Below are 72089 nucleotides of genomic sequence, written 5' to 3'. Positions count from 1 at the left end.
AACAACACTGAAATTGCAGCTTCGCAAGGGACTAAACAGGTTTTGAATCAAATTCTTCCTAAAAAAATGACACTGCAGAAGGATTGTTGTACTCTGCAGTTATGTACTGTGAATTAGATTCTTAAGAAGTACAAGAACAAATTCTTAAGCAAACAAAAAGTAAATGTAGCAGTAGAAGTTATTCATACCAAAAATAGTAACAGAATCATGCCTACCCTACAGTGTAAAATAGGGTTATCTTAAGTATAAAAACATGTTTTTGTATTTGTTCATTGTCAAGAAATTCAAGGAATAAATAGGAAAATTTCAATGAAACATAGAAATAATTTGATATACAGTTAACAAATTAATTCACATTGTAAATAAACATGGGTGTGTAGGAGAAAATAAATCTCAGTAGCTACATACAGACATCATTCCCTATGTCATCAAATTTAAAGTAAATTTCTCAGAAAATATGTTAAATTGTTTGGTTCCCACAAGCTGGGTATGACCTACCACTTGTCCAAGTTTATCTTTATTTTGGTATATTTACAGGAAATTTTGTTTATTTAGAGTCTTGGAACATCTGCTGCTTGTAGGCAGTTTCAGTGGCTGCAGGAATACATTTTTATTGTGTGCTGAAGTTGAAATATTACATTAGGTAAATCAATGCACTCTTGCTTCAAAATCATCCAATCTGATTTTAGGAGACTCAAAATGGTTTGCATTTGAGAAGAAACTTTCACCTTTTTTTTTTTTTTTTTTTTTTTTCTTTCTTGCTGATGTAGCCTGCCTTTTCCATGAAATTGTCTTGCTTCTTATTTTGTTTCTTTAGAAGGAAACTATGAAGCCTTCTTTAGAAGGAACCTGTGAAGGAAACTATGACTAATAGTATCTGCATTTTCGTTGTTACGTACTAACAGAAAATACATTTTTGCTGATAGCAAGGAGTTTTCCTTAACAAGCGCCTTTACCAATATCATATGAATTCTTCCAACACTGAAAAACAAGCTAAAAAAAATAAATGCTATTTATTTTGTCTGAACACTGGAAAATAAATGAATTATGCATAAGTGTTACAGGCCTAAGGTAAGATATAATTCAATCAATGATTTTCAGATAAGAACACAAATTAGGTATGAAACTTATGAGAATTTATTTTTATTGATAGACTGTTCACTTTTTTTGGTTGGTTGCTTGATTGTTTAATTTGGTTGTTTTTTAGGGTGGATAAAAGTTTCTGACCAAAATATTCTGGTAAGAAGTATATTTTCATAAAAAATGCAGTTTCAAGACAAGGTCAATGTGAGCTTGCAACAGCCCAGATGCTCTTCTAACTGTTATCAACTGCAACATTAAAAAATAGGAGAAATACTCATCTCTTTAGTTATTTATTTATCATAACCTTTCAAACAAATTGGAAATGTTTTTCTGTCTCTTCCTTTTGGTGCTCTGGGCAAAAGTTGAACAGATACCTGCAACTTTCATCCCAAGGCTTCGATCACCAACAGGAAATATAGGGATCCAACAAACAAGATCTTAGCTGACATAGACTTGCTCTCAAACTCAAGTCCAGGAAGCAACAGCAGACAAGAATAACCAAGATTAACCAAGCCTTTAACCACTCAGAATAGTTCTTTGTCTCAGAACTTTGTAGATAGTATGATGTGACATACATTGAATGACAAATCTAATATTTATGATTCACTGCTGAACTAAAGTATTATGGAACTGAGAGGGTAAATGATATGAGGCATTTCTTACATATTAAAGAATTGCAGTGACAAGATTGAAAATTATAAGATGTCCTTAAAAGTTTCATAAAATAAAGAATTTGTATAAAATTCAAACAAAAGTTGTTTACAGACCCTTAGTAAACTGATCTTGTTACAATTACAGTTCAGGTAATTGCATGTGCTTTCCTGTTGCCTGTTATGTGAAAAAGCTGATATGTCTACTTTGCTTGCAGAAAGGATCATTATCTTTGAATATATTGCATTGATGCTCCTCCATGTCTAGTGTAGGATAAACTAACTTTCTCAAATGGCTTATTTTAGGAAAAAAAAAAAAAAATTATTATTTCTTTTGTCAGATGTTGGAAGAATAAATGGTTTGATTCCCACCTGCTCAAAACGCTTTTCTCTTGAAGCTACAAGCCCAACTTCTTATCAAAAATAAAACTAAAAAAATAAAAAAGTGGAAATATAAACTAGATAAAGATGTTGATTGGCACTTTTAGTGTTGCTTTTGAGGTAGTAAATTTACACTGGAGAGTATAGCTCTTAATGACATTTCTGATTTGAAATTTCTGTTGTGAACAGTATTATTTGCCTCGTGTCTATTCCTTATTATTACACATAATATTCATATGTTTAATGAAATGTGGAAGTAGAGTATTAGGGATGGTGTTAGTGTAATTGAGCTGGTATAATCACAAGATAATTCAATTATTCCCTCACTATCAGTTGGCATACCTGTGTGGGGATAGTGGGGAATACCATCCATAAAGAATGAGTTTCCCTGGAACTAAATTGTAAGTAACAAATTCTATTGTGCATCAACACCTAAAATTTCAGTAACTGATTTTGCCTTCATTGGAAACACACACTGAATGGCACAAGAAAGTGTGATATCATGTGATTTCTCACTTGACACAAATGTTTATTCTTGTAATTACTGGAATTGATTTTAAAGGCAAGATACCTGTTTTTCATAGTTGCAACAAAATTCATAAGACAAACGGCAACAACAAAAACATACATCACATGCATTGTTCCTAGAAATATGGAAATATTTCACTTAAACTTTAATTAACATATAAACATCCCTCAGAGGAACAGGAGCAGAAATCATACAATTGAAAAATTACATTCATAGTGTAATGTATCTCATCTTGTCTGGATTACAATGGAAAACATTTCAGAGTCTGTATGTAGGTCAGATGTGAATACTGAACAATTCAAAGAAAAAATCCTAATTAGTGATATGTAACTTCTTATCCCCTGAGCAAAATCTTGATTCATAACTCTCAGATATTAAGGTGCATCTTTTCACACAGGATTAAATGTAACTTCACTTCACAGTATAGCAGGACTGTTGAGGTTGGAAGGAACCCCTGCAGGCCACCTGGTCCAAACCCCTTACTCAAGCAGAGACACACAGAGCAGGTTGCTTCTTGTTCTGTTACTGAGCAGCATTGGAAAAAGTCTGGCTCCATGTTCTTTACAACTCATTGTATAATAAAATATTTCAACAGGTTTTAAGACTCTCTTGGATGCAACGAGATTCAAGACTTCAATTTGATGTGTATATAAATTAAATGAAGACGGATTGTAGTTTTACTTTAATATATATACACATAATAAAAAAAAAGATAGACTAGATGTGAGAAGGACAACATGATTTTTCAGCATTTACTTTGTCATATTAGAAGTTCAGCTAGAGAACTAGAAGATCTCTTAATGTTGAATCCAGTCTGATTCATTTACTCCTTTGGTGTAAATGAAGGCATTAAGAAACAACATGGATTCTGGACACTTCTTCATATAAGTATATTTTCCCTTTGTACAATAAAACTACTTCAAGGGCATTTCCATATAATTGTAAAAATGCTTTCTGGCAGATCCATTCAAATTGCCTCTCTGAGCCAGATGTCTCCAGTCTGGCCTATATCAGCAAAAGTCTGTAGTATTTTAGCTGCTGCTTCTAACATCAACATTCAGAAGGGAGGAAAAGAGGTCTATATGTGAGAGAAGAGTAGATATAGTTAAGAAAGTGCTCTAAGGTTCTCTGAAAGTTTACTCTGATAATATTATTTTTAGTATCTGTTAATCTCTGAGAAACGGAGGATTGGTAAGCCTTTAAAAGTTGAATTATTCAGAATGGTATTTAGTAAAGCTATATCTACTGATAGCATTATCAAAGCAATAACTCCCTGACAATAGCAATAATAAAAACTCATCCCATAATTCCATCCAATAACAGAATACAGTGATGATGTTCAGAGCACTGCAAATCTCACTTTGGTTTAGCTTAGTTTGCTGATTTCCTGGAACGGTCCTACTCTTTATATGCTTGCTAGTATAATTGTTAGAATCAGAATTATCTTTGATTTTGAAAAGACAGAAATGTTTGCTTAGGATGCTATTGCTTTTTCTTCACTGTAACTGCATTATTAGAATTGTATCATAATAACCTAAATTATATTGCAGCTAATTTTTAAAAAATGCTATTTGAAAAAAAAAAAAAAAAAAAAAAAGACATAAATGGGATTCAGTGATCTATTTAAGCTTGTGTATACGAATAAGGAATTTGAGAAAAAATATATTTTCTGATAGGGAAAAAAAAAGAATAATAAACCTGATGCATCTAAAGATGCATATTACCAAATTTCTTACTTGGCTTTTTTGGAAAGGGGCCATACTTTGCAAGTGGAAGGCTCAAGTTTTTGCCAGTCAATTCAGAGACTATTACAAAAGAATAACCTCAGAAAATATATAACTTTGACAGAATTTTTGATTTATATTGCAAGATACTTAGTCACTTAGTTATTGTTTTATTCTTATTTTTTAAAACGTGTGCTGTTGCATAGTGTTATAGCAACACTAAATGCTGTGTGTAGTGTTGGCAGAGGAAAACTCAAAAAATTAAACTCCATGGATTTTTTGTTCTTAACATAAATCCTGACAAATCTTTCATTGCTGCATGGCATACGGTCATAAATCCAGCCAACATTTGGTCAAAGATCACCTCTCAGAAACTGTAAAACTAGTATATTTAAATATATTACTCCATTTTAGACTTATATTTGGTGAGAAACTAAATGTGAGAAAAATTACAAAGAAAATGATTCTGTTCAGCTTGTCAGATTATTGTGGCATCTTCATTTTCTTGTTCTTTCCTCCTAAGCAGATTCTCACACCTGTCATCAGACCGTTATGCCTGCCAAAAACAATAAAAGCAAGTGGTTTTAATTGTGAAGAACAGATCTCAAGGCAAGACCATTAGGGAATCTCACTCATCATCCAGGTTGTCCAAAATCTATTTGTCGGTACAGTCTGTGAGCAAAATGTTTTTTTCATCTAGTGTTTAAAAAAACTCCTTTTTTTTATTTTTATTTTATTTTATTTTATTTTTTTTTTATTTTGACCTTACTTTTTGGACAAGAGGCGTCTGTTGTAACTCAAATGTTAAACTTACTACCTGACAGCAAGAAGCTGTTTATTGTAATGTTACTATGATATCATACGATGTTGATGGTACAAAAATAAAACTCAAGCTATGTCAACTTGTCCTTATAATTTCTCTGCATCCAAATTTTTTACTGTCATGTTTAAAAGTATTTTCTCATTTAACAAACAAAAAAAACCACCACCTTCAACAACAACAACAACAAAAAAAAAAACACACACACAAAAAAAATGTTACATCTTTTGGCAAAGACAGGAACATTCCTAAATTCATTTGGTGAAATCAAATTGGTTTCAAGATGATGAATCTGTGTGGTTTTTAGAAACTTTTAAAGCCCCAATAAAAGTTGTCACTTATACTCTGTAAAAACTTATTTCAGAGACTAAAAATGAATATTGTAGCATTCCTAGATATTTTTAAATAATTGCAAGAGCATGTTTCCTTGTTTACATAGGAAGGTAAGGAATTGATTGCTGGCATTTATAAGAGGAAAGTACATCACGTAATCGGAGTAGTTAAATTTTTATGTTATGTTTTAAATTAGTGCCTAAAATGCTTCTGAAATACAATGCTCTTACACGCTATATACTAGATAATGCTCTTATCACCATCTGGTATGACATCTATGCAAAATGCCTAGAATTTCTGATGACTGATGTAAAACCAAGGAGAGTGCTGATGTTTCTTGTCACTTGCTGGTATTTCTTATTATAACCATAACCCAAAAATACACATGACAGAGACTAATAAGACTTCAGAGTACAGTAAAATCTCCACAGTCTTTGCTCTAGTGACAGCAATAGGACCCAATGGAATGGTATGGATTTGCATCAGTGGTGTGTCAGGATGGAAATTAGAAAAAAGTTTTTCACCTGAGGATGGTCAGGCACTGGAACAGGTTTCCCAGGGCAGTGGTCATGGCACCAAGCCTGTTCAAGAAGCATTTGGAAAACACTCTCAGACATAGGGTTTGAATTTTGGGTGGTCTTGTGTAGAGTCAGGAAATGGAATCAATCAATCAATGCTTGTAGGTTCTTTCCAACTCAGAACCTGTCCTTCAGGCAGAAAACATACTGTACAACTACACAGACAGCAGCCACCTGTCTGGGAGCAACTGCAGAAAGTGACCTGGTGATTTTGTAGACACAAACTGAGTATGAACCATCATTATGCCCTGCAGCAGAGATAGTCAACGGCATCCTCGGGGCAGTATTCACAGGAGCGCAAGCAAGAAACTGGGGGAAAATAATTATCCTATAGCCAGCATACTGCATTCAATTTTGAGCCCTCAAATACAGGAAACATATCAACTGGTCCTTTATCTGATCCCTGACATCAATGATCCCTGACCATCACATAGCACAAACATAGTCTGGAACATGTGCCTTTCAAGAAGTTGAGAAACTGGGGATTGTTTGGTCTGTAGAAAAGATGACTTTGGGGAGCTATAATAACTGTGTCAAGACCTAGAAAGGCCTTTCAAGAAAAAAGAGCCAGGCAGTGTATCAGGGGAGAGACATAATTAACATAAGGGAGAGTCTTAGTGAATATAGGAAAAAACTTTTCAAAAGGACAGTCAAACATTCACCAAGATAGGTTGCCTGGAGATGTTGTGCTGCCCCTGGCCTTAAAGGTTTTCAAGTCCTGATTGATTAAAGCTCTCCGTAATCCACTCAGATCTCATATCTGACCTCATCTGAGTAAATACCTTCCATCCAAAATTATAGTGGGAAGTTCAAGGAACGTTGGATATTGTGTTGAGGAATATGGTTTAGTGAGAACTATTGGTGATAGTTGGATGGTTGGACTGGATGATCTTGCAGGTCTTTTCCAACCATGGTGTTTCTGTGATTCTGTGATTCTGTGATTCTGTGAAGATTCAAAGACTTTTACAAAGCAGTTGAATGTCCCAAATTCCTAAAATATTTCAAGAATAATTTCTGAATCCCAGGATGTTTTTCTGTTATGAATACCACAACTTCTCTCTGAATTCTGCTCCTGTTACTCGTGCTAACTTTTCATAAGTACTCTGAATACTTCAGGTGAAATAAGTATGGTTAATGTTAGAATAAGATATAGCCAGTGAGAAAGAACAATAGAACTAAGCTGTTAGTATTTCCTAAGTCTTGCAAAGCTTATCACTTCCTTTTCAGCTGTGAATTAAATGAAAAGACTCAAAAAAACAATAGCATATTTTAATACAGATATCTAATTTGCTTACTTAAAATTTTAATATCTAATGTTTGGCAGAATCTTTGGCCAAAAAAGAAGAACATAAAAGAACATTGATTCAAGTACTCTTTAATTATTCAAAAATTGATTTACAGTACAGAATGGCTAAACTAAACAATATTTAATTTGTAATTATGATGCCACATAGGCTTTTTCTTACTTAACAAGTATTTTCTATCAGTATATGATTTGATATATGTTTAATAAAGTTGAATTATGTTAGAGACATATGAAAATCCACCCAGAGATTCTCCCATATTAATGTGCATCATAATTTAGCTTGCAATACACGTACACAGGAGTAGAATTCTACTGATTAATATTTGTCATGTAAACTGCAATGCGCTGGTGAAGAATGAGTATTTATGATTGACTGTATGAATGAAGTAAATAAGAATTCCACCTAATAACTGATTAAAATGATAAATAATCATGTAGAGAATTTATGAATGAAAATTAATGTCTGGTCCTATAAACAGTGTTCAACTAAAATAAAAAAAAGACTTTGGTTTTCAGTCACTGTTCTGGCTTTTTCACTTCTTTTTTTTTTTTTTTTTTTTTTTTTTTGAGATGGGTAAGAATTTCTGGTTCTTTATTTACTTATCAGTTTAGACAATCAGTTTTTTTTTTTTTTTTTTTTTTTCATAAGACCTAGGTTACCATAAACTGCATTTAAGTAAAATTCTGTTAGAGACTTTTAACTTCCAAGTGCTAATTGCTTGAAATATTAAGTTCAAAACATAGCTAGTAAAAGAAACACAGTCAAGAAATTGAAACTCAGTCTGCAACTACTTAGATGGACAAGATCACAGCCTTACAATGCTAATCTTAGCTGCAGTGATCCTGTCACCTTAGAACTATTCAAGAGACTATGTGGAACAGGAGGCCACAGTGCAGTGCTAACTCCACCTCTCACACCTCCTTTTATTTTCCTTAAGCTTACTTGTTCCATTACTTGTGATTCAGCAAAGGGTTTCTATAACCTATTTGTGATGGAAAGATCGTATTTTAACATGATCCATGTGCTCTGTATTCTTTCTCAGATTTAATGCATTGCTTACATCAATAGCATATCTTATTTGCATGTGTTTAATAATGTTAATCTAAAAAAATATAAGAAATAAGTTTTTCAGTGCAGTTATTACAAAAAATCCAAGATCCTTATTCTCAAAGGAAACACTGATCCTGCCCAGCTTAAGGATCTGATTAATCAGTTCATGTGTATTCTTACAGTCTTTTGGATACAGATGTTTGCTCATGTTGAAACTTGCCTAAATCTTGTCATTTTCCTACGTTCCTCAGAAGCATCTACTAAATTTAAAATTTGCTTGAGGGAATGATAATTTGGAGGAGAGAATGGAGATTTGGAAAGTGCATTAATGTTGTGTAACCCTCTTTTTTTCCCTCACAAATCTTAAATACCTATTGATTGCAAAGCATTTTTCTGTGTTCTCCAATCAATTTGCCTTCTATACTGAATAGTTGTGTTAGCTTTTCAGTTGGCCATTTTATCAAATTCAACAATTGAAATAAAAATGGTTCAAAATCAAAATAAAACCCCTTTATGTTTCTTGGTAGGACTTCAGGTAGAATGGTACTAATGTGATAGGAATGATAAGATATTTTATATCAAACTTCCTTTATTTGTGTGAGGAAATACATTTAATAAATTGTTATCCCAAATAGTATTGATTGGCACTCCTTGATTCATGTGGTATGCATTCTATTTGTGTGAAGATGCCTTCAATGGAATCAGTTAGAACTTTAAATGAGTTTTTTTTCCCTTGGATTCCATGACTTTACTTTTTATTGTCAGAATACTATCTTTCCAACTGAAAATTTCTTACCAAGCTGACTTGTGCTGTAGTGAAGTAATGTGTTACATACCTACAAGTATTTTCTTCATCTAGTTCAAAGTAGGAAACCCACACTGTAGAAAGTAGTTTGCTATTGCCACTTGCCACTTATCTTTTCAAGAATTATGTGGAATTGACATAAAAGCATAGAGAATCTTGAGATGTTCCCATCAGACATTTTATGCAATATACAAAGTCATATTTATTCTTATAACATAATAATAATAAGCCCTTTCATTAGATTAATTCTCTATGAGGCTTACACTACGTCACAATGATTTTAGAGTGTTCGTAATTCTTCAAATAACAAAAGTCACACTTTCTAGATCAGTTAGGGTGGGTTCTTTAAGGAATGTGACTTTGCTTTTGCTTTAAAACAATTGAAATTAGGAATAGAGGGTCTTGATCATTCTTAAGCAAGAAAAGTAAATTACCTTATTTGCCTAATACAGATATTCATATTCTCTGAATTAAGCTAAACTAATAAAATTGAATATATTAGACTGTTTACAATAAAAATTGAGATAGAACTGCAACTTGGGACTAGATCAAATTATTTCCATATTTTATTAATTTCAGTAAAATATTACTATTAATAACGTTGTATAAATACATAAATAATTTTCATTTGAGATTTTGGTTCTACTTATTGCTTAATGCTTCCAATTGGCCCCTATATCGGTTAAGAGATTTTCCTCCATATTTAATATATCAATGTGGGTTAAGAAAGAATTTTTAGAAGAAACGTGTTTGTCATTCTAAAAAAGCAAAGAATCTCTTTGTTAGTATTTAAATTGCAAATAAAAAAACAAATAAACCCATCATGCTTAATATACCCATATTACCACAGACAATATTAATAATTTTAGATATAGGCATTATGAATTAAGAGGATATATATTTCGCTGGGGAAAATATTTTAAGGGATATAATAGATTTGAAACTTTCAACATTTTCATTAATAAAGTACCAGTTTTACCCCAAATTGAAGTCCCCACCTTCACTGTTCACAAGTAATCTGGAAATATTAATTCCTTTTATCATTGTGGACTGTAATAAATGGGAAATTTAAAATGTGAAATGAGGATTAGGCAGGGTAAAATATTACTCTTAAAACTATTTATAGAGTAATTTTTTATGCTTTGTGCCAAAAGTTTACTTTTACATAAAACAATTTTACGACAGGTTAATTATGTCCGCTTTAAAGTGGGATAGGGAAGAAATATTGTCACCTCACTTAGGCAAAGCTGAGACCATGGTGTCTTGCTTCTGTGTGATGGCCATGCGTGGAAAACAAAATCTTATAGGATTTGTTGTTCTTATTTGACAGATTATTGAATGTCAACTAATTTCAGAAAATGCAAGAAAATAATTGAGTTAGCAGAGTTGCAAGACAATACATCTTTCAAGTAATAGCTCATGCAAAACTACAAGTAGAAATGTGTGCAACTCACACCATACCCAGCTCCCGCTGGCCTCTCCAGGCTCTCCCTGAGGTGCCCACCTGTGCCTGCTGGGCCCTGCAATGAGGCTGTAGGAGCTGGCTGGAATCAACTGTCCACCATGAGGCAGCCGTGGCCTCACCTCACACACAACCTTACACTACCTGCAGTACCACCATCCAGACATCTGCAGTTGGTAAAGAAGAATACAACAAAAGCAAAAGCAACTTTCTTAGAAGTATATAGAGTAAATGATCAGCTGAAATTTCCAGCTGTGGTTATTTTTTTTGAAGCACCATGCTTTACATTATATTTGAATACTACACACTTAGTTAGCAACGTCTTTTTAAAGAATGTCTGAAATTGATTTTCATAGAGTTATGTTCCTTAGGCAATAAATAGGACAGGCAGCAGTAATGGCTCACCTGTTGTCATACTTCTGTCTGTGATTCCCCGGTGATCTGTGGAGCATTTACTAACAACAGCCAGAAAGTGTAACCAGTGCTGCAGCGCTCTCCTCATTTCAATTCCTTAGTTACACTGCAAAAAGTGTCAAGAGTATTGTAAAAGTCAGGGAAAAGGAGTATAGATTGCCATCTAAAGAAAGTAACTGAGGGTACTGAATGGAAAAACAGCCATTACATCTAACAATCACTAAAGCCAAATCAGGATGAAGACAGAATGAGACCACGATAGAGAGAACTATATGATATAAAGAAGCATGCAGAGTAGATGAAGGAAGGAGAAAGCAGAAGGACAAAAAGCTTAACAAAGATTTAGAAAATAATATCTAAAAATTGATATATAGATACTGTACTTTCCTAAGTATACACAGCCTCATATGGTTGTCAAATCCCAGTGCCATAGAGGGACCGAGCTTTTTGAAGCCCTGAGATGCACTTTTAGCACTTCTAGATGTACTTCAAACAAACAGCACAACACATAACAATGCAATACAAGAGATCTTGAAAAAATCATAGACTTCTAAGTAGCAAGTATACCTTCTTTAAATAACCTTTAAACAACACATTGTCCTTGACGAACAAGGGAGTATGGAAATAGCTGAGGTAGATCTATTACACAGTATAGTGTAGGTATGAATTTTTGTAAATAACAATTGTTTATTGTTTCTTTAAAAGCATTTTAAAGGTATTTAAGCTTAAAGTATGTGCAACTGTTTGTTCAATAAGGTTTCTACTAAACAAGTTATTTTGGTTAAGTAAATATATTTTTGGAAGTTTGTATCATAGAACAATTTTTTACGCAGAGCTCTACTGTGTGCTACAGAATGTGATCTTTGAAAATCCTGTCCCAGTAAATCTTATTCTGGCCAACTGTTTACCATTTTCAGGATTTGGAATCTCCTTTCATATGGTGGAGGATATTTTCCCTATTCTTGCCAAGCTTTGTAGGTAAGGGTATATATTCACTGAATATATTTTACTTGAATATTAACTGATGATTCAGTGTTGTTCAATGTTACCATTTAATTTTGCTTTAATGTGATGACTATGAATCACTTAAATGGAACTTAATGGAACTTAATTGGAACTTAAAAGGAAAAGTTTATTTAAATAATGAACACTTCTATGTTTTAAAACAGTGATATGTTAGCTTTCACTCCAGAATATTTTCCTCACCTTTATTGACAACCTTACAACCTGACAATTTTGCACAAGATGTTCAGGAGACAAAACCATTTGAACAAGTTTTTAAATCGTAGAGTAGTCTAGGCAAATATGTACAGCAAACTGTAAGCTTATGAAGCTAACTTATTAACTAATTGTGTTTGTCAAATGAACAGCTTAAAAAAAATAATAACTAACTTGAAAAACTTTGATGTTCTGCTTTACCACTTTCTGTTTACCACTTTCTGATAATAAAAATGTAGCAAGACTTTGAATAGCAAATGTAAATTTACTTCATTTATGTTCTTGCAAATAGCAAGAGTAACTTTGCTCTGATTTTCTGATTGCTCAGTGTTGCTTACAGTTCTTTTATGGCAGAGAGTGTTTACAACTCTTCTTGTGAAGAAATGCGCTAAATTAGTAGAAATTGATTACTTCATACAGAGAAGATTCATGTGAGTGTTTTTGGAACACAGCTGTCATCTTCAGCTGAAATATTACTGACATCAACAAGAAATGGAAGGCTGTGACATCAGTAGGGCTGGTGGTTTCTTTTCAGCATTGCTGCTCATAAGTTCAAATTTCTGTAAACAGCTTTGTTATGTAGTGTAATAGTAAGAGAAACCAAAATTATTTGTTTCTTCATTAGACATAATCCCCTAAACTCAAGTAAAATGTTTTAATCACTAATGAATATTACATGAAGGGTGTGTAGATGTCCAAGAGTGGGACATTTTCTGTTATTCATCTAGCAAAGATGAATGACAACGTCAGGATTTTTTTTTTTATGGTGACAGATAAATAAAAAAGAAAGAGCATTATATGTCAGCACCATAAACAAGGCACTGAAAAAAGAGGGTCATGTGCATGTGATGCAGCAGCTCAAGAAGGGAGGGCATGCACAGAGGGAACAAGGTAGCTTGCTTACTTCTCAACTGGGAACAGCAGGGGTAGCACTCTACTGAAAAAAAAGATGGTGACTGCTCGTCACAATGGTCAAGGTGTGGCAGAAACCAAGACACAGGGACCAGAACCTTTCTGGGCAGACACCTGCATGCACACAAACCTCCCCAGGAGCAACAAATCTGCACAGACTTTTGACTGCAATAAGGTCCAAAAAATGGAAGTCCCCCAATAGCCTGAATGAAGAGGAAAGTGTCATGGGTGTAAGAGTGCTCAGCTGGATGAAATTTTTTTAGCAGGTATGGGAAATGACTTTAAAATAAAAGAAGGGAGATACTGGCTAGCTTTTAGAAAGAATTAATTTACCCAGAGGGTGGTTAAGCACTGCCACATGATGATCAGTGAATCTGTTGATGCCCATCCTTGGAAGTCTTCACAACCAAGTTGGCTGGGGCCCTGGGCATTCTGGTCTAGTTGTTTGCAACACTGCTGACAGCACAGGTTTGGAACTAAGGGATCTTTAAAGTTTTTTCCAGCCTAAGACATTTTATGATTCTATTAGAGGAATTTGTTATGGTATGCATGGAAATCTGGGGTGAGGTTATTTACTTACTAAGATTAGCTGCTATTGGAAGCCATTTAATTTCTGGAACTTCTTCATGGAAATAATTCTGAACATACCCCTATGAATATGCAAGGTGAAATGTGAATTTGAATGAAATTAATTCGGAAAAAAAGACAGGCCAGTATCTAATAACAAGTAATGGCTTCTTGATTTTTTTATTGACCTTGGTTTTTTTGAAGAATCTGCTTACTGCTTAATCAAATGGTATTTTTATTTTGATTTTAAAAGTGTGAGTGCCTGAGAAAATAAAGGCAGTATTAGGTTGAACTTTGTTTTTGAAAGAACTGAAAATTTGCAAGTGGTAAAGTGTTAGCAATTTCTTTTATGTTTAAACACTCATCTTCTTCTTGAAATTAGCCTTGGAAATCAGTCTATGAACAATAAAAGTGTGGAAAATTTGTCACCATCTAGTTGAATGAGTTGCCTGCATACATATCCTATAGTTATGATTCTCTGAGGTGGCCTATCAATGCTCAAGAGAACTTCAGAGTACAGTTTTAAAACCATTCCTTAAAATCAATAATTCACTCAGATGAATATGGCATGCAACTGCATCATGAATGTTGCTTTGGCAACCAGTTTCACTGATTGATTCTTACCGGTTAAGATATCAGACAAGTCTTCTTTATATATATATACACACACATTTCAGTATGAAATAAGAGATAATAATGTCCAATTTTCCTTAAAAAGTTATTTTGAAATATATGGATAAAATCATTGGAGAAAGGTATAACAGGGAATAGACTTCTTCACTGTTCAATCATTTCTATTTCTGAAAAACCTTCTTTGCTGTGACTTAATCCAGACATTATTACTCAGGAAATATGTGCAAGGATATAATTCAATCTTTTGTTGTACTTCATATATCTGTGATGATGATTTAAGGCAGCTCAGAAAATTTTCAATTTTCAGTCTTCATATTCCTTCAGTGTAGATTCTTCCTGCATGATTTGCACACATGTAGATTGTCTGTGAACATACATAAGAATGTGCTTACAGTCACCTAGATTTCCATTAGAAACTATTGGCAATGATATACCTCTAGATAACTACAAGGTGCAACAGTATTCATATAAATTAATTTCATCCTCAAACCATCCTCCAAATAAATGTAATCTTATAATTTTCTCATGGAAGAAAAGAAACAAAAGTCAAGTCAGTTCTCATTGCGAAACTGTAACTCCTCAGCTTTCAAAAATGAACCATAGTTTCTTATCATCATCAGTACTCAGCACATCAGAAAATATATTTATTTATATTATATTTATTTCATTTATTTCATTCTTCATTATAACCTTCATACAAACCTGGAGCCAGTAGTTCATTCTGGTCAATGAAGAATTAACAATGGTAATGTTTAGGTTACCATAACAGTCAAAATATTTGCATTCTATTGTAGTGTGATTGGTTTGCACTGGAAACTTGAAAAATATCTTTGCCCAAATGCACATTCATTCCTGGTATACAGAGTAGCAGTATTTTAAAGGAAACTCAAGATATACATTATTGTTCAGAACTTATAAGACAAGTCAGCTCTTCTATCCTTGACAGTTGATTGAATTGTCATTTTGCTAGCAAAATGAGAATTTTAACAAGCCATTTCAGTTTTAGCTTCAACCTTTCTGATACATCTTAATAGAACAAAGCAGCGTTTGTAAAACTGTATTAATTTATTGTATTTTAATATTTATGAAGGGATTTTCTAGAAGTTACAAATGAAAATACATTAGATTCTTAAGAAATTGCTGGAAAGGGTTTTTGGTTGTGGGGTTGGTTTTTTTGGTTAGCTTGTTGTGGGTTTTGTTTGTTTGTTTGTTTGTTTTTTGCTTGTTTTGTTGAAGTTTCAACTATGCTAGAAAGTAATTTATAGCTGGTAAGTATAGAAATGTGAACTTTCTAATATGTGACTGCCAGACTGCTAGATGATGTGCATGGGACTCAGAAATGTGACATTTCCCTTTATTTTTTTTCCATTACCTGAGGGATATAGGTCTGCAACCTATAAAGGGTTTTTGAGTAGAAAAAGATCAAAAGCATCCATTTTCCTGATTATGTACTAACAGCCTAGCAAGACTTTGTGATGCTTACTTTGTGATGGGTTTGTGTAGAAACACTATGGGAAATGGCCTTATAGCAGCTGCAAGTTTGTTGCAGTTTTGTCTCTGTTCAAAGGCTGAAGAGAAAAATTCAAGTAGGTCTTGAAGCTTTTGTTCTCTGCTGATAGAAGTATCTACTGTCTAAAATAACTCAGAAGCCTGCGCAAAATCATTTTTAAACTAGTTGGCCCAAGTTCCTCCTGTTTCTACTGAAAAGCTCGTTAACATTTTCTGTCTGCTCACAGCTCAAGCCATGTTCACACTTTCAGTTTGAATGTATCCTTGACCACCTTCAGTTTACTTGTTCAGCTGCAAACAGTGTATTCAAGTATCTTTTTTCTTTCATTTGTTTTTTCAACCAACTAGTTTGTGTAAACAATGCTCCCTCTCAGTCCCTGCTCTTCTAATCTGTTACAGAAATTGCCTGATTCAGTGTTCATTCTCCGTACTTATGCATTTGCTTTCGTCTTTTTCATGTCTGCAATCCACTGTTACACATAAGTAAATCTCTTTAAATAATAAATTAGAATACTGTATTTTTAGTTTTCATGCTAACATCAAATTAACTTCCAAATACACTCATTACTGCCTTTTCTTCTAAGTCGTATGACATGCTTCATGTTACTTCATACCTAAAACATAGATTTGTGCAATTTTATTTCCTTTGCTCTACATAATAAGCTGTGCCTGTAGGATAATTCAGTGCTTTTCACAGTAATGGTGTCTCAGTTTGTTTTTTTTTTGGTTGTTTGTTTTAATAAATGTCATCAGGAAACTACTTTTATGCCTAAGTTGTTAATTAAATAGAGTTTGTCTCCTCTGGTTTGTAAAATAAAACTATTCCAGGAATTCTCCATTAAACATGAATAATATGTTACATGAATTATACATTAAAAAAGGTTAAATACAGTGATTACAAACAATAAAAAGAATATTATAAGCAGAGGAGTACTACAAAGAAAACCAAAAACAAAGCCAATAGATGAAAAATTACTTTCTACTTGCAAAACATACTATCCATAAATTCTTACTGTTTCCATTAATTATTTTTATTCTTTTTCTGTTAATACTTAGAGGGTGCTTTTTCAAGTGTTACTGAAATGCAATTATCTATTCTATGTCCCTTGTGTTGATATGGCATGTATTTCTCTGTTTTTTTATCAAGAAGGAATGTTGCTATAAGGTGACTGCTGGTGGCAACTTTTATCTTTTACATTGCCCTGAGATGTGTTTCTTTAAAGTCCTCTCTCATTTAATTGCCATTGTCTCTCTGTGGCTGTCAAAGTTCTCAATGACAAATAGTATGTTTTATCCTTCTGGATTTTTTTCTTTACGCAATTCATCATGAGAACTACTAGGAGATTTGAAGAGAGATCTAAGTGTTCCGGATCAGAAAAAAAAAAAATCAGATTTGTTTAACTATGCTTTAAAAAAATTTTTTTTTAACAAAAAATTAATTTCAGTCTTGCTTATGTCCTTCTTTCACAGGTTTACATCTTTCTCCACACACTGCACATGGAGATCTGCTCCACACGGTGCCCATGGTCTACAGGGGACAGCCTTCTCCACAGGCCTCTGCTGTGCTGCAGGAAACTCCTGCTCCTTGCCTGGAGCACCTTCCTCCCTCTTGTACTGACTCTAAAGCTTGCAGGGCTATATCTCTCATATTTTCTCACTCCTCTCTTCCTGTATCTTTTGCAGTCTTTTTTCCATTTTAAATCTACTCTCACAGAGGTGCACACTCCTTGACTCAGTTCTAGCAAGCAGTTTGTCATTTTCAGAGCCGGATGGAGTTGAATTTTATGTGACATGAGGCAGCTCACAGAGGCTGCTCCTGCAGCTCTCCTGTTACCAAAGCCCTACCACAAAAACCCAACATAATATAGCACTGAAAGGCACTTGAGGAAATGGTTAGTATTTGCCACCTCCCATTCCAGTGTATAAATCACTAGGATTTTGCAGTGGATTTATATCAGTTGTTAGTCTGAAGGCATCACAGTACTAGGCCCGTAGAAGAAATAATCTGACACAGAAGTCTGCCAGATTTGTGTCCTTTAAAATGGAGATACTGAAAGTAGTTAAAATTGCAAATGTTTAATTTACTGACAATATCAAGTATTTCCTATAAAAAAAAGGGAAGTACTTGTGAAAATAATAACCTTGTTATATGATATTTATGGCATATAATACTTATTTACATGCTGGGGAAATAATTTTGATCATGACATCAACTGGAGGATTGTACAGATTGGATTTGGAATTAATTTTCAACTGTAGATAAATGAGTACTACTTCTCAGGAGTTATTTGTCTTTTCTGCCTTATATTTACTTTATTTACAATCTAAGAAACTGTTTCTACTTTGATACAGATACTAAAAATAAAGTAACTTATTCACTCAGTCCTGATTTGTCATCTTTCCTTTCCTAATGCCTAAACTGTACCCTGTGATCTTAGCTTTTGTGAAGACTTATTTTGCAATAGAATTTGTCTCCTCTGGTTAGTAAAAAAAAATTATTCCAGGAATTCTCCATTAAACATGAATAATATGTTAAATGAATTATACATTAAAAAAGGTTAAATACAGTGAGTACAAACAATAAATGACAAAGAAGAATATTATAAGCAGAGGAGTACTACAAGGAAAACCAAAACAAAATATAAAAGACAAAGGAAAAATCCAGTATAGGTAGAAGAATATTTGGAAACAAGAAGTTTTTTCGGATTTCCAACATCTATTCTTTAAAACAGACAAAATTTCAAATGTTAGAAAGATACTAGGTGGAGATACTGTCTCAATGTGTGATCTCCACAAACTGAGAAGTATCACACATAGACAAAAATGACTGAAGAAACAGTAGACTGGCAAGTTAAACCGCAAGCTTTAATTTAAAAATTGTCTATAAGGTTATACTTGGATTAAAGTTTTTAAATTATAAAAGATAATCTTGCATGATACTGATTTTACATGAATTTCTTTTTGATACAGCACCCTTTCTAAAATCTACCATCCAAATGAATACTTGATCTCAGAGATCATTTTCCTGTTACTAAGAGTCATTTTAAAGGGTAGAGTTCAACAACTTCAATCAGACATTTCTAAGACTACAAATTAGAATAGTGAGATAATAAGTAGGTCAATACATAGCAAAGTTGGTATTTTCACAGACATGTTTGTATGGGAACTGTTGAGTCATGGCCTAAACCACTCATTGATCACCCAGGGAAAGAACTGAGTCAGCCCTGGGAGCACAGGTGAAGGTAATTCACCTGTGTGACTGGAAGACCCAATTTAAGGGCTGACCGCCACTGGGAAAGGATCTTTTTCTGGAGATTCCTCCTCTGTGGAGTCTGTCCTGTAAACCTAGATCTTCAGATACAGGTAAGCATTCCTTCCATTTTTTCTTTTCCCATTTTTCTCTGCTATAATCTTTCCAGCTGTAATGCCAACTGTAACAAACATTAAATCTTTTCAAAACTGACTGCCCTTATGTTTTGAATTGATAAATAGAAAAATAGTGGTTTTGACTTCAGCCCTTATTTACTCCCATTCCTGTCTGAGAATCTAGTCTTAAATTATTTGAATTTATTGCAACACATTTGAAGTATTTAATAGCAGAAGATTAATTTTAGCTTTCACTTTTATTCTGCAGACTATTTTCATGAACAATTATAAGAATGTAATTATAACTTCCGGTACTTTTTCATATCTACTTCTGAGTACATTAGGTAGCACCAGCTATCCTGGTGCAATGCAACTGATCAAAAAAACCTTTTGTTGGCTTCAGTAGGTGCTGAATTGTGTATTATATACAGAGTAGAATGCCCGGTTGTCTATTTCTTACAACATGAATGTTTACTTTAATGTGTAGCAAGGATTGTTTTTCTTGATCTCCAGATGTTAACATAAGTGTATTTCACTCAAAAGAGATAAACAAAATAGTCATAACTCTTTAGAGAACTAAGCAGGCTCAATTTCTCAAGTTATGGTACTTAATAGCAATTTGAGCATGAACATGAATAGAGTATCTGATGAAAGTTCTTGCAATTGTTTCTGACAGAGTTAAGAACAAAGATTAGCAAATTACTAACATCTTACAAGCAGCTCCTTCTCTTTAAGATCTGATGTTTCCATTTTTGTCATACAAACAAAAACTTACTGGCATTAAGCCATACAGTCAGATGCACCTAGTTAGTTTATCTTCTAAAATCAAAGCTCACATTCTGTTTCCCCTGTAGATCACACATGAATAGCCGCTACAGATCATAAAGCTGTTGACATCATGTTACAGAACAGTATATTCAGTATAACAGTACGTCTTTTGCTAATTTTTAGTCAGGAAATTTAATCCTGAGTTCATAATAGTAACATTAGAAGAGAAACTTCTTTGTTGGAAATAATTTTTTTGATTGGTGGACAAGGTATTGCTGATATTAAAAAAAAAAAAAAAAAAAAGACTTTGACATGACATCTATAATGCCAGTTGTGTCATAATGGCTTGGAAATATTTCTAGGAGAAAGTTAACATCCAGTTCTAAATTGGAAGTTGGTAAATTATAGATTAGATGTTTATCTACATATAACATTTTTTTTTTAAACTTGGACAGATGAAATCTTTTCTAACTACTTCCTAACTACTACTCCTGTGTAGATTCTAAGCCAGCAAAATGATTTGAGATTATTGACCCATTGTTTTAACAGATATTTTATAGTTTAAGAAATCTTATATGTATTTCACAAATGAATCCTGAAATAGCTTTTCTGCTTGGAAAGAATCACAACAAGAGAATGTAAAAGCTATTAACTTCTGTTTAATTGAATCTTTTCAAAATACTGATTTAAGTGCAGCATTAAACAATCTCTAGCTCAAACTGTGGAATTAGGTGCTAGCTGAGCATGCAACAAGCAACCTTTTCTGGGCTGTACCATAATACATTAGGACTTTCCAGTAGAAAGTTTTTATGGATGTGCAATACTTACACTAAGAATGCCTAGGGATTTCATTATGGTTACAAGGTATTTTTACATTTTATTTTTCTATCTCCTTCACATTTTCATTATTTCTTCATTTTACTGAATGAAATTGATTGTGCTGCCAAAGGGAAGAAATCACCAGTCTCAATGGAGAGATATAGAATTAGAGATGTGAATCCTGAACTGCCCTTTTACATCCTCCTATGTTTATGATTAGAATAGTAAACAGAGATGTAGATGTCCCATTCTATCTGAGCATACTTCAAAAGTTGTAAATGACAAATAGATGGAAGAAGCAAGAGATTTTTGCCATCTGAGTAGGCAGAGATACTTCTGAGCAAATGTCAGCAAAGTGGCTAGCTGTTCCCAGTAATATCACAGCTATGATTTATGGGAAGATCAGTCATTGCCTGACTGCTGGGATTGTCTTCTCAGACTGGTTCTCCATTAGTTCTTCTGTATAACTAAACAGTATGTAAATTGCTTAGTAATTCTAAGTTTTGGAAAAAAGTCTTCTACATATTTTTTTGAGAATATTTCTAATATTTGAGAAGGGAATTATTCTGGAAAATGATGTCTGGAGTACTAGGGGAAAAAAATAATAAAAGTTTATTCCTAAACTCAAACTTCTTAGAATAAGCTTCTAGAAAAAGTATTGTATTTAGAAGATGGAGAGTGAATTAAAACTCTATGTAGAACATATGACTTGGGTAGGATAGAATTTAGAAAGTAGATGAAGGTACAGATTCATAACACAAAGCTTGTAAAAACCAATGAAGCAAAATTACTAAAAAGAACAATGTCTTAATGTCTAAGAAGGAGAGTGTAGATCAAAGGCAAAGATAACTACTTGGCCACTCTTTTCCATTTTTATTTTTCCTTTGTTCTAAAGCTAAAAACATACTTGATATTCAGAATAGAGAGAGAGAGAGAGAGAGAGAGGACTAAAATTAGGAGAACCAGTTTTTTAAAAAGTGAGTTGGATGCCCTCAGGTTTTTTAATTCTTCAACTACATTATTTCCTCCATCAATTTTACCCATCTTTTGGGTTATTTTGGCCACTTTATTTTATTTTTCAACTCCTATATTGACTATATAAAGGAAAATGTTCTAGAATATGAGAGCTAACAGAAGAGGAATGTGAGTCTCCAATAAAATTAGAAAACTAAATCTAACTTGTTTTCAGAGTTTAGTTTAATTTATGCTAGGTATTTTCTATGTAATCTTATCTGGAACCTAATTTTGAAAATGTTTGTCTTACTATGCATCTGAATTATCTTACTTGGTACATCTTTTAATTAGTGTATTTTCAATGTGTGCTGATTATTAACATTGGCAAATGTCTAGCACTTTAACAAGGGACTTGTTAAACTGTCTAAGAACATTCTGTTTCTACAGCAACTTTGGGAAAGTACGGACTTGTTACATGTTTTGGGTAATAAAATCTAATAGTATGCTTTGAAGATACAAACTTGAAGAATCAGCTAGGCTTTTTAAGAATAGGAACATGGTTTTATCATTAGGCCACAATTCAAGGTGATTGTTATTTGGCTGATCTAGAGCATGATTCACACTCATTACCTATAATTAATCTGTCATGGCATAAAGACCTTTTCATATAGAACAACAGATTCTTAATTTTTAAACACAAAGATTCTGATTTGTAGTCTTTATTTTTGTTAGTTTTACATTTATTAAGTCATTCAAAGAGTGGATTATATTATAAAAGTCTTAAAAGAAGTTAAGCTAAAGATGTAGGTACAGAAGAGCAAATGATGAGTAGCAAAATTTCTTAAGGGGTGTATTCAATATCTAAACATATCTTTCAGTATCTAAAGGGGAGCTATAGGAAATAAGGGGACACACTGGTCTGTGGTGATAGGACAAGGGGAAATGGTTTCAGACTTAAAGAGGGTAGATTTAGGTTGGATGAAAGGAAAGTCTTTAACAGTGAGGGTGGTGAAGCACTGGCACAGGCTGCCTAGAGATGTGGTGGATACCCTATCCCTGAACACTTTCAAGGCCAGGCTGGATTGGGCTCTGAGCAATCTGATCTAGGTGTGGATATCTGTTCGTTGCAGGGGAGTTGGACTGGATGACCTTTGATTCTATGATAATGTGATACACTTAGAAGTGACATCTGAAACCACCCGAATAAATGTGTTTTGAATTTGTCTGATCTGTAAAAATGAGAAGTGAAGGAACCACTATGTACACTATTGTGTACACTACATTGTACCACTAGGTACAATGACATGGAAAGATCTATCCCAAAGACACCTGCACAAAAAGCACAAATCATGGAACAGATCATATTGGAAACTACATTAAGGCACATGCAAGATGAGTAGGTGATCCAATGCAGTCAGCACAGTTTTACCAAGGGCCTGAGCAATAGGGAGGCCTTCTATGATGGAGAGATGAAATTGGCTAACAAAACCAGTCAGCGTAATCTACCAGGATTTCTTTAAGACCTTTGTTGTAGACCATGTGACATTCAATCTTCAAATTGGAGAGGAATGGATTTGAAGGCTGTACTATTCAGTGGATAAATAATCGGCTGGATGGATGCAGAAAGGTAGTTGTGATCAACAGCTTTATGCCCAGGTGGAGACCAGTGATAAGCAGCGTCCCTTAGAGGACTGTATTTCTATTTAATGTCTTTATCAATGACATAAACAGTAGGATTGAGGTAACTCTCATCAAGTCTGCAGATGACACCAAATTGATTTGATGCGGTTGATAAGAAAGAAGGAATGCCATCCAAAGGGACCTCCACAGGCTTGAAAAGTAAACTGAATGAGGTTCAGCAAGACTAAATGCAAGCTTCTGCACCTGGGTCAGGTCTATCCCAGATGTAAATAAAGACTGGGGGGAACTATTCTATGAGTCTGTGATTCTATGATACCTATGATATCTATTCTGTGTGTGCAATACAGCAAGACAAATAGTTTTCTGTTGTGTTTTTGGAATGATCTCATTTCAAAAGGAGAAACTGGATACAATACTAAATCTTGGCTGGGAATAAACGACTAGACCTCATAGATAGGGCAGCCACAGTCTGTAGCAGACAGCATTCCTGTAGAGCCAGAATGCAAAACTACAGGGAATCTAAAGTTCATTTTGCTGGTAACTCAATTCAGGTAAGATTTGATACTAAGAATATTTGAAAGTATTTTTTAAAACAACTTAATTCTGAGCCCTAGTAAGCATATATCAGTGATACAACTTTAATGCCACTCAGGTTCTTTCTAGTGCTCTTAAGTATTAGACTCCAAGGCAAAAATAACTTGATGCAGAGGCTGTTTTACATTCTAGTGTAAAATCAGTCACTATAGAAACTACTTCAGCAATGTTAGAAAGTCATAGTTGCAATTATGTTAATACCAATTCAGAAGGGACATTACATTTTCAGTCTCTTCCTGTTAAATACTGTTGCAATACTGTTAGAATCTGTGTGTCTGTAATAGGGGTTAGATGTGTTGATTCTTTTAAATTGTATCACATCAGTTACAGTTCAGAAGCAGATCCTTTTTTTTTTTTTTTTTTTTTTGCATTTCTGTATCCTTACACTTCATGCATTTTCTGACAGGTCAGAAATTTCTGGTAATAGCACTGCAGTGTGTTAAATGTAAATATAATGCTAAAGCTTTAGACAAAAATCACTGTGGTTCAAGAGGCCAATCTTATTTACGTAATTTTATTAATTCAACTGGACCATGCTCTTGATGCTCAATTATGGACATTGCAGGTCTTTTACCAGGGTATTTTGTTAAAAAATTTTGTTCATTTATTTCCACTGATTTATTAAATGAATTACTGAGAATTCATACTTGAGTTGAGTCACCATCCCTGGATGTGTTTAAAAACCAGTTGGATAGGTGCTCAGGGATATGATTTAGCAGAGGATTGTTAGAGTTAGGGTAGTATGATAAGGTCATGATTGGACTTGATAATCTTTAAGGTCTTTTCCAACCTGAACAATTCTGTGATTCTGTGAAATGTTATTCCAGAACAATACAGTAACAACGTCTTGGTAAAATTTCACAGTAGTAGCCATAGCTGCTTTCTGTTTAGTGGTATGGAAGACCTGTGCTAACAATAGATTGCTTAAGCTTTGATTGAAGCATACCTTAAAAATCCAAATAGTGAATCCAAAAAAGTCACAGCCCATAGAATTTGAAATACAGAACTAAATTTTTATTAGACTTGGAACAACCAGCTGAATTAACAGGCTCCTTTAGAACTGAATATTTTACTTTAGGAGAAGAAACCTAGTTGAATATTTTCAGGATTATTTAAATATTCTGTGATTCTGAACTACTTACTCACTACATTCATGTCAGTTTCACCTTCTGTTGCAAGTTTGCACCTTTAATCTTTAAACAACTTTCATACTGAGGTGTTGCTGAGTCTAATTGGCCCTCATAAAAAGGAAAAAATGCTGACCCTAAGAAAATAGGAACTAATAGAATTTTTTCAAATATTTCCTTGAAAATGGAAAAGTGTAGCCAAATCAAGAGAAATTGCAGTCTTCTACAACCTCCAGGTTTGATCTCACTAGCTTATTCCTTGATCTATTGAAATTCAGTTACTGTCAGAATCTATACAGAGTTGTGTGATATGATCCTTTAAAAGGATAGCCAAACTTTCTAATACTTACTTGTCAAGCTGAGAATTTTAATTCAATGTTTACTTTTTACTTGCAGTCTCACAGTCTATACTTAGTTTATTATTTTTTTAATTTCATGCCTTCATTTCTGGTGTCTCTTTAAGCGTAGGGAAGGGTAAGTAAGCACGTGCTTAAAGCTAGGCTTCCAGCAGGGATTCTGAGATAATAGTTGTTGAACATGCTCCTTCTTGAATTTTCTTAGGTACATATTACACATTTATAAGGCAACTGACAGATGTGATCTGTGTGGGATGGAGTCTAATTCTCCCTTCCTTTGACAATCTGTGGAGGCTGACTTTTTAAGTAGACATGACTTAGTTCCAGGCATGTTCCTTCACCAGGAATTGCTGAAAATCTTACCTTTTCCCAAGATTTCTGTGTATGTTAATTCTCTGTTTATATGTGTCCTGGTCTAAATGTTCTATCTGTAAAATTTTCATTCCCTGAGAGTCTTCCTAAAATACAGTGGGGGAGAAAAAAGTTTTATCTACATTAACATAAATGTCTGGTTAGCATACACGAGAGATAGAGGGAGAACTTAGATTTGTGAAGTGTGTGATGACTGTATTAAAACTTGTCAGTTCTTCTAGAATGTTCTTGTAAAACTTGTGCTGTGAATGGACTGAATGCCAAATTCAGATATTATAATTACAGATAATTATAAAAGATAACTCTTGTTCAGAAACTTTCATAACACTGGTACTTGCATTACAAAATTCTCATAGCTCTCATGTCTTTACAATATCAGCCAGAAATCATCAGCAAACCAACCCAGTTTGAGAATTGTCCAAGTAATAATGTACTATTTGACCAATACTTTAGATTCTCCAGATTCTTTTTTTAAATTTGAGATACAATGAATGTTGGATCTAAATCTTACCCCAAATTCCACCCAGTAGCTTTATAAATGTTATGGCAAGTACCCTGAACAAAATTAAGAGTATCTCAAAATTTTCAAAATGACTTAGTGCATTTGCAGCTTAAGTTGACTTGTTGTTTATATGCATTTAGCCCTGCAATCTATTGTTTGAACTGTTTCTCTGAAAATTTGTATCTATTTAAGCAGATGTGCCTAACTTAAATTTGTGTTCCACTTTTATCTTAAAAGTAGTATCAGAAAGAAATTGTCTGACATTTACCTCACTTCTCTTATTGTAAACTCAGTTTAGTAAATAATCTTTATGAGTCCAGATCAGAACTTACATATTCTATTAGAGCATATCACAGACATTTTCTGAATTGAAATCTGAGGACCTGCATGTTCCTACAACCATATTCAGAGAAATAATACTTTTTAGCTCCCTTCCAGAATTAACAAAATAGAAGGCAGTAATAAATTGTCCTTTCAAATTTTGAGACTGAAGAACTAGAAATGTTGAGAATACAGACCATATCCATAAAGTGTAACAGCTCATTTGGCTTAGACAAGCAGATTTATTGTTTGTTTTTCTGCCTAGAAAGAAAAAGTTTGGTGTGTCCTGCATTTGACAGAGAGCAGTCAGCAGTATCTCCTATTCCTAGCCATTAATTTGTACTTGGGACCTTTTGCTGACAAGATGAATTTATGGAACTTATATGGATGGAGAGGGAGTGGAGTTGAGTGCTGGACTGTCCAGCGCTGATAATCTCAATCTTTAAGCGGACCCTCGAGCAACTTGAATTGAGACCTTTTATCAGGTCTTCAAAGACTATAAAGCATAAAAAGATGCTACTAACTATGGTATTCTTACATATTTCATGACTCTGCTTTTTTGTCTGTTTATCTGTAAGTCATACTTTTTCATAAAAAGAGCTTGGCCAGCTTTATAAGACTAGAGCATGAGCTTGTGGGGTCATCTCTTAAAGCTCTGTGCTCCCACAAAGCTCTGTGCTGCCACTGGAACTAGGTAAATTATAAAGCAGTCTTGCTAATCCAGGGTGTTAAGGACCAAGCCTGCCTTCTCAGAATCTGGAAAGACAATCAGAATAGATCTAGGCTGTACCTACTCGAATATCAAGTTCTTAAAAGCTCTAACATTTTCTTTCACTTTTCTGTCTCCTATGCCTTATTGTTATTGAACAGGAACAGAGTATGATACATATTCAGATTCCCATCCTGTAACTTTCATTTTGAGCATAAATTTCTATGCTGCTTATTTTCTCAGAGAAGTACACTTGCATGCTTGAATTAGCTAATAGGAAAAAAAATGAGTTAATACAGTTAGTCTCACCTGCCAGTTTTGCTCCTTCAGTACAGATCAGATACACTAAGTGTGCAAGCAAGAGATTTCTCACTGCATGCATAAACCTGCAGAAATGCATTCCTAATAATGCTGCTGGCCAGTGACGTGTCGCATGAATGACAGATAAACTGGTAGTGGTTTACAAGCCTACTGTGTACTGTTTTCTGAAAATTGGCTGTAAAGCAGCAACATTCTGCTTTGATATTCTGTGATACAGGTCCTGTATATCTGTAGGGTTTTCTATTCTGCAGAGGTAAGTGAACAGTCTCTGGAACACTGGTGCTGGGTCATCAGCTGCTTATCTGAGTGAGGAAATAAAAAGACAGAATGCTTTAAAGAGAAAAGAAATAGCTTTTGACAATCCACTGTTGTGGAACACAAAAATCTGTCATTCATATGATTCCTACAGACTGACAAAAAAAAAAGCTAGTTAAATCCTCAAATGAACCTTGACTACTATACTGATGGGCTCAGGACATATCTGTCCTTTTGCTACATACTTCTGAAGTAAAAAGAAAAATAGATGGAAGTAGTGTCTACCTTTCCTGAAAAGAAATAACTACTTTGTGTTAAGGGTCCTTCTGTTATAAAAAGTTTTCCTATTGAAACATTCTGCAGCATTACAGATTGCCTATTATTTCTTCAAAATGCATTTTAACTAGCCATTATCCTTTTTGCGTTCAGAAATGAAAATTTTCTATTACTTCCCTGTGGAAGTTGGTACTGAATTAGATAGTGGTATCTTTTAATTTTGTTCAGTTTTAAAGTGTTCTATTTTAAAGTTTGAATTACTGGAAACATGCACTTATTTTCTTTCAAGATATCTACCAGGAAGGTGGGATATTTTACAGTAAACCTTGTCGGCATAGCCATTAAATGACTGTGGAAATGTGAAGGGAGTAAAAAGAGACTTTGCTTTTATTTCATATTTGAAAACAACATTTAGAGGGTTAGAAATCCATCTAGCTGAAATTCAGCAACTATTTTTTTTTGACAGCTTGTTGCAAACTGCTGTAAAACAAACAAACATACAAAAACTAACAAACAAAAAAACCACAGAGGGAGAGCATGGCCTTAATTTGAAAATTGGCAGTGACAGATTTCAAAGGTTCCCTACTGCTGTGAAACCAGTCCACTTATTCCTCACTAATTTTAAGATACTCTTTTCCATGTAATTCACAAATGATATGGGAACTGTCCAATCTGGGGTGTTATAAACCAACTATATTTCATTTTATCTTGCTTCTCCAAACTTTCACTTTTCCAATGGAAAATGATTTTCCTCCATGCTCCAATATGGTTTGCAGCAGTAGAATTTCCTGATGCAGCAATGAGTAGGCAGGTGCTGACACCTGTACTTCTGAGTGTAGCCATGGCAGTTAAAGACAACAAAACATTTGTTTTCCTAATCACTCTGCATATTTCTTTTCTCACCTTTTTAACAGTTCACTGCTTCACATCTAGTCAATGTATCCTCAGAAAGCTATGGACAACATCTTAAACTGCAAAATGCTTTCAGCAATGTTCAAACTTTGGAACATCCTGGACTGTAGCTCTGTCAGATCAGAAAATGAAAATGTTGTCATGCTTTTAAAGCATTTCATTGCATTTGAATTGATAGATCTTTAGATAGAAAGTCATAGTGCTACCTATAAAAGTGTTTATCTACCTTGTGAGAGATGGGAGCTCTTGTTGCTATTGTCTGATTCTGCTGCTTTCACTTGCTTGTATTAGCTGCAGATCGTAAGCTTATGACAAAGAAAGAAATGAAAAATAAATTCATATTATGAGGCGCATTTCAAGTAACCCTGATGAAGAATAACAAAACCATTCAGAAGACTCGCATTATTTTTCTTTTTCACCCATGGCTGAGTGCTTGTGACTGTAAAGGTCAAAGGATTTGCAAACTCAAAAATAAAAATCCTGTATTCACTTGCCATACTTTGACAAGATTATGAGCAAGCGAATTCACACCATAGTTGAATTGGTTTTGTTTTATTGAAACAGATTGCTGGTACTACTTGTATTAGAGAATTAGATTTATTGAACTGCTTGGGATAAGAAGATGCATATTTTGCTATGGAATTGCATGTATCCAGCTTCTGAATTACTGGGATTTTAAAACAATTGTTGAGTTTATTTAAAGTAAATAACTTTCAACTCCTCACAGATACTGATTCCTTAGTTTTAAAGCCTTGCATATTTCACTTAATGCTGTTTTGTACATGCGAAGTAAAATGAGCAATAAATGAATTTACCATTTTATATTTTTCTTTGTGCCATCTCGGAGATCTACAAGAGAATCCTGAAAGTGTTTGTGAAGCTGACATATCTATCTAATGGGACAGTATAGAATTGCACCTGAAATGATCAAGCAACTTTGAAAGCAGCCTTAGGCACATTGTGTTGCAGTCACCTAATGCCAGTGAATTATGTACAGAGGAAGATATAAAGTATGGTGTACTATGATTTTTGCTATATTTGAAAAGAAACATGGCAGGACCTGCACTATACCAGGAAAATAAATAGTATGCCCACACTGATTCAGACTAATGATGAAAGTAAATGAGACATGAGTGAAGTGATAACTCCCCTTTTTATCACTCCCAGCTTCTGGCAAGCTCTGAATGAGGTCCTCCACTAATCACATGTCCTATCTTTGTGTTTAGCAACCCAGAATTTGCTTGAATTTGCTTGTTTTCTGAATCCATGTATGATTCTGTCACCTACTTTCCAATTACATGCTGAATGAAGAAGTACATCTTTTATTTTCATCCTGTTGTCCTGATGTTCTCTTTCTCTCATACTTGAAAAAAAAAAATCAGTAATCATACTTTCTTCAGGTTATTGTCTTGCCACTATGTTCTTCCTCTATCATCTTCTTGGCAAGAACCTTGTCCTTTTAGTAGCTCTCTGTAGAAAAACATCATGGACCCTTCTCACTCCATTAATTCTTAATATTCTCTGTATTTTTTACTTGCTTTCTACTGCAAGTGAAACATAAAAATGTGATAGTTTTACAAGGCAGATGAGCAGGGAGGTAATTTACAATCATGTTTGTGTGCATTATTTGTTGTGTTAGTTACAATCACGAAATGTTATCTAGCATTTATACTATCATGGATAGGGATTAATATGAGAAGTTTACAAGAACAGTATGATGGGAGTTTTTGAATTTGTGCAAACAGACCATCTAAATATTGTTACATTTTAGTATTTCTCTCTGTGATCTATCATTGTGTAAGTTGCTTGCAAAGAGTCAATGAAATTTATAGGATTTAACTCCTAGGAATAGCAAACAGCTACACTGAAATGTATTCATGTGTATTGAATATCTGCAGATGCTAAGAAAACCATGAAAGATTGTTTTAAGAACTCTAGGTAAAATTGGCCAGATTATTCTAATAGGAACATTGTTTTTCATGTTAAGGTTGAGTTGGGATAATACAATCAGAAACTTGCATACAAACTGTATTAAATTAGTACGATTTACTGTTTAGTGTATGAGTCCTATATGGATTTGGTTTTAATGAACATCTATACATTGAATAAGCTTTTATTAAAGGTTATTTTTTTATCCACTGATTTATCTTGAAATTTCTCTCAAATACAAGGGCAGCGTGGGTTCTTGAGAAGTTCTACATTGCACCTTCAACCTGAGATGATCTCATCTGCCATTTGGCAAAGAGAAGCATCTCTCTTAGAAACTCTCGAGCTCTTGTGGACACTGGTATTCAAAAGAAGATTTGATATGGTTAGTGTTCTGCTGTTGTTTCTTTTTCTTCTGATTTGTGCTGTTTTTTCAATATTTAAAACTTAGCTTCAAGAAGTAGGAAAAAGATTTTATATTTTTCTCCCTGGCTTTGTTAGAGCTTCAGAAGGGACTTATTTTTAATCGTGATTCCCTGTCCAAAACAAACTGAAAATAGAATGAAGGCACCATTTACAGGAGGTGTAATAAAGTCTGCTACGGTACTATTCGTACTTTAGGAAAACAGAGTTGAAAATGAAAGCCAAATATATCTACAGCGTCTTTACCTTAGCATCCTAAAGAAAAGAAAATGGTGTGAGGTGGTAAACACAGAAAATTGAGTGTTTTTTATACCTACTATTGTTGGAATCAATAGGATCGCAAACGGCACAGACACAGTACTATTGTAGTTGGATAGAATTCAGTATTCTAAAAAAGCTAAGTGGATGACAAACTCTCTTAGTTGTTTCTATTGAAAGTTTTGTCTCTGTATTTACTTTGTATAAGATATATGTAGACAGACTGTCATATTTCTACTCTTGGCTTCAGCTGTCTTAATAAAAATTATGTTCATATTTACTTATATACGCATGTATTTAAGTTTCTACACCATTCTTTAATATATGTCTAAGATAAGCTATTAAGATTCAAAAATCTTAGTCAGCAAAATATATTAGTTTGCTAAGGAATATTTACAATTCATGCTTAAATCAGTTCTTCCTTAAAAGTCATCAAAGTAAGAAACTTCAAATATTTCTTCAAAACTACAACCAACTTACCCTATGTTAACTTGTCCTTAATTTGGTGCTATCATTACCCATATTTTTTTATGAACCTGAAAGCTACAAGAGCATGTACTAAAAGACATGCGGGCAGATTGGAAGGATTTGTGTTCACGCTATTATATTTTATTATTTCTAAGATAGAGATGTATACATTCACATAAAGGGACTATTTCTAAGGATGGTGTAAGGAATGCTACAGTTTTAAAAGCTATGCTATGTCCTTGGAAATTTTCTGTAAGCAAGTGGCAGCTATTGTGGAAATAAAAGCTACTTCAGAGTCTATAAAGATAAACCATTTCAAAGGAATGAGACAGACCACTAAAATTATGATGAATTCTGTTAGGTTATTATAAAATGCCTTTATTTTTCCATGAACAAATATCAGATTTTCATGAAACAGGGAAAAATGCATTAAAAACAGCCATCGCTGTATCATACAGATCATACGGATGGTACCAAATCTCACTCAGAAAGCAAGGGAATAGGAAACTCTTCTATAAAATTAAAGTACAGGAGAAAGCATTTGAAACACCTAGCTTTGGGACTCAGATCTTTTAGCTGGCAGAGCATGAAATTATTTCAGTGGGAAGGAGAAGAGATTATTCACTATTTCCTGAGGTGAAGTCCTTAAATTTCCATTAATTTGGGGGCTTTTAAACTGAGCTCCCAGAAATAATGAAGACTTCAATTTAAATTTATGTAATTTACTTCATAGGAATGCATTCCCAGTTGCCATGCTTTTGAAGGCTGCATTAGAGATTTTAATATTTAAACACTTTCTGTATAATTAATGTGCATATACACATCAACACACATATATTTATAAATTCATTCTCCTTATCATGGCCTCAATTTTTTTATTTAAGAAAGTATTAAGCTAATTGAAAGGACGGTTAATATTTTGAGTTCTGACAGGTATCAGTTTATGAAATGTTTTAGTGGATTAAAAATTATGTTTCTGTTGTACTGTTATAGGGAAAATTAAACACTTGAAGAATTAAGCATTCTGGATAACCTGAAAAAAATATTGTTTGGTAATATTCTGTGCAGAGCTATACTTTTGGAAAATTTTAACATTGAAAAATGAAACGATTCATTCCTATCTTGTGTTTTAATTCCTCTCCTTCTTCCTTTTGTTTCAGAGGATAAGGTAAGGAAGGATTCCATTACCCTCTCAAAACAGGAATTCTCAGAAATCACAATATCAATTTTGTTAACTCTAAGCAGGCTAATCAGGCTGGAGAACTTCCTAAGAATAGAAAAACATAAAATTTCTTATATTTGAAGCAATAGCCACTAGGCATACCTGTATAGCTCACTGTGTTCATTAAGAAAGGATTCTTCCATCCATAATGTCAATGTTTGCTCCTCACTTTGTCTTGTTAAATACTTCCCAACTCTTAACCTGGAAGGCTTTGATCGAAAGAGAGACAGAATGTGTGATAACTGCTTGGGTCACAGAAATTCCTTCCAGTAATTCCTTCAGTGTTACATTTATGTACTCACGTAGTACCATGAGTAACAGTAGACTAAAAAGAAGCATTACTTAGTAAAGCTTGTATAAAATTATTTTGCCTGAGATTTAGTAGCCCCACCCCCCCCAAGTGCCCTATCAGAACACTGTTGTATAAATCTAAAGGGAAATTTTCATGAGAGATTGCAATTATCCAGTTGGATTCTGTCTATTGAATCATTTAATAATAAGTGTATCATAAAACTCAGTGGCCTTGCAGGGTTAATGCTTACATTTAGTGAAAAATAAATAAATAAATACATCCCAACAATATGCTGCTTTCTTTTTCTCCTTTTACCAAGGTCAGAACAGACTGAGAGCAGAAGAGTTTTTTAATAAGTCACTGCAAATAAAAAAAGAAATAATAATGATAATAATAAAAAAAAAACATAAAAGAGAAGAAAAGCTTTAAGCCAAGAGGGCTTTCTTCATAGTCCTTTTTTTTTTTTTAATCTAAGCAAGACTTCTGCTGAAAATACGATTTCTAAGGAAACAGACTATTGGATGAAATGGCCTTACTCTCTATTCTTGTTTTAATGCACATTTAAAATGGAACAAGAAACTTTTATCAATTTTTATCAATTTTCTCCTGGGTTTAATTCTGGGGCTGAGATAAATCAAGCAGCAGAGACTAATTCCAGACTTTACATGGAGATTAGCGGCACAGCCACTACACTCCTCCAGACAGAGTGTTCTTCATCTTTCATCAACTATATTCAGGACAAGGGTTATATCTCAGTGCTTATTCTTTGCATTTTAATAGGTATGAAAGTGGTCTGAAAGGTGCTACCGTAGTGCACTAATTAACAAGTCTACACAGTATCAAAGCATGATTGGCCTAAGCAAGTTTATCAGGTAAATTCAATTTTTTCTTATAAAATAAATAAAAGAAATCTTGTAAAACATGGATAGGTATTCATATTTAGTTTTCAGTCCTTCTCTGCTAAAAGCAGTCACTGTAGACTGATATGGGGTAATGGGGAAAAATAGATTCTCTTATATCATTTGTCTCTACTTTTTCAAATATTATATCATATTTCTTTTCTTTAGTCTCATTAGTACTACTAACTTCTGAGATTTACTGCCCTCTTCATCTGTGCTGCATGAGGCAACTTAGAAGTTTCAACTTATGAACCATTGCTGCTAGCTGTACCTAATTCATGAGAATCAAAATACTTTTTGCTACTTCTTGCCACCTTCTTTGTCCATTCTGTCTGTCTTGGCAGATAAGAGAAGTCTTCATATTTACTATTCCAACTTGTCACTGCCACTGCTGAAGACTTCTTTACTTTCACTGCATTATTCTACTGAAGATGACAAGCTGGCATGTCATTTTCATGAACTGCTTTCAAGATCTTCTAAACATGACAGTCTGCTGAAATGCTGTCGCAGGTACAATATTAATACCTCTTCCCATTAATGTCACAAACTGTGGAGGTACGTAGAGCAGTGATGGGTCAGACTGTGGTGATGAAGATACTTCTCTTACACTTCAATAAAGCGGATTGCTTTGGCAAGGCTATTGACATAACTGGATTCATGGAAAGTAAATTTCTGAAACAGCCAAATATGTTTATTTGCAAATGTGATGTTATCTCAAGAGAACAAATAGAAAACAGTCTTGCTAGAAGAGACAACATTCTGGGTATCAAGATACATCTAAATTCAAGTGCTCCTTATGAGACAAATAATAGTTCTCCAGCTTCCAAAGCCAGTTATTCACTGAGGCTCACTACAACTGTCTGCCTCTGTTAAACGGAGGAAGCAGTTAATTTTATGACAATCAAGCAGATAGATTTAGCTAGAAATTCCTATTTTGTTCTTTGGATTGAATAGTTTATTTTGAAAAACTGTATTACTTTATTCCCTATTTTCACAGGGTGGTTGTTAATTAATTTGTAGTATGCTGTACTGCAAATGACTTGAAATGCATACCTCCATACATGTATCATAGTTATCCTTTTCTGTGATAATAAAAACATTGAGGGCCACAACTGGAAGTGTAGGCTTTTTTCTTTTAGTCCTGTGCAGATAGCAAGATTAGTTTTATAATGAATACACACACAGTAATTTCTGTCTGCCTAGGAACAACCTGTAAAAGTGAAACCTTGTAGTTGTTTCTGAATACATTCACTCTACTTGTCACATGACATCTTCCAGCTATTTCCTTCAACCCACCCTTAGTGAAAAATTTACTGAGAACACTCATGCTGATATCCGTACTTTGCTCCATGACAGCCACATGTAGCATGCTTGTATTGAACATATAGGAGATGCAGGCTTGATATTTCTGTAGTGACCTGACAATTTTCTTAAGGCTAAATAGAAAAGATTACTGAGGCTACCTCTAGTAATCACATAGGCAAAGCAAACGTGAATTCTTCTTGTCTTTCCTTCCTGAAGAATTATACATAGGAATGGGTTGCTAAGGTAAATATACATAGTATGAATTTCATTAAAGTGACATAGAGACAAAAAGTGTTTTCTGAATAAATAACAACAGGTAATATTCTACAATTAGTAAAATAAATAGAAACAGAATAGGTAAAGTTTATTGAATCTCCTTTATGTTATTAATCAGTAATTGTAAGGATTTGAAGATAATCAACAGCTTTTTTCCAGTGAGTTGCTACAAAGAACAATTCCTGAGTCATCAGAGTTTTATGTATTTCATTTAGAATTTCTTCCCACTTGATGCAGCAGAGATCTGTTTTATATTCTTCATACAAGCATCTCTGCAGAATGAAACTAAATAATCACCTAGGTTGACCTTTTTTTTTTGAGAAAGAGCTTGGAAAAAAAATCACATAGAGGTTATTCTGAATTGCATTTAATATTAGACTTGTGCTTTCATATGGACGGTAGAGAGGCTGTTAGAAAATAAGTCAACTAGGCTGGTATTCACAGAGGACAGCCTGCAGAGCATATAAGTAAGTTTATTTTTCTGTTTGTATAATTATTTATTTGCTGCTGCTACTCTTATAGTAGAACACAATGCAAGCATACCAAGTAAAAGTTGGGAGCATAAATAATAACAAGCTAGTGATTTCATGGCTTGTCTGAAGAGCCTGCAATATTTTAAACAATGCAAAAGAGCAAATGATAGCACAGAAACTAAAAAGGTCAAAAGGTAGAAATAAATATATTTTTTTTCTTAAGATCCTAGTTATCATTTAACTACTTTTAACCCAAATAATCTAAGAAGCACTGGAACGCAATGAGTAGTGTACTCATTTTTGAAATGATAGAGTTCTAATTCGGTTGACCAACTGCCAAGTTGTATAGCAATGGATACGTGAAATTGTATTTTATTGTTTCATGATGACCAGAAAGTGGAAACTACCACAAGTTAGCCTTATTATTAGAAACTGCTTATCACACTTGTTTTGGTTTGCTTGCTAAATTATAATATAATTGGATCTCTGCACTGATTGGACATAAATATTTTTGGAAATGGAAGATATCCAGAAACTTAATTTTATATCCATTCTCATTTATGTAACTGCAATCTCTTACATCTGGTGTAGTTTCTGTATCTCTCAAAGATCAAGAAAAAAACTGTATAAAGACATAAAGTAGTCACAGATGACAAGTGGTTTGGAAATTATTCAAATTTGGTACACAAATAGTTCATTTCAAGTTATTCTAACTATGATGATTCTGAAAATATTTATTGATTTCGTTTGTATCTGTAGCCCAGCTGCTGCTTGTTTGCTCACAGAATTCTTAAAATCATAGCTGATAGCTTTTTTAGAAAATGCATTTAGAAGTAAGATGATGAAACTGCAGTATAACTATACCAAAACAGAGACCCAAAAATGACTCAGAAGCTTCATTTGCTAGTATATTCCCTTCTCATACACTTTTCTTAACCAAGGTTGTGCCGCAGTATTCAAGACTTCTTGTTTAGCTTGTAGTCAACAGAAGCCCTTCTAGGCATGATGCAAAGTAGAGAATTTGACCCTTCTCTTACTGCTATGCTTGTAAACTGGACAGATTTTCCTTCTGTGTTGAAATTTAAGTTCCTTGGACTGTGAGTATTGCTCTTGCCCTTATTTGTTAATGTTGTGATTTCTTTACATCTCATGGTCACGAGGCTGCTATTAGATGCTCAAACTGCTCCCTTTAGATATGTTTGTATAGAAAAAAAAAAGGGATGCATTTAATTTGCAGTGCCTGCAGACATGCTGTGCAACCCCTACACCTTTTGCACAGACATTCCAAGACAACAGCATGCAGAGCAGTTGTGATGGCAACTCATTCCTTTGCAGATCATGTCCTAGCAGGACTCCATGCATAGGATGATCGACCTTCCCAAGCAGATGTTTCCATGCTGGCAGATATGACAATGCACTGGAACAGAGCTAGCCGCATATCTACAGTAATCTGCTAAGAATGGGAGTGAAAAAATGCTAGTAAAGTTTGGAAGAAGCTGAGTGTTGCATTCTGAGAGAATATGTTGTGCTACTGGTATTTCTACCATAATTCTGTCATGCCAGCTTTGAACAGGAGCAATTGGAGAATTCTGTACAGTTGAAGTTTGAATGAAATTCCCTTTGACAACAGCCAGCAGAATATCATTCTCATTTGGTCTGTATCTAGTGTTTGTCATCTTACTGGCAAATAAGATTAGGGCATGTTATTCATACTGTTGGATGATTACAAGCTGCTTCTGTTGTGCAACTATTTGGACTGCCCGCTAGATGAATTGCTCCTGTAGCAGCAAAATGTCCCCTTGTCTTCCATGTTACTGGCACTTTCAAGTTATTTGCAAAGGGGGAGTAGGAGGGAAAGTGGAACTTTGGGAATTGTAGTGGATTAGAATGAAATTGCCTGTCAACCAAGTTATTCATTCATTGTAGGATGAGGAAGTGCGTAGGAAAGATAGGAGTTTTGTTTCACTGGTAGCTCTTGACTGACGATTTCTCATTAGTAAGTAGGTTGTTTGAAGAACACTTGTGTATCCCATGTGTGACCAGTATTCCAGAGAGGTCCTGACCTTAATGTACTAGCAATGATCACAGTATGCATATTCTACCAAACTCACACCTTTAAGTTTATTTTCTTTTACAAAGCATCAGGTTTATGAAAGAGATTCCATGAGTTCGAATTTTTTCTTTATTGGTTGAACAGAGGCACCTTATGCAGTTTGTAGACCTTACAAGGACTACTTGCTTTCTCTTTGACATCTGTGCAATTCTCTTTGACATCTGTGCAACCACAGCTACCTTGTAACGAACTCTTCTAATATATTATGAAGTTTATCTTAAAGAACTGTAGATTTCTGGTCCTGATACTCTGTTAGAAGATTGTTTTGAAACTTTCCTCCTTGCTGTACATAATAAAAAGTCAGTGCTTCCTCAGGCTTTACTTTGTTTTGCCAAGCTGCTCAGAATAACAACGGAAAGAAAGAAAGAAAAGAAAAAATGATAAGCTCCTCCAGAATACATTTTTAAGGTTTGTAGGCTTATGAGGGTTTTCTCTAACTGCTTTTGCAGTGAACAGACACGGTTTGGGGTAATAAACAGTTTTATCAATATAGGTAAATGGTTTCTAATCAGATTAGGTTGCAAGGAGAACTTGCTAACATATGCATGTGAAAATACAGACACATATTCATACTGTAATAGTTCTTTCATCTTATCATCATCCTAAGAGGTCTCTTCTGCTGCACATCAAATCCTTCTCAAAGCCTGTGTAATTACAGAGTTCCCATTCAAACAATTTCTTTGAGCATCAAGGCTACTTAAGCATTTTGTGCATCAGTTTATTTATGTGGAAAGCATGTCTCAGAGAGAAATTTTAAAGCCTAAACCTCACCAGCATATTAGAATAGATAAGTCTTTAAAAATCTGACTTCTGAGAATTATATTAGATAAAGTGGTACCAGATACCATAATACCAAAATATCAGAACTACTTTTTCTTGCAGACTGTCCTATAAAAATATTCCACTTCTTGCTATTCCCTGGAAAAATAAAGTTAATATACAAGAATTTTGGAAAGTAGGCTATGTTCGTGTTTATTATAATCATCTTTCTTCTCAGGCTGATAACTCTAAACTTTTGCAAATCTTTTTTGCAAATTCAATTTCTTAAATTTTATTAATTTAATAGATAAGAACTCAACTACATAATCAAATTTACTCCTTTGCACGACCGTTGTTTAAAAAAAAAAGAGAGAGAGAAAAGCCATGCAACTTGCTACAGTGTTCAATGTTTATTTTTCAAGTGTTGCCCAGGAATGTCAGCACTACTGGGATTACGCTGAAAGGTTATTCAAGATAGGTTACCACACTGACCTTTATTTATGACTGAAGAAAATAAGTCAGTGAGAGTATGTGTTATTCAGATTTTCATTTCTTCTTTGTTTTCACTGCACATTTGTGACCTGTCCATAAGAAATTTCTTGAGAAAATGATGGTTTTATAATAAGAACTAATTAACTGTTGAACTAATTCTAGCATATGGTGCAGCAGAACTTCCCCAAAACTGGCTTGAATTGAATGGTGCCATCTGTCTGCATTGAGTTCAGATAATAATCTGTCTGATTTTGTTGTTTTAACCCCTTCTATAATGAAAAAGAATGTGGCATGGTTTGCTAAGGAAAAGTAACCTCCCAAATTACTACTGGACCTTCAGTTTTTGTGCAGTCAGGTGTCTTGGGAATTGTAAACAGTCATTAGGCTTAAATTTGGCTTTACTAGTAAAACCAAAATTTACAGACATCTCTTGATCTCATCCTTGAAACTGGAATTCTGGTAGATATTACAATTAAGTTAAAAAACAAACAAACAAACATACAAAAAAAAACGTAGATTGCTTTGTGCTTTGGAACATTGCCTGAGATGTAAATAATTTTTAATTTTATGTTCTTTATTTTAAGTACGTTATCACTGATTTTAGTGGTACTTAATTTTGGAGAGGAATATGATAATTAAAAGTAAAGAATATACCAAATGTTTCCCCGTCAGCAGACAAAATACGTAGAACAGCTTTTAATTTCCTACTTTCTCATTTCTATCAGAAGAAATGGTACAGACCTGAGCCTCAGAGATGTGGAAGGTGGAAGACTTTTTATAATATGATAGCATTAAAGTTAAATCTGTTAAAATTGTGATTTCTGACATGTATATCAAACAGCTGACTAAAATTGACGCTAGCAGGTTAGGTAAATACAAGTTTTCTTTCAGAGAAATCTAGTATAAAAATAAAAGAGTAAAGTGACAGGAAAAACCTACAAACAGCAAAACAATGCTATAGTGTTTAGATTAATGAAAAATATTTTGCCAACCTACTTAAATTGAGATAAGAGTTTATTCTAAACAACAGAGAAGTTCAACATTATATTGTTCAATTTCTCTAAAGTAAGGAAGTAATAGAACAATAATGAAAATTTTCAAAATAAAAGGTAAATATTGTTCTCCTAAAGAATAAAAATATACCACAGAAGTAATAAATAGGTCTTTACTACTTCACTGCGTATCCTGCAGTTTTTAGACTAATCTGTGTATGTGCTCAGAATCTTCACCCACACTATTTTTTAGACAGTATAATTCAAAACAAATATGTAGCTTTTATAAAACTTAGTTGAAAACTCTGACAGATCTTAGGCTGGATATGAGCAAACCATTTAAATCTACAGAATACTGGGTTTAATCTTCACTGCTAGAAAACATTCTAATCTTACCCAATGCCTTTAATGCTGGTTCATATTATGCAATATAGAACAAGAATTCTCATACTTGAATGCCTTCATGAATGTCCCAATTTAACGAAGAGCCTGAGAATTAATGGGCAATTTCCATCTGATTTAAGAACTTTCAGTACTGCCTCAAGTCCAATTTTGAGATATGAGATTGTTGCATCTATTCAACAGTTCAACTATTCAACTATTGACTGAATTCATATAGCTGAAACAGTGCCAAATACACTCATCTCAAAAATCTTTTGTGACTTGCACTTCATTCATTTCTTGAGTGTCTTGTTGATTTTTTTTTTTCCTATAGCTCTACCTGTTTAGTGACCACACTGATAGATAGTGCCCTCTACTGACAAGTAATGGTGAGATACTGAACAAGTTTGCGTGCCTGCCTAGAAAACCAGATTTATCTTAATTTATCTTAACCATCCAAAATACAGACAATTCTAGAATAAGTGAACAGGGAAGGAATGCACAAGAGGGATGTGGGTGCACTTGGAAAGTGCCTGTATTATCTGAAGTACTCTGAAGAACTTTTATCTCGAAAAATATTATGAAAGACTTTTCACTTTTGGGATAAGCTAAATATTATCAAAGCTCTAACTATCTCCGAATTATAAATTACTTCTCCAAATTATGAATCTGAAGAACACTGAAACTTAACTATTGACTGATGCAGCACAATTGACAAGTAGACAAAAAAAAAAAAAAAAATTGTTCAGTGGTGTTTTCCTCTTTTCTAAACTGAGATCAGCCAGAAGCTCCAATTAATAGTTTCATTTCAGAGCCTGAAAGTAGCTCCTAAAATCATAAGTGAGATTTAAATTCACTGCAGATGCACATCCATATTCCTAAGGAATTCAATTCCAATAAATCAATTCAGTTTAATATGAAAAAAATGCCAAAGTTAAGTTGCAATGAATGTTTTGACTTACGGAAGTGTTTTAGCTAATGATATTAAACCAATATTTGTTAGATCAATATGTTAAAACAAAACAAAACAAAAACAAACGAACAAACACTCTGTGTAGTTCTGTGATGTTCCACACTTTTAAAATGCTAATTTGAACTAAGAAAATTTTTAAATTTACATTTTCATATTCGATAAGGTGGATACATTAACAATGTTGGTACCAATTGGCAGATAAAATTAAAAGACAAAGAACAGAAATATTCCCTTAAAAGTGTTATAAGGCACACAGAAGTAAAAAAATAATTAAAAACAAACAAACAAACAAGTTTCTGCATACAATTACCATTCATGAGGAAGACAGTGCTTAACTAAATGAACAAAATAACATTGAACTATATATCAAAACTATTATCACTTTGGGAGTTGAACCTGTCAGGGCACAAAAATGAAGTTAGAAAATGTGTGAGAATTATGAGAAATTGTTTTGATTGTTTTTGGTTTTGTTGTCATCTCACGGCACTGAGTTCCAAAGCTGCTAGATTGTATAATTCCTGCAGTCTTCTACTGTTCATACTTTTAGACCTTATAAATAAGATTGCCTAGCCCAGCCCCCAAAGGTCAGTCACATATTGTTAAATCTTATTATAACTGATGAGTATACTGGAGTTGGTTTAATTCGCAGCTGTGGCTTAACCTAGCAGGTAGCTCAGCACCACAAAGTCATTCGCTCACACCCTCACTTTTCCAGCAGAGTGGGGGAGACAATCAAAAGGAAAAAAAAAACAACACAGTAGAACTTGTGGGTTGAGAGAAAACAATGAAGATCAAAAAATAAAAATAAAAAAAGGACAAGGATAATTGTTATGACTAGATATATATATATGAATGTATGTGACAAATGGTGCACCAGCAATTGCTCACTACCCACTGACTGATGCCCAGCTAGCTCTCTGAGCAGGGAAGAGGGTGAGATGAACTCCTATTCTCCTCAAAACACCCTCCACATGATGTTTCATGGAATGGAGTATCTCTTTGGCCAGTTTAAGTAGTTCTGTTCCCGCCCAGCTACTTGAGCCCTTCACTGTGAATGGCATTGGCTCTGTACAGTACTGCTTAGCAGCATCTATAAACACTGGTTTGTTATCAACATTGCTTTTCTCCTAGAAACAAAACATAGCATCAAGCCAGACATTCTGAAGAAAGCAATTCTGTCCCAGCTGGAAGTAAGACAGCAGTAATTGGTTTCAATCAGTCAACAAATTTTGCTATTCTGTTTGTTACATATAAATTATGAGACTGTAACCAGCAGCTTTAAATATTTTATCCAGAGTGTATTTATGCATAATTTCTTTAAGGAATTTGGTTTCTTAGTACGCTCCCATAAACCAAGAAAAATAGATATAGAGATAAGATAATGAGAACATCTACAGCTCACATTCAGGCAAATGTTGCTATTGTATTTTAAGTGTTTACTGCTCTCTAGACAAAAGAATATTGCCACTGCTAATGTTGTTTCATCTTCCAGCATCGTGAGTTGGGTACAATCTGCTTGTTGTTTCCTTGCACTGAACATCTCAACAAAGAACAAAAAACTTTTATAGTGAAAAAACACCTCTTTCTCAGAAACTAAACTAAAGTATCTAAGATTTTAAATAGGGACATTCTAAGTGACTGGGCAAGGTGGAATACAAGCAAAATCAAGTTTATAAACAAACTTAACACGCAGAGGTAACTATCCTCCACCCAAAAGGTGTACAGGGACAGTCAGGCCTACCAGTGTCCCCAGGGCCATGACAGGAGCTTCCCTCCTCATCAACGCATGTCCTCAAACTTAACAGAGATTCAGGCTCAAAAGGGACTCACTGCAGAGCTGTTGCCATGATTTGCCAATGGGCTGTTTCAAAGGCCAGCCAAGTCAGTTTCGGGAAACAGAGAAAGGGGCATGACATGAGATATTTGGAGCTCAGCCTAAGGAGGTCTCAAGCCCAAAGTGGAAAGGAGTACAGACCAAAAAAAGCCCCAGAGAAGTTTCCCCTGCAGTCTGGGAATGAATAAAGTGTTAGCACTCTGGAGAGATCAGAGTCCAGAGCATGGCTAGTCACCTAAGAGGTTCACAGTGGAAAATCCGTGCACAACCACAGACCAGACTCCACAATAGAATAGCCTAAGCCAAAGAGCAGAAAGAGCAAGGATGCTTTCTAAGGGATAGGAGCTAAGGGGAATCATGCAGCCATCATTCTGGCCAAATCCCAGCCCCACAGCCTAAAAAAAGGAGCAGGACAAGCCCAGAGAAAACAGCTATTTTCAATCTAGAGATAAAGCAAGCCTATGGAGAGGAGGCAAATCTGAGATCAGCTGGGAAATCAACATTAAGATCAGGATCAGATCCAGGCACTACCAATCACATTTGTGGCAACAGGTCAAGGTTGAGGTCAAGACAGGAAGACAATCCGTTAGTCAAAATCACAGCAAGGCTCAAGCACAGTAGAACTGAAAAGCAATACTCTTACAACACAGTTCAGGTAAGGGCTGAATGTGAAGACTGGACTTAAATAATGCACAGGAATCTGTGAAATGGGCTGCGCAGGCAGGCTTCGAGTCATAGCCTTCAGGATTTTTGAATGCAGAGTCCTGATGAATTCTCGGTAAAAACAGATATATATCTGAAATTTTCAAAATACAGTTTGCTATTCAGTATTTTGTAAGTTTCTTCTTACTTTATTATGCTCATTTAAAAATCTTTTTGGACATACGTTATTTAAATATCTGATTTTCTTAATAAACTGTCTAAAGAAAACTAATGAATTATCAATTCACAGCCTGGTGTCTGTAACACCTGTACTACACTCCTATGCTATAAAGCAATGCTTCTGTGTGTTGTGATAAATTAATTCATACTTTTCATTGAAAGGGTCTTACCTGATTCATAACCCCAGAATGAAATCCATTGTAACCTATGAGGATCATTACACTTTGCACTTGAAATGGTCCAGAAATGAAACTATAGCATGTATTTTAATAATACTATTCTCTACAGATCATGGTACTCTCGATGTCTTAGCCAACCCAGAGTATGGAAGACCACAAAGAAAGAAGCCAATCACAGTGATTCTCAAGCTCTTCTACAAATAATGTAAAAATAAAAATTATAGTATTTGTTAGAAAATTTTGAAAAGAGAATACTACAAGAGAAATCAGTTAAAATGTTTTATAGGAAACCAGTTCACGTTTACGCCCTATCAAGTTCTCACTGAATTCTGAAAACAAAGTTCTATGACACACTGCAGATTATGTTGATTTTGGTAGAGGGCAATTTGTATGAAAAAAATATGGAAAAATTAAAAGAGTCAAGATTTTCTTTATCATTGGTCAATACCTACTACACCAATAACACTCCAGAAGAAATCCTTTTTTTTTTTTTTTTTTTTTTTTTTGTCTGATCTTTTGCACTGTCTTCTCTCACTCAGGAGAATTCCGTTTATTTTCAAAAGGTGTAAGCTCCCCTTTGTGTACAGAATTAGGTGAAAGTTAGGTTACCACTTAGAACTCCCTGACTTTTTAGTAGAGTAATGATATTGCAGTTGTTCATGTAACAGCTGGGACAGAACATTGATGGTTTTCCTTGTCAAGAGAGCTTTAGTCTTTCTGTACTTATTCTGTAACTGTGGCTAAGGATTAGTAAAGATTTATGTTAATGTATAACAGGCATGACAGGCAAATGGACAGCTTATATCACTAGTAAGACAAAAAGAATCTGTGTGAACAACAGTGGTTATGAAAAAGAATTATTGTGAAAACCACTATTAGATAAAATGTCAGCTCCTAAGGGCAAAAGAAAAAGAAAAAAAAATCTCATTTTATCCTTTCCAGTCACATTTGGAGATAAATTTCTACCAAGACTCATCAGTACAAATATATTGAAGAATACTTCCTTAACCTCTTCCTAGTAATAACAAGGGAAGACAGCTACTTCATAGCTTCAATTTTATAAGTGAATAAATTAAAAAAGAAATGTCCAAAGCAAGCAAAGACAAGCTGAATAAGGAAAATAATATCCACATAGATATTATTTTTTACTTACCTTTAAATAGTATTTCCCAGTGCTTAAAGACTCAAATGGGAAGATCAAAAACAGATGATAAAAATTATTATGTTAGTTATCAAATATTTGAATAAAAATGAAATATGAGCAGTGTAGATTAGCCATACTTTAAAGTATCATCTTTGTTCAATTGGGATATTTCTCAATGAGAGAAAAACAATATTTTAAACAAGAAGCTCTGAAGATTCTTTCCCATTTTCATCTCAATAAATTTCAATCTATTCTTAATGCGTTCTTATATTTGAAATCCACAATCTGCTTAAAGGACACATATGTATTTGCTTCTTCAAATGGAGATGATAGAGAAGTGGTGCCAAACTTGTGAATTTTATTCAACAATGAACTACAAATGTTCACCTTCCTACTAAACTGGGCAGCTGGAGAAAAATATTCACAATTCTTTGTACCTTTCAAACATGGAGTAGGCCCTCAGGTAAAAACAATTATCAAGCAATTTTATTTCTGATGTACATCAGAAAACAAGTACAGACTTTAGTCTCAGGGCTGAAAGTAGGATTCTGATGAAAGACAGAAATCTCAGCTTGTTTGTCTTTTCCTTGAAATTAAGTAAAAGCAATTTTTGCCTGGGGATATTTTAACAAGAGGAAAATACACAAAATTACGTATTTAAGAGACTCTATTATATCTACACCAGTTAAAAAGAAAGTCTTTTTTAAATTTCCAGTCACTAATTCTTACTAACCCCTTTTTTAGGCAGTAGTGCATTTCTCCACCACATGTTTTAAGAAGAGAGGCATGAAAAAGAACTTAATTGGAAGTTGTCTATCCTAGACAAAAAAAAAAAATAATAATAAAAATCTCAACGTATGCCCATGTATGATATAATGTATGGGGGTTCAAGACATAGAGAATAGAGGCTGGAGAACAAGTTTGCCAGGATGGAAAAGGACACTGAGAACAAAGGCTGTCTGCAGGAGACAAGAGCAGAAGTCAAGTTGGGCAGGTAATCTCCGTGTGATGATGACCCTGACTGGAGAAGCCGTGAATAGAAGCAATTGTGGCTCTGGTTGGATGAGCACAAGCGGTGGCAGTTAGTGCCTAGACATGAAGGAGACTTGTTAAGTGCTCTGACAAGTAGAGGATGGAAAATTACAAGAGGGAACTTGGAAATGTAGATAAGGAGTGTTAGAACTTGCAATAAAGGATTTAGATAGTTCATGCGTTTACTCTGTGCCTTCAGATGCTGCAATAATGGATAGGGATAGTCTAGAAAATGCTTAATGATTATTTTTCATAGTTAATGGCACACATTAATGAGTATGATATAGAACTTTTATGTTCACAGCAAAGTGCATTAGTATATAGTCAAAACAGGGATTTTCCTCCTTCAGCCTTTAGCTTATGCTTCTATGGCACAATTTAAAAAATATCTTAACCTTCCATGTTGCCAGGAATTTACTTGAATCTTTCTTCAGGCTTATTTTCCATTTTTTGTGTCTTACACCATTTTTTATGATTTTTTTCTTTTACTATCCTTAAGATATGCAGTTTTCCACTTTACATTTTTTTCCATGTGACTTTGTGGAAGTTTCCATTTCCCTCACTTATCCTTTATGCATTTTTCTTTATCCCAGTTTTTTACATTCTTTACCTCACTATCTCTGATACTTTTACTTTGGAGAATAATTCCCCAAGTATTTAGATAATGTTGTATTTAGAAAACAAAACAAGCTTTGTGTCTGTGGTTTCTTTAGGAGACTGTTGTTTGGAGAACATAGAAATCATTAAATTAACACAATACTAGAATTATTTGCGTATTCTAAATTATGTTAAGAAGGAATTAAATTTGGCTCAAATCCATGGAATTTCCATCCTTTATGTAAATAACAAAAATAAAAATACTTTAGAAGATCTATTAAAAACACTTTGTATCTTTTTAAAGATACTGGGATTTTGAAGTGGAAAGGAATTAGGTTCATCCAAAAAGAGATCCAAATCATCAAAGTGTTTATACATATTAATATAGGCTTGGTATTGTCATAACCTCAATGCAGGGGTAGAGAAGTTGCCTTCATGTTAGTCTTGACAACCATGTAATTAAACTGAGAGTAGATTTGCTTGTAAAGGTTAGAAAAAAACTTTTAACACATACTTTCAGATACTCATTTTTCTTTACATTTAGATTTCTTTTAAACTACATGATGCGTAACACCAATTTGTAATGCAGAGATACTTTTCTTCATACACTAATTTTATATCTGGTTTTGAGAGAACATTAATTTGCCTTTTTCAATTTAGCAGAACAACACTTTCATTTTTCATTATTGCTTTTATATCCTACAATACAGAAAATGGAAGGGCTGTATGGTTTCTTGTTTTACCTCATTTATTATAGATTAATCAATTTTCAAAACGAGAGACGGGGATGATTTTGTACTTAAACAAAGCATGAACCTTATCTTGAATGAGCACAAGCTAATCACCAGCACTCCTTCAAGGAAACATTTTATTCTGACCCTTATTACTGAATGATTTTAGCTGCAAATGCAGGTCAAGGTCAAATGCCTTCTGGGTGAAAAAAAAATGTTGGTATTCTGTAATGTTAATCTCTTTAATCTTATGTCATTATCATTACTTCTGTCCTTGATCATGACCACTCTCTCTTCTTTCCTTTCTCTTCTTTCCCTCCCAGATCTGGTATTTGTATTACAGTGTTGCAGTGCAGCTGGTTTTGAAAATCCAAATAAATATAATTCCTCCCCCCCTCCCTCCCCTACCCCTTAAACTTCTTTAATAGATCATCAAATGTTTTCATTTATAAAATGGAATTCTGGTACAACTTCTTTTCTACAAGCTATTGACCTGACAGTGAGAGGAACAGGTGTACTTAATGCCTTGAGATCACTGCTTGTGTTAGTGTCAAGAATTGCTATGTTAACAACTTTATCTCAGTGCCTAGAGAGTATTTGACTAAGTTTGTTGGAATGGAACTCAGGCTTCCAAATAGAGATTGAGTCTGTTAGTCCGGATACAGTTAATCTGTACTTTGGGATTCCCTGAAGAAGAATATCTAACAGATGTTACTTAATCCTATCACTTTTTTGAAACATTATTTCAGCTTCTTGATAAAGGATGGAATAAACACACCAATTTTTTTACACGTTTTCTTTTCTCCTTAATACACCTTGGGAATCAGAGTCCTGATTCCATCTCATTCACAACTCAATGAGTTGTCATTCAAAACCTGTTTCTTTTCTAGATTACCTGTGTCATCCAGAGAATCCAAGAAATCCTTGCTGTACAATAAGCAGCACCAACACTACAATTTTTGGTAGACATCATTCCTTCCCTGTGACAGTGCTCCCTACTCACCCTCCACTTTCTGCCCTAACCATTTCACCATAAATTTTGAGACTGGCACCTTGTTCAACAGCTGAGAACTAACTGAGCCAGCTCCACCTTCACCACAGCGCTGAATACTGTCTTGTTTAAGCTAAATTTTTGAGGAGCTAGTATCTAGCTCAAAACTGTGATTGACATCCAATATGACTATGAGTTAGTCATCTTACCCCTTTACATAGTAAACAGTCCGGGGTGCTTTGACTTCTCCTTTATGATGGCAGACTGTATGGCACAAAATGATTGAGCAGATTTTCTTCCTGTAATGTATGAGAGAAGAAAAACTAAATAAATTGAGAGCTACAGAACTACAGATGTGAGTTAAAATGGCAGAATAAAACTGAGCTGTCTTTCTGAGGAAACAGTGTAAGTACAGATACTGTTTTTCATTATTTAGCTGGCAACCCACTTGCTCATTTTTCCTACTATGTAGAGATGATCAAGATCACAGAAAACTACTGCTTTGTATTTCTAGAGAAACAGCTAGCTTTCCAGCCTATCAGCAATTTTTTTTCCTAACTCAATCTCAAATACTTTTTAATTTTTATCTTTTTTCCTCCATGGATTCCTTTTGAGATTAAAGAATTTTAACCTGCAGGGACATACATTTAGTACTCTTCCAAAAATGAAGCCACTGACAACTTGAAAAACAATTCCCCCAGTTTTTGTTGAGACAGCAGCTTCCAGGAACAGATTCTGTGATAAAAAAAAAAAACATCTTTTGCTATGTGATGCCTCTTAGCACATGTTCAAAAAGTTCAATTCAGTCGGGGTTTATGTTGCAATTCAAATTTTCTCTGGAACCGTTACCGTTTACTACAGCTTTATTACAGTTGGTGAGGTTTTTCATGGCTTTGGTTTTTTGTGGTTTTTTTTGGATGGGGTTGATCTGAAGTACCTCAATTTCTAATCATTTGTCTAGATATTAGAGGATTTAAATGCAGATGTTTGCTAATGTTGGAAAAATTTTCTGCAGAATGTCTGGAAGGGAAACTTTCCTTCCTCTTTTGTCAGTGTATGAATTACTTTTTCATTGTATATTTAGATAAAAAATAAAATGAATAGAGATAGTTTAGCCTTCTTTGTTGATACATGTTTCTCTCCAACAACCTAGTTCCCAACAGAATTAAAAGGAAAAATCATGAGCATGTAACTTCCATTGAAATCCATATTTAGATGCTGGAGATCTTGCCTATTCCCTGGGAGCAACAGAGCAGAAATATTTATGACTTTCTTAAGAGAGTGGGAAGAAGGGTGAGCTAAAATATCAATACACTGAAAAAGTTACCCAACTTAGAAAAACAGATTTGAAACTATCAGCAAACTTGCAAATTGATTGTCAGTATGTTTCAATCTATAAAACAGCAGGAAGAATGTTAGAATATCTTTCCTAACTTGAAACTTAGAATACACCAGCTCTGTCTTGCAATATTCCATTTAAAGATTTTAATTTGAAGTAAGTCTTGTGGAAAAAAAGGTAGCAATGAACTGATTATTTAATTTCCAATCACTTCAAATTTAACATGATTTGAAGGAAAATTTATCACCAATAAAGATATATTTTATGACCTCATGTTTTTTCCTTTGCAATTAAAAAATGAATAGCGTAAGCACATTTCAATGAATAGGTAAAGGGGTTGACAGTCTCACATTTACTTTGTGTTGGATCTGTCACATGGAGTTATAATTAAGTATTTTAACCTTTGTTGGCTGACTCTACACGCCTTTCTTTGGAGGCAAACCATTTTGCCGCCCCATCCAGCCTGTGTGCCAACTGAACATTTTGTGGTCTTGCATTGAGCCAAGGGAAGTGCTCTTAATTTCCAGCCACATAGACCAGATTAATTCGTCATTTTTCAGAGGTGTGCAGCTCCAGGAGATCATTGAGAATACAAAATATCCATCATAATCATCCAACATCACCTCAATTAATACTGATCAAATGGTTTGTGTTTCGGAAATGCAAAAACAATGTAACCAGCTGTTCAAGAAGAAAGTATCAGAATTTAGAGAAAAGCTAGCTTAGGAAATACTGTCAAGAACAAATAAGGGGTCAAAAATTACCTTTTTTTTTCTAAACAAAGATAATAGGGCTGATTGAAGAAAAACAGTAACATGAAGTCAGCTGATCAGTAACAATATTCAAGCTGATTTTTTAAATGCTAAGCTGTATTAGGTAAAAGCTTTGCACTCGTGTGTGCACATTCATGAACGGCCAGAGTAACTGAGAACTGCTCTATACTTCTCTCCAGTGAGTTGCCATTGCATCAGCAACATTTGCTCCAAACATTCTCAGTGACAGCCCTTAGGCAGTGGCTTGGAATCAATTAGTAGCTGTTCCATCTTGGGCAATTTGCTTTGATGTTGTGTTGGATGCCTATGTACCATTTCTGATACTGTGTGGTTTTATATGTAGGTGCCAACAGTGGCTGTCAAACGCACCAGTCCATAGCAATATCACAACATACCTTTCCAAAATTTTCAGGCATTGTTCTCTTGCTGCTTATAAATTTAGACTCAGTTATTCTTGTATTGTCCTATCAGACCTTGGTAAGTATACTTTTGAGTTGTTTTCCTTTCAGACCCTTCTCCCTTATTATACTCTGCTACAAAACTCTTGACCAGGAAAGCTGATGTCATAGGAGCTCTCTTTTTTATTATATGACTTTTGTAATTCTTGAGATATTCCTGAATTGTTGTTCTAATATTTAGAAAATGAGAAAATAATTCTACTAAATATATATTTATATATTGCAGTTAGCTTGGGTTGATTCTTAAAGAAAATGGGAAAATGTTTAGTGCGGTCTAATCTCTGGCATCACTCCCTGGTTCAAACTATCTAATATACTGAAGGCTGTATTGCTGAAAGTCCTTGGAGACTGACAGATCTCTACTAACTTTTGCTATTTATCCAGGCAAACAGAAACCCCAATCTGAATGGATATGCAAGTGAGTGGTAACATAAGATTGGATGTTTAAAAGGGAAACAAATCACATGCTGTCACTTGTTGAACAAAGGCAATGAACTGAATAAGATAATCTTCATTTGCATTTCTGAGGAAAAGTCAAAATTCAAATCAATGGTAAAACAGGAGAAAGGATCATTCTAATCAAGCAACAGTCTGGAATGCTTTGCCTGGTTAGTAAGTGAGCTATTTTCCTCACTAGAGATTTTGTTCTAATGACAAATTTTGCTATGGGAATATGCGTGTTGCTATTACTCAATTCAAAACCAGCTCCAAGATAGAAACAACTTTGTGTTTCAGATTCAGATTGCTTTGGTTAGTGTGACAGCCATACAAAGTAGTTGAAGTTTAGGAGCTTCTTTGTTAAATTGAAAACAAGGAATTTTTTACGATGTGACAGATGTTAGAAGGTCCAAAGTTTCTCTTAAAAGAAAGTGATGGATGTAGTCAGTGCTTGCACTCCATTAGTTAGGACAAAATTCTGTGAGCATAATGCTAAAGAGGAAAAAGTTAAAGAACTTTATAGTGTATGTCTTCAGAAGCCTTTTAATTTAAGGGCTATGTCGAACGTAGTGGTCTTTTTTAAAGGATTTTGTTTTCCCACTGCTTACCACATTCAGATTTTTCTTCATTTTAAGTGTTTGAAATCTGTAAGCAGAAGTGACTGATGAACTTCTAAGTGTACTTTCTTGCCTGACATACTGAGTAAATGGTGATTAAGTTACTCATGTCACTTGGTAGATTATTTGGTTTTCAAGGAAGAGCTTTTTTTCTTGACAAGAACATTCAAAATGTATGCTAGATTACTACCAGCAATGTAAGCAATTACATGAAGTAGCTTGATTGCTCGTGATTGATAAGACAATAAATGATGAGTAAGAAAATATACTCATGGAATATGATCTCAGTAATAATTAAGTAATTAAAAATGTATGAAAATACACTTCTAACACGTCCATGTATAATGTAGTGTAATGTACTGGGAACCAAGAATGGTAGTAGTCTTCTATCATTCATAGCTCAAAAGACAATGACAAAGTAACCACATGAGAGAGAACTTCCTTTACATGAACCCTTAATAGGTAAATAACTCTTAAACATGGCAAAACTTTCTCAATTTTTTAAAGGAAAATATAAAACTGGTACTTATCTTTGTAAATGACATTGTCAAAACCATAGTGAATTCTCTCTGATCTTTTTACTTTTTTGTTGTTTAAATAATTCAGAAATGTCAAAGAGGTTGAAAATAAAGCACATCCAAATGGCAAATAATTTGTAAAACAAGTCTAGTGTAGGAATGTAGGAGGATAGTAAGTTCCTTAAGTAGACACATGCGAAACACACTCAACAAAACTATGATCATTTCCAAGGGTTAGAAGTTGAAATTTAGACAACTAAATTGTTAAAATTTATTTTGATTCCTTGTTTAAAATTTATTTTGATTCCTACTGATTTCTCTTTCTCCCACTGGCTGTTTTTGATTTTTCATATATTACTGTCTCTCCAGGTACTCCTCACATACTGTTTGCAAACTGATTTTAAAATTTTGTACAATTTCCTATATTTTTTGTTTTTACTACTTCCTATATTTTTGAAGAACAAGAGCCACGGAGGCTTTACTCTTCATCTGCTATCTTACTTCCTCATGCACTTATACTGTGCCTCTTCCTACTGCATATAGTTTTTTATAACATCTGCCAAGGAAGTATTAATAACTACAACCATGTGCTAAGCACGGAACTCAGCTCCTGTTAATAGCTGTAGTATATATTCAGTTCATACTGTGTGTCCTCTAAATGATTTTTTGGGACATTTTAGAGTCTGCTTGTCACCATCAGAGTTATGGGTGTTCTCATCCATACAAGTACAAACATCTTGCTCATTGTTGTTAATCTAGCTACCTGGCAGTCAAATACTTGAGCTCTCACTTTTTCATTTGCACAGCTGTTCTAATCAGACATCATAGTTTTAGGCCTGTTTAGCAGTAGGATAGTCCAACATTAGAACAGCTTCTTAACACTTGTGTACATTTATTAGAAAACATACATGTTCATTTACTGGATGAAACTTGAATCTCCCCTTATAAGAAGACTTCCTTAAACTCCATAAATGAATCTTTACTTACCTGGATGAAACAATTTTATCAGTCCAGTAAAACTAAAATGACTTCATTGTGATAGGAGGATCCTACTAAAAATATCCTATCATTCAGTGATTTGTTGAATCTCCTGGAGAGTAGGACATGGGGGCTCAAATTGCATTTTGCAGACCCCAAATTTTCAGCAGAGGAGAATAATAAATTTGACAATTTGATGTACTCTTTGATATATATGAAACATATTTTTTAAGGCTCCTACAATTTCTACTATTTCCCCAGACCTATTATCATATTTAGTAAACTACTGAAAGTTAAGAAAGAGAGAACATGTTTTCCAAATGGCTATTTATAATGAGTATTTCTTAAAATACATTAAAATCAAGCTTTTAATAAGTCTTTCGAGTATAAAATGATCAAGTGAGTCTATTCATTTTAATAACATCAAACTTTTATATCCTTTTGCATTGAAAACCAATAGTTACTTTCATTCTATGTTGTAGGGTTCATTCTTTGACTGAAGTTGTCAGAATTAGTTTGTCTAATTAATCTTTCAAATTACTGATGAAAATAATGAGGCAATTATTTTCTTTCTTGTATCTTTGACATGTCAAAATTTGATTTGATATAATAACCAAAATGAATGAATTAAAATGGGGAAGCTACTGTCCACACTGCAATTCAGTGAAATTTTTGCAATAAACTACACTGTTAAACAAATTCAGTAACAAAAACCTAAGATGTAACTGTTTCCAATTAGTTAGCTGTTCCCAAGAAAAAAAAACACCATTTCAATTTATTTATTTATTTTTTGGTCAGGATTTATCTTTCTTTCTTTGTTTGTTTATATTAAAATCTTAACTAGTATGGTATGTAGAAGGGAAATAAGAGATTTCCACTCTAGTCTTCAGTAAAATTTTGTATATTTATTTAGCAGACTCATAAGAAATTTATGGCAACAATGTCTTGAAGAAAACTACAATGCAAATAGATTACTCCTTGGTTAGAATATACTGAACTATTTACTGGAGTTTCAGAAAAACTGAAAGACTCACAGGTTGGTTCTTGTAATGATATACACTTTCATAAATAATCTGACCAATGGAATAGAGAGTAGCATCCTAGTTTCAGATGATGTGAAACTTCAGGACAGTTCATGTGGACTGAAATACAATGTTGGATTTCCATATTCCTGACGAAATCAGAAATAAGGATCTATACACCTCTCCTCTTCCCACTTTTTTTTTTCTTTTCTTTTTTTTTTTTCAGATCAGATAACAAATTTGAATACTCAAATGCACTCAGACTAAGTAGTAAGTGACTGAATATGTAGAAGTTCTGTAGATAGATTTCTGGGGATTTCAAAGTGTCCATAAGGTAAATGTGAACCAAAGGCCATGTACTTCTGGAAAAAAAAGTGAAAGTTTTTTTGTTGCATGATGTTCTTCTGCCATTCTCAACATCATGAAGTTTCTTCTGAAGTAATATCACACTGCCAAGTGATACAGTTCAGAAAGATGGAGACTGGTATGAAAAGAATTTGCAGAAAGATAATGCTGAACTCGTAAAGGCTATTTTAGCAAAAATAGGGAATAACATAAATTTTACCAAGTAAAATGGATTATTCTATTTTCCTTATCTGTGACTTGTAGAAGGAGAAATAACAGACTTACACTGCAGCCAAAATGTCATTAGACTCCAGAGAAATTTGGCATACTGGGCCCATAGAAGGGAATAAGAATGCACATTTTATTTTGAAAAGTATGCCATAAGTAAGCTTTTCACAGTCTCTGGTGTTTCAAAAACTCCATCAGTCTGCAGCATAAAGTGTTTCAGGTACTGGATTTACTTTAGCTGGCCCTCCAAGATATGGAGTATTTGTATATTTTCCAAGTAGTTTTTTCTGTCATATGCTTTTTTAGTCTAACAAGCAGGAAAGAAAAAGTCTCCAAGTATCTGAGCAATACCCAAATAAATGTGAATTCAGAGAATCCAGTAATATTGAAAAATGAAATTTGAATGTGAAAGTTAATTTTGTAGACAGAATTTTATATTTTGTATTAATGGACACTGCTTCAGCATTTTTCAGCATCTTATGTATCTTCTCCTGTGTTTTATGAACAGTATTCAGATCTTTCTTCCTAACATAGTCCTTTCTAAGTATTTAATTCAAAATCTGCAAATGAAATTTTGAATTGATACATTGTTTCTGAAGGAAGACATCATTTGACAAATCTTATATTTTTCTCTTGTCTTTAAATAGACAAATTTCAAATTGCAATGTACAAATGTTCCAGCATTCTTTCAGTGGACAGTGGAAAAAATAAACTGAAAGTTTTCTAGATGAAGTTGGTTGTTGCTTTTGATAAATAAACGTGTCAATTGGACTAAGATTTCTTCTTATCAGAAATACTCATAAATAATATGTGTTTCTGAGTACTACTTTTCCTTTCAAAGTTTTTCATTCCGTAAAGAATGTAATGTGTCACTCAGGTATAAAATCAGATATACAGCAGCTTTTCTCTTTTTTTTTCCAATAAATATCTTAGAGTTTTTCTTCTTTTACTACTAGTAAAGTATTTCAGTAGTACCTTTATAGAGCTCCATACAGCTTTTTCATAGTCCTAAACTGTCCTAGAGCAATCAATAAAATACAAAAATTAGGATATTTACTGCTTTTTAGTTTTCAGAATAAAGAAAACAAAGTATGATTTGGCTCTTCATCTTCAGAAGCCCACAGTGGGCTTCCACTGGGGAAAAAAAAAAAGATTCTTGTTTTGAAGAGCAAAGAAAAGAATTGTTATAGGGACCTTTTTATTCTACAAGAGGGAATACATCCAGTTGGTTGCTGTAGACACTCTTCAACGTAATAAAATTGATAAATTTCAATTTATTCTCCCATACAAAAAAATAGTGTAATTATATGATATCATAATCACCAAGAGAAAGACAAAAACAAGACTAATATTTTCTTTTGCTGACCTGTATTTGCATTTAGTTGGTTTTCTTTCTGTTCCAAAATCTGTTAAGGGTTTTTAGATCACAGAGAATTAACTATAACGGATACTCTGTTATATTAGAGTTGATAGATTAGTTGATAGATTAGAGCAGAGAAAATGTTGTCGGAGCATAACAGAATAACATCTCTTAAAAACAAGTTCTCCCAAAGTTTCCAATCAAATTTCACTTAAGACCTTGTATTTTTTTTTTTTTTTTTTTTTTTTTGAATAATGTTGTAACAGTACAAACATTTATGGTTTACTCATCTAGTCTCCTTGAGTGGTAGGAGCACATTCTTCTACCCTATAAGTACACAAACACTGCTAGAGAGATAGAAATATTAAAGAAAGTTCTGTGACTGAATTTAACTTACTCAGAAAGGCCAAAAATGTAACAGTCTCATATTGTATGTTCCTTAATCTAAACAAACGATTTCTAACTCTGAATTGTAGTATAATTATGTGAGATATGTAAATCTCATGTGATATTTTTGAACCTGAAAATTAATATGGAGGCATGAAATTTGATCAAGTAATGAGGAAGCAGAAAATGAAAATGACAGAGGACCTGTTTAAAGTTGTAATACAAATTGTTGTTGTCAGTGAAGGGAAGGGTGATCTTTCTACAATAAAATTGTATTTTCAAATATTTGCATCTCAGTGGATCAATTAAAAAAATCATAAACATGCTCTTATATAGACCATAATTTAGTCAAATAAAAGCGTTTATAATAATACCATGAAAAGAGTTAGAAATTAAATGAATTATAACAGTGAAAGACATTAAGTAAGAATATCTACTTAGAGAGCTTTAATCAAATGACTAATAAAACAATTAAAATTCATTTATGTGGCAGTAAATGCTTAGAGTGGAATCAGAATCATAGAATATCCTGTAAGGATATTCAGGGAGATACTGATCTCTTCTCCCTGATCACTGACGGCAGGACATGTGGAAACAACACAAGGCTACACTAGCGAAGGTTCAGACTGGACATTAGAAAAAGCTCATTTACTGTTGTCAAATGCTGGAACAAGATACAAGACTGTCAGTGTTCCAGAGACTTTTGGACAATGCCCTCATTAACAGGCTTTAACTTGGTTAAAGCCAACTTGGTTGGTTAGACCTGAGGAGGTCAGGCCATTGTACTAGATGATCTTTGGAGAACAAATAATCATCATAAAACACATACATTTCTTGACATTATTATTATTATTATTATTATTATTACTGTTTACTTATATCAGATATTTGTGTACTCCAGGTATTATCTGCTATTTTTTTGAAAACATCATTTCCTTAAGGTCCTTCCACACTGAACCTTACAAAATTCATCTTTTCCACCCTGAGCAGGTTAGTACTATAAATTATAGGAAATTAAATACTTGAAAATATTTTTTAGGTTTTATTTCTATCTGCTTCTATATACACATGCTCGTTCCTCTCATATACTTATGCACAATTAGTAACAAAGAACATATGAATATCTGCTAGTTAGGGAAATGGACTTCCACTTACAATTAGCTGCTAAAGTAGAAGAGACTATGATGGATGCATCATGTGGTGAAGATTTTGACTTTTACTATAATATCTGTTTCCTTTCTCTATCTATTATTAAGAAAATAATAAAAATGGCATTGGTGATATGCACCAGAAAATGATGATGAGTAAGTTTTCAGATATGGGGATATGCAGAAATGTAATAAACCAAAGTAGGATTCTTCAGGAAAAACTACCCTGCTTTTCAATAAAAATACATAACAGCTGTTTGTTTGTTTTTTTTTGTGTCTGTTCTTGTAATTTTGCTTTTGAAATAAGTGGTGGTGAACTAAAGCCTTAAAAACATTTAAATAATGAAACATTTAAGTCTGGTTAATGGTTAAATTTAATAGTTTAGTTTAGACTACTGGGTAGAGTTTGCATTCCTGTATACCAGTATAATGAGTTTGGTTGTATCAATAAATAAATAAACAGTTGTTATCATGCAAAAATTTCATAGAACAAGTTTGTTTCAAGAGTAGAAGCATGGACATCGCACAACTCATCGAGTCCTTTTGCTTTGCATAACAACTATCTTATTCATAGGCTGTTGATTGTAAAACTAGGCTATAATGATATGTCAACTAACTAAGTGTACTTGATAGCTAGGAAATGTTTAAGAATAAATGCTTAAAAATGCAAAGTACTACTTAGATACACATTTAAAGTACTAGCTGTCAGAGCCTGCAGTTTAAACAGGGAAATCATTTTCTGTTACTAAGTTATATTACTAAATCCTTAAAAATAATAATCCCAAGCTGGTATCAAAAAATGACTAGTGCAGTGAGAACTCGAATACAGGAGGAAATTTTTTACTTTGTGAGGAAATTCTTTACTGAGAGGATGCTGAGGCACTGGAACAGGCCCAAAGAATTTATGGATGCCCTAACATCGATGGAGTTCAAGACCAGGTTGGGTGGAGCCCTGGGCTTCCTGATTCCTACGGATGGCATCTAACCCCCCACTAGGCAGGGGGGTTGGAACTAGATAGTGTCTTCCAACTCAAGCCATTCTATGATTCTTTGATTCTATACTAGTGCTTTTTGAAGGTGGAGTTACTAATTCTGGATGTAGGAGTCAAGCCATAACCACAGTTTATTTGGAAATTATTATTAATATAGAAGTACTTTTAGTATGTGAAATGCAATTTAAATTATATGTATTCTGTTATATTATGTTCTTTTGATATCTTAAGATTGAAAACTCTTGATTTCATACAATAATGTTCAAGATAAATCTAAACAGAATATATACCTTTCCTATTTCATCTCTCTGGATCTCTAAAATTCTATATTCTGCTGTCACGTTCTGAATTTAGAAATGAAATATTTCAACAGAGATAGAAATTGGGAAAACTATCCACATTACTCTCTGGCTGATAGCTATGCCACACTCTGAAACAGTTGAATTCCCAGTGTGCCAGTTGTCACTCCAGTCAACAACAGAGGCATTCATTTCTGTACTAAGGCTGTAGCATGTTTTAATGATTCTGAAATACAAGACATGCAAAATTGATTTTGCATTCTGTGCCCTTAAGCAATCCTATTATCCATGTTGTGAAAACAGCAAGTTAGCATTTTTGTTGTAATTATTTGAGCTGATTATGTATTATGTTCTATTCTGAGGCATGTTTTTCCAAAGCAGTTTATGCAATTACTAGCTGAGAAAAGGCAAAAGCAGCACTCAAGAGGCATCTGCCTTAAGATAACCTCATGCAAGTTTTTCTTTGACAGTGCTGATATACCTTATCTTTGTAAAAAAAAAAAAAAAAAAAAAAAAAAAAAAAAAAAAGAGAGAGAGAAAAACAAAAGAAAAAAGCCAACAAACCAAAGGGACTAAAAAGAAAAAAACACACAGTGGTCCTATCGTACAACTTAGATAAGAGTGTTATAGTACTGTCTATGAATGATTTTTCTTTTTCTTAATACTAGACTGATGATAGTAATAATTTTTAAAACTTGTGTTTATGCTGTGCAAGGCTATGACACTAGTGTGTTACAAAGATTTAAAAAGTTCTGCTTTCATAAGCCAGTATATTCTCAAAAGTAAAGACCAGTATTTTGGTAATCCACATTTCTACACATCATATGTTTTGATGAAATATAAAACACCTCATGAATGCCATTTTCTGAAACAAATGCTTCTACAACCTTTAAGAAGAGGTGAAACCTACCATGATGCTCATCTATGCATCCTTCCAACTAGGCCAGTTTTGAGTATTTTATTATTTTCCTGATTCCAGTCTAAGTGCAAAACAAAGCTGAGAGACCTGCAGTGCAGCTGGCCTGCTGAAAAGTGCAACAATCACACTGCTGAGTGAGAAGAGCTGTGATCTCAGTGTCTGAGGTCACTAGAAAATGCTGCTGATGGGGACGTGTAGAACAGTGATGGGTACATCTGGTTTCTTTTTTCCCCTAAGAATTAGGAGGGCTTGCTCACTCTGCAGAAGGAATCAGCCACCATCACAATCATTAGAGAAGGACAACAAGATAGACTGGTCCACATGTAGGCAGCCCAGTTTTATAGTTGGGGAAGAAGGGGAAGTGGGATAGGACTACTAGGCTGCTGCTGTAGATCCCAAGGATTGCTGCAGCATATCACCACCCAACAGGAAAAATACAAGGAGTGAAAGGGAAAAGAAGAATTTTGTGATTGCTGAAAGCAGACTGACAGTCAGTTATATAATAAACATGAGAAGATTAGTAAGAAAGGCACCCATAATCAAGAGAAGGGTTTTAAATTACCAAAGCTTCCAGACTGATAGTAGTAGAGGCTATTCAACAGTTCTACCTTTTGCTATATTGCCTGGGGGAAAAAGGTAATTGAAGAACAATGAAAATCTTACTTTAATTCTAAATTAGGATCAGAAAATAACATGTACTGGTTTAGAGAGTGTCAGAGTGCAGTTTCTTGAGCAATTAAATCTTACAACATGTAAAAACCTTTTTTTCCCCCTTAAATAACATAATTTTGGAGAAAATATAGACAAAATTGTTTTCCCTTGTATCATTTTAAAGTTTACAGTACAAATGACTGTCCAAGAAGAGAAAGAAAAACAAACTTAAGAAGTGAAAATCATATTCCACATCCAACACTGCTTTAATAATTAAACGTTTGTAGGATAATTAAGTGCAAATGTGCTCAATGCTTCAGCTTAAAAAAAAAAATCATTTTGTTGTTTTCTATTATCTTTGTATTAGAAGCACCAAATACAATTTTTGAAAATGTGTCTTAGCTGCGTATCTAACTAAAATAGAAAAGTTTTTTATAAGATAACTACTTACTCATATTATGTCTCTATTTGGAGAATTATTTCTTTGAAGGGGACCTTCAAATTGTATTTGATCATTGCATTCTGAAAATTGATTTCTTAAGTTTATCTTAATATGGACATTCATGACTCGGGGAATGTAACAGTTATAGATTACTTCTGAGCTTTGGAACATTCATATTAATCAAAGTTATCAAATGATGGACGGAAGGAGGTAAATATGGTGATAACAAAATAAGTCATTACTCTTTAACATAGATAAAGAAGACTTATTCAGATCTACTGCTGAAAAAGATCCAATAATATCGGTGAGTAAATTTAAAAACAAAAATCTCCTTTTACCGAGAGCACTGTAAAAATGAGGAAGTGAAAAGAATAGGTAATAGTGTATGTTATGACTAATTTAAGAGATTCCTTACTGATTAGCCCATAAACAGCAATGCACTGTGAAGTTCCTGAAGTGGAAGAGAGAGCTTGTTCTGTGAAGGACTGAGGAGTGTTAGGATTCCAGGACTATTTAAGCCAATGAAAATAGGTGAGAGACCAACTTGTATGTGACTTGCAAGTTCACTATTCCAGGTGCTACGTGTAAATGAGGGGTGTGCAAGTGAATATGAATAGGAAGTTTGTGAAAGGAAATAATGTAATCATGTGGAGTATTTTTCATGAATTAAAAGATTAAGTCCTATTTCCTTGAAAAGAAATGAGCAAAAACAAAAGAGCAATGTTTATGTTTTCAGAGCATTTCTATGTAAAGTTTTATCCATGTGTTAAAATATGAAGAGAAACACTAGAAGCCAATTAATATTTGTGCTCCTAGGTGAAAAAGAGTACAAAAACATCAAGAACACCTCTGTACTGTCATGCACTTAGTTTAGATGTTCTGCTGTTGTTCTGTAATTGATAGTGCATTGTATATCTTCTTGAGAAAAGAATGAGCTTAGAAGTAAATTGAGCAAAACAGTTTTGTCCAAGACTATAAGTTCTATATTTCTAATATGTTAGTCTATATTTGAATGCTAGCAATAAGTGTTACTTCTTCAATCATTATGACATTTCTCCTTCCCTCAACCCCTTCTTCCCTTTCACCCCAAAAGTCACAAAGCTAAAAGGAACTGATAAAAAGCAGAAAATGAAACATTTTATCACAGTACCTAGAAGAATGAAAGAATCTTCCTTTAATTTTTTCTAACCACAATTATATTCTTCTAAAAAAGCTATGAAAATGAAAATTATATATCTACTCTCAAAAAAACAAGTAAATTAGTTCAGTCAAAAAGGGTTTTTTGTACTAGTGCAAAAGAATGAATAGGATAAGGCCATCTTCCTGAACAGATTTCTATGCAGTGAGAGAAAGGGTTCAGATTTCTATTCTAAATTTCTATTCTAAACAATCTGCCTTTCTGTACTCTCCTGTCTTTGACAACAGGCTGGAAAACAACTTGTTCTTTTTGCATGCCTTCCGATTACTCTAATTTCAACTGTGAAAAACTCCTAAACCATTAGCTATTCTTCTCCTATTTTTAGGGGAAACTGTTTATAGATGATCTGATGCCGACTTGGAGTAACTCTTTTTTCTTTTTTTCTTTCTTAAATAATCACAATGGAGAACTTATTCTCCTTTATTGTCAAAAACATTCTGATCCAAAAGTTACCCTCTTCATTTTTCTCATGAAAAGGTAAATGTGCAAGATTTCCCAGTATTTATTTCTGCTTGATTTCTTGTACTTCTGCTGAAAATTTTCCCATAGTACTTATACAGCCTATTTCCTGCAGTTCCAAATATGTAGTTTCTTTGCTTTTTTACTGTATTTTTATATCAGCTAAGCCAAAAGAAATTTCAAAAACCTCCAGACATCAAAACTAAAAGCATCAGCATTTGCTTTCAGTGAAAAAGTCATTCCAGCAAGGATAGAGCATTTAATGAAGTAAAGTTTAATTATAAATGAATAAAAGTTTAGAAAAAAACTAATTAGTACCATCTTCATTAGACTGTAGTCAATCTGTGCAATGCTGAATCCTGTAGCTAGTATTGTACTTATCTTAAGGGAACATCTGCTTTGGAAAGAATGTTAACATTACATCTAAAAAATTTTTTTTCCCTAACATACTTTAATAAGATGAGTTACTCACTAAATATGTAGTTCAGAATACTGGACAAATAAAATTCTATTTGTCTTCTGCTAATAATGAATGCACTAGGTAGTCTTCATTTAGTTCATAGTGAACAGACAGTTCTCATAAGAAAAAGAACAAGGACAAAAATTACTGGATTAAAATATTTAGAACATGTCTGTCCACGCACAATTAACAATCACTGTATAGCTTTCTCTAGAGCAAGCTCAATACTATTTATGAAGTTTTGAAAATGTTTAAATAATCAAGTTTGCTTTGACTAATATTCATCAAAACGAAAAAACTTCTTATAATAGCCAGATAGTTGTGTAATAATTTTTGGAATTGCAGGCAGCTGTTGCATAGATCAAGCATGATAATCTGGATTTAGTAAATTAACAGAACAAAGCAACGATTAGTAGAATTTTGAGCAGAGATCAGTATTGTGTAGAGGCATATCTGAGTAGAAGCAAAAAGGCTAGAAAAATGGAATCATATAATCATAGAATCACTGAATGGCTTGGCTTGGAAGGCATCATAAAGCCTATCCAGTTCTAACCCCTGCCAGTTGCAGGATTATCACACACTGTATCAGGCTGCCCAGAGCTACATCCAACCCGGTCTTGAACACTTCCAGGAATGCGGCATCCACAATTTCTCCAGGCAGCCTGTGCCAGAGCCTCACCACTCTCTGAATAAAGAATTCCCAGTGAAGATCTTACCGAAATTTCCCTTGTTTTAGTTTAAATCATTCCCCCTTATCCTATCTCCACTTCCTGTAATTGGTAAGGAGCTGGAAGAAACAGGAGGGTCCAATTGATAAACATTTTGTTTCATGACTGGTGCCACTTCCAAAACTTTGTGGGTTTTTTTGACAACAGAATTGTCTACATGGCACGAGGCTTGCCGGCACCAGATGGCCTTCAATTTTCTCAAAGAGAGAAGAGGGTACTTGGGGGAAAGCTGGCAGGATTCACTGTCAGGGCTTTAAACTAGGTTTGAAAGGGAGGGGGGAGCTGTAACAGCATGCCTGCCCACTAAAAGATGTGCGACAGCACAGCTAGGTTAGAGGGACAGGGTTCTAGGGGGAGTCCTTAACCTGCTGCCCTGAGATGTGCTGGCAACACTGCAGTATGTTTAAAATCTTAAAACAATGAGCCAAGGACCACTGAGGCATTAGGAGAAGGCAACAGGGTAGCTTAAGGGAAATACTTCAAAGGAATTAAGGAGTTATCCTCCAAGAAGACAACAAGGCTGCCTGAATAGCTGAAGTGCCTCTACACTGATGCACACAGCTTGGAAACAAACAGGAGGAGTTGGAAGTTACCATGCTACTAGAAAACCATGATATGGTTGCTATCACTGAAACCTAGTGAGATGATTTCCACATCTGTAATGTGGTTATGGAAAGCTACAAGCTGTTCAGAAAGGACAGTTGAGGAAGGAGGTTGCATTCTCTATCAAGAAAAGAATGAAGTGTGAAAAGCTGCCCCTGAAGAATGACCACAAGCCAGTTAAAAGCCTATGGGTGAGAATTAGGGACAGTGGCAACAAAGGGAGCCTTGTGGTTGGGGTCTACTACAGACCACCTAATCAGAGCCTGTTGATGAAGCCTTCTTCCTCCAGCTACAGGAGGTGTCACAATTACAGGTTCTCACTTGCTGGGGGACATCAACCACCCTGACATCTGCTGGAAAAGTAGCACAGCAAACTGTAGGCAACCCAGGAGGCACCTGGAATGCAGGGAGGATAAGTTCTTGAGCAAACTGTAGGCAATCCCACCAGAGGGGATGCAATATTGGACCCCTTGCTCACCAGTGCAAGTGAACAAATTGTTCACTTTCATTGCCAACAGTATCCTGGGCTGCATCAAAAGAAGCATACCCAAAGGGGGAAGGAAGGTGATCTTGCCCTACTCTGCACTGGTGAGACTTCACCAGACATACTGCATCCAGATATGGAGATTTTGCCACAGGATAGACATGGACCTGCTTGAGAGCATCCAGTGGAAGGCCACAAAGATCATCTTAGGGATGGAACACCTTCCCTATGAGGACAGGCTGAGAGACCTGGGAATGTTCAGTTTGGAGAAGAGAATGCTCCAGGGAGACCTCATACCTGCATTTCAGTATTTAAAGTGAGGATATAAGAAGGAAGGGGACAGACTTTTTATCAAGGGAAATGGCTTCAAACTGAAAGAAGGGAGATTTAAATGGGATATAAAAATGGGATAGAAAAAAATATTTCCTACTATAAGGGTGAAGCACTGGAAAAAGTTGCCCAGTGGTTGTAATTGCCTCATCCCTGGAGACATTTGAGGTCAGGCTGGACCAGTCTCTCAGCAAACTGGTCTAGCTGTAGCTGTCTCTGTTTAATGCAGGGGAGTTGGACTAGACAAGCTTTAGTGTCCCCTTCACACTCAAACAGTTCTATGATTCTATTGCTATCAGACTATTTTAAAAGTTGGTATCCCTCCTGTTAATAAGATTCTTTAATTACTGGAAGGCCACAGTGATGTCTCTCCTGAGATTTCTTGTCTCCAAACTAAACAAGCATAGTTCCTTTCTTCATGAGAGGTGCTCCACCCCCTGATCATCTTCATGGCCCTCCTCTGGACCTGTTATATCAGTTCTCTTTAAATTCTTTACCCTAACTCTACACATACTTAGGGTTACCTTGGCTGGCCAGAGGAGGGCCACTAAGATGATTAGAGAGCTGGATCACCTCCTTTGTGAAGACAAGCTGAGGGACCTGGGCTTGTTCAGCCTGGAGAAAAGAAGGCTGTGGGGTGACCTCATGGCAGCATTTCAGTACTTAAAGGGAGCCTATAAACAGGAGGGGAATCAACTCTTTGAAAGGGTAGATAATAGCAGGACAAGGGGAAATGGTTTTAAATTGGAGGGGGGAAGATTTAGTTTGGATGTCAGGGGGAAGTTCTTTACTATGAGAGTGGTGAGATGCTGAAACAGGCTGCCCAGAGAGGTCCCTGGAGGTGTTCAAGGCCAGGTTGGATGGGGCCCTGGGCAGCCTGGTCTAGTATTAAATGGGGAGGTTGGTGGTGGTGGGGGGGGGGGTTGGATCTTCATGATCCTTGAGATCCCTTTCAACCCTGGCCATTCTGTGATTCTGTGATTCAAGTGCAATACTCTGCTCTGGTCCTTGTTGAATCTCAATTAAGTGCCCCTGGGCCCACTTTTCAAGCCTGTCTAGGTCCCTCTGGTTGGCATGAAATATATAAGAAGTGGAGACTGCAAGATGGTTGCTCAAATGTCTTTTCCTTACCCATAAAAGAATGATGAAACCACTGAAATAGAAGGCTGGCTTAATTATTTTAAGCAACTACTACTCTACAAGTACACAAAATCTAGTGACACACATTTATTTTATGTGTGTGATGGTTTTTATGTTGCCAGATGAAATAAGCATTTTGCTGCATGTGTTAAGATAACTTTAAAATAGAAGCCTGTGTTTACCACAAAACCCCATTTTTAGAAGTTATTTTATTCTTTTATGAAAGAAATGGCTGATACTTCACTAGTTTCATTACTTTTGGTAGCATGAAGATTTTAATTAAGTACGGTACTGCAGCCATCAAAGAAAGCACTAAAAGAACACAGATGGATAGAAGTTAATAAGGTTTTATGTCACTTAATCAGAAGACAGCCTAACATCTCATTTCTTTGCCAAGCAGCATAAGTGTAGCTTTCTTCTGTTTGAAAGTACTTGACTAATTGGGAAGAACAGAAATTGATCTCATGTAACGTAGACTTTGCTGATTCCTTTCACCACAGTGATTATATACTAACTAGCTTGCAATTTAGCTCAGTATTTGCAGTTTTGTTTGTACTAGGAGACAAAAGCACAGTACATGAAAACATAAGTATGTTTGGACTGGCTGACAAAAGCAAGAATTCAAGAACTCAGCATTCGGATTCCTTTATCGGATCCTTTTTTTGTCTTAGTTTAAATAGCAGATGCAGTAAACCATATAATATGGGAACTGTAAGAGAACTGTTGACTGAACCACCAATTGATTACCTGAGGCAAGGACTGAGTTACCATGGGAGCACAGGTGAAGGCAATTCAACTGTGTGACCAGAAGGGTGGAGCCTGGCTGCACCTCTCCTGGACCCCACTTAAGGGCTGACTGCATCTAGGGAAGGATCTCTTTCTGGAGATCTCTCCTTTTAGAGTTGTCTACTGTGAGCCTGGGATATGGGTGAGCATTTCATTTTTGATTGTCTCTTTCCACCACAATAATCTAACTACAAACCTGTAAAATGCCATCCTAACCATGTCTCTCTTTTAATTGTACATTTGTTAATTGTACAGTAGCAACAGCAAATAATGAGTGCTGAATCACAGAAGAGCAAAACTGAAGTGCTACTTAAGTAGTGGTATAACATTTTTGTCAAATAAACTTTAGTCTTGCTGCCATTCAAGAAGATGACATGAGATACACAAAATTATTTAGGAGTTTATAGTTTTGAAGATGTAGGTAATTCTGATGAAGGAAAGGGGGAAAAAAATTGAAGATAATATTATGTGGATAATTTCTGCATTGGTAAGAAAAAAAATAGTATAAGAATTACAGGAAGGACTCCTTATTTTTACAAGACACTGAATTTGGAAAATGAAATATTTAAGACTACTTTAAGTCTGTGAATTATTGGAAGCTATGAGATTGGAGAAAAGGACTGGTAAAACATCCTTTGGAAGAATGCCCTGGCTATCCAGCAGTTTGGTTAATCTATGACCAGACAAAAGGATGGAGATAAGAAAAAATTCTTAATATAGAGTCATAGAATCTTACAGAAGTGTTGAGGTTGGAAGGGAATCTTAGTTCATCTGTTCCAACCCCTACTTAAGCAGGGACACCTGGAGCACGATACCCAGGACCATGCCCAGGCAGCTTTTGAAGATCTCCAGAGAAGGAGGATCAACAGCCTCTCCAGGCAACCTATGTCATAATGATGGGAAGAGAGAATGGGAATGACTAATAATTAGTTGGGAAAAAAAAACAAAAAAAACAAAAAAAAAAACGGGCATATCAGCCTATATAGATAAATTTTCAAGTGACGAGCTCAAATTATTTTTCTGCTACAGTTTTGTAGTCCATAAACAAAAATATAAAGATTTATTCACTTTCTATTACATTTATAATTAAGTCTATTATTAAGTTGTTCTTCATCTTACAAGACCATTGTACCTAGGGTCCTGTCATACAAAGAACCTTTATAAAACTTACATCAATGTTACTGGATTACAGCAGAGATCACCAAAGGCTTTCATTTACTTGCTGGTTTTTTTTTTTATGCTAGTGTCTCTATTTGCATATAAAATATTGGACCAGTGTTTAGTAATTTTTATAGCACAGTATCTTAAGGTATAAACAACTGATGAATCTTCTGTAAGAGTTGTCAGTAATCCTGTGCAGTAAAAGTTTTGTGTTATTTCTAAACATAATAGGGGAAAAGGTGTTCTGTATTTTCATGCTTCTGTTCCCACATTTTAAGTATGTTTATTTTGGAATTGAGTATCAAATATTTTCACTTTAAAATTTGTTCTGACACTAGGAAGGCAAGAAACATTTTTATTGATGAAATTGCAGCTGGCATAGTGATCCATCTGTGTGTGTTAGTGGTGGGAAGACCAGGGGACATGATGGTTTTTGTCTTTATGGTATAGACTGGTCTATTATATAATAACCACAGGACAGAATATGTGACCTACAGTGTTCTTTAGATATATACTTGTCTTTGCTGTATAAGTTTTTTCTTATGTATTGCACTGGCACTTGATACTCTTATCCTTTCTGGAAAACTTATGTTTTATAATTTTCAACTTCTTTCCAGTAAGTAGTTCTCAAGAGAGTAATGATGCTTCCTTTTTCCTATAATGTATTTTTGCATAATTACAGTGAAATTATTTTTCATCCCTGCAGCAACAACAGCTGTTTTGTGATCTTTCAAGCCTACATGTCTTTGAAGAATATAACCATAGCTGAAAAATTGTCTCTGGTGAGATTCAGAGCAGAGGTATTGTTTTTCTCATGGCACTTGAATTGATGTGGATATTTTTGTTTGCACTGCAGTGAATTGGGAATAGTCATCAAACCAAAAGAAAAAGTTCTTTATGGTTCTTTAATCACGGGCATTTATAACTAATAGACAACTTAGCTAGAGAAGTCATAATTATCAGTTTGAACAATTATAAAACAGCATTTGTTAATACTTTTAATATCTGTTATTCAAAGACAGTTTATTGATGTCGTTTCCTTTTTCTTATTTCTTTTTTCTTATTTTTCTTCTAAGTAGAAGTTTTGTAAAACTGCATGCTTGCATTCTCATTGTTTGAGTAGGAAATATAAAGATAGAAGAATGTTTAATGTGACAATAAAATATGCAAAATATAAGACTTAAATTAAAGGATGTTCTGTAAAAAATATTAAGGGATGCATAGTTCTCAAGAAGATAACCTAAAAATATTTTGCTAGGAAAAGAACACTGATTAGTACTTATCCATAGGTGTGTGTCATAGAATGTGAATACGTATAATGAGAGGTAAAAAAAAAAGTATACACACAAAAAATGGATACAAACCAAAATGGAAGACATTTTAGTTTGGCTAAAATTTCTGATAAAGTTAGCACTCTTACTGAAAAGTATTCTTACTTTAGAGCAGAAGTTTTACAGTGATAACCCTGCTAAACTGTTCATTTCTTATGTATAAAATATATCTTTTCTTCAGTTTCCAAGACTTTTGCATAGGAGTTTACTTCAGTGAAAAATAAAACTTCTTGAAGTTTATGAAAAGGAAATGTTTCAATGTCTTCTCTAGATAATAATAAAAAAAAGCCAAGTGCACTACAGAGCCCAGACATGAAATGACAGATTTAAATAGTATAGTATGTAACATCACTACAAATCAAATCTCTGGTAGATACAATTACACAGTACCCAAAAGGGCAAAAGGGAAGGAAAAAAAAAAAAAAAAAAAAAAAAAAAGATGTGGAAGGTTATTATCTGCAACTAAAGTCCCATATTAGGAGACTAAAGAATAGGTCAAAACTGGTCTTCACAAAGAAGTTTAAATATTTTAGGGTTGTTGGAGATTGCTTAAAGAGAAGATGAAGCCTTGATTTGAAGAACACT

The 72089-nt window shown here is 34.3% G+C and overlaps 1 long non-coding RNA gene across 2 annotated transcripts; it reads left to right on the top strand.

Moving 5' to 3' along the window:
• Positions 1 to 19293: 19293 nt before the first annotated feature.
• Positions 19294 to 39244, top strand: LOC116226553 (uncharacterized). 2 transcript variants are annotated; one of them, XR_016465481.1, is made up of 5 exons: positions 19294 to 19338; positions 31440 to 31579; positions 34638 to 34729; positions 35101 to 35266; positions 38146 to 39244. It is a non-coding gene; the product is annotated as an uncharacterized LOC116226553 (long non-coding RNA). The 2 variants fall into 2 exon arrangements; XR_004166359.2 differs by lacking the exon at positions 38146 to 39244 and having other exon boundaries at positions 35101 to 35855.
• The last annotated feature ends 32845 nt before the right edge of the window (positions 39245 to 72089 follow it).

This window comes from Phasianus colchicus, chromosome 3 (genome assembly GCF_987193195.1).
Source record: "Phasianus colchicus chromosome 3, bPhaCol1.hap1.1, whole genome shotgun sequence".
Taxonomy (NCBI): Eukaryota; Metazoa; Chordata; class Aves; order Galliformes; family Phasianidae; genus Phasianus; species Phasianus colchicus.
Note: the sequence above shows the minus strand (reverse complement) of the source record. Positions and strands in the feature narration are given on the sequence as shown.